Source organism: Camponotus floridanus, unplaced genomic scaffold (genome assembly GCF_003227725.1).
Source record: "Camponotus floridanus strain SB8 unplaced genomic scaffold, Cflo_v7.5 scaffold117, whole genome shotgun sequence".
NCBI classification, from domain to species: domain Eukaryota; kingdom Metazoa; phylum Arthropoda; class Insecta; order Hymenoptera; family Formicidae; genus Camponotus; species Camponotus floridanus.
The window spans coordinates 192,769-264,857 of record NW_020229234.1 but is presented as its reverse complement, the minus strand read 5'-3'; the positions used below and the strand labels follow the sequence as shown (position 1 = coordinate 264,857).

The window sequence follows — 72,089 nt, the reverse complement described above, 5'->3', positions numbered from 1 at the left end:
TGGATTTCGAGTCATGAGACATCCTATACAGGGTCTACCAAAAGTGTGGAAACCCCTAAATATCTCGGAAAATATACGTTTTACAGAAAAGTGTTTCCAACAAAAGTTGTAGGGTTTAAGAAGATCTATATACTGATTCTATCAGTTTGACCTTGGATGGCGTCGTCAAGGTCAGGTCAAGGTCACATTGACTTTTTTAAATGACACCCCCTACATTTGATTGCATATTCTTATAGCTTAATTCAAGAGCTTTCCAAAACACTATAATAATGTTCATTTTTATTAAGTACTTTGCGAGTTATGAGGGTTGAATGATAGAGTAGCGCCGGTATTAACATTATCCAAGGTGTACTACATGGAGGTTACTCGCTCGGATTTGCATCTGTTGTGTGTGTGATCCAGCTAACTAAGGCAAGATCGATTCCTCAACATATCCTCATATTTCGCTGAAGTCAAATTGCCAAAAAATTGCTCCATAAAACGTGTATGAAACGTCTCGTTAGTTCCTTCATTTACCGCTATGTGACGCACTACATGCAGTCTAACTCGCATTTAAAATTCAACTAAGAATGTATAAAGCTATCAAAGAACGAGCACCTTCTGACTTCAGCTTTGAGCAAGCAGAAATTAATTGTTATCGTCCAAATACAACGTACGATTAATTAAAATTAAACGTTTTAAAAATGGCTGGCGACTTGTCGGAACGTGAAAGAATCACTATCCTCATGATGCGTGGATGGGGTGATAACGAAAGATCGTTCTCTGATGTCGTTCGATTATTTAATGACACGTATCCGAACCGTCGAATTAATAAGTCCACTGTGTTAAAAACAATAGAACGTTTTAGACAAACTGGTAGCGTAAGAAATCGCTCTAAGTCAGGAAGACCATTGTCTGCAACCAACGAAGAAAAACAACTTGATGTTCTGCAGACATTTATTGAAGATCCCAATTCTAGTGTTCAGAGAGTCGCTCAAACTCACGATATTGCTCCCATGTCGGTTTGGAGAATTTTAAAGAAGAACAAGTTCCATCCATATAAATTGCAATACGTTCAAGAATTGCAAAACGGAGATGAGGAGCGTCGTATACATTTCTGTGAAAGAATGATGGCACTAATAGATGTCCGGCCCATCTTCCCTTATCAAATTGTTTTCACAGACGAGGCAACTTTTACCTTAACGGGAGAAGTTAATAATCAAAATTTTCGTTTCTGGTCAGATGAGAATCCGAATTGGGTGCGGGAAACTCACACACAACATCCACAAAAAATAAATGTATGGTGCGGAATAATAGATGGCTATTTAATAGGGCCGTTTTTTTTTGAAGAATATTTGAACGCTCAAAGGTATGAGAGATTACTTGTTGATCAAATAATTCCAGCCATACAGAATACTTTTCCAAATAATTTCCAAGAAATATGGTTTCAGCATGATGGAGCTCCTGCTCATTTTGGTGCAGGACCACGTCGTATTTTAAATGAGACTTTTCCGCTACGGTGGATAGGAAGAAGGAACGGAAATGAGGGAGGAGAGGATTGGCCACCTCGGTCACCAGATCTAACTCCTCTTGATTATTATCTATGGGGATATCTGAAGAGTAAGGTTTACAGAACAAAACCTAAAACCATTCACGAATTGATACAGCGAATAAGGGATGAAATGGCTTTGATACCTTTTGAAACGAATCGTAAAGTCATTTCTACATTCTACCAAAGATTAGCATATTGTCAGGAAGTAAATGGCAGCCACTTTCAGCATTTACTTTAACACATTGAAACACATTTGCAATCGTTTGGTGCAACCTAACCTGATCTCTGTATACACGCACCGCACGCACGCACACGCACACATTTCGAACAATTATTATGATAAATGAGCATCCACAAATTTATTTACTGTTTACTATGTCGATTGCTTTCCAGGTCTTTAAATGCTCGATTGTAATTTGGTTGGGTCTTTGCTTTTGCTGACTGGATCCACGACCGATCTTGCCTTAGTTAGCTGGATCACACACACAACAGATGCAAATCCGAGCGAGTAACCTCCATGTAGTACACCTTGGATAATGTTAATACCGGCGCTACTCTATCATTCAACCCTCATAACTCGCAAAGTACTTAATAAAAATGAACATTATTATAGTGTTTTGGAAAGCTCTTGAATTAAGCTATAAGAATATGCAATCAAATGTAGGGGGTGTCATTTAAAAAAGTCAATGTGACCTTGACCTGACCTTGACGACGCCATCCAAGGTCAAACTGATAGAATCAGTATATAGATCTTCTTAAACCCTACAACTTTTGTTGGAAACACTTTTCTGTAAAACGTATATTTTCCGAGATATTTAGGGGTTTCCACACTTTTGGTAGACCCTGTATATATTAGGATAGGACAGAATATACAAATTAAAGTAGATTAAAATTTCTGTCCTGTATTTTGTTATCGCATGATAAATTTTGTAAAATGGGCTTTAAAAATTATCGGTGCACATTATCCCCTTGATACATCCTTTGATACACATTATCACTATTATAAACAATATGGTGTTCGCTACACCTAGCTTTTGTGTTTCGGCAAAGTCATAACCGCCAATTCTACTCTCATTCCTTTATTTACCTCTCTGGTTTTTTCCTATCATATCTGGTAAGTTGTATGCCACGAAATCGGAACATGCGAATATTAATGTACCAGTATCGTTCGAAACTTCGATTAATCGATTCTTTAAATATTTTCTATGAAAGAAACGCAGTTTTAATAAATATAAAATAAATAAATTATCTTAATTTTGCAGAGTACAAGCAAAATTTTATCTATAATATTGTGATAAAATATGTAAATTTTTTTACATCAATATATTTCAAAAGAGGTATGTTGATATTAGCAAGTATTATTGGTTCTTTTCTAATTCCATTTATTTTATGTAATACTAACATATAGCGCATGCTTTGTAATATTCTGATATTTTAAAGTTGCATTTTCTCTTTTTCCAATATTTATAAATGAAAAAAGTTTCAAAAAATGAAGATTCATACAGTGATGCCTTTGGGTAGCATGCGGTAGCATGGAGGGGATAATAGAAGGAGATAAAACATGATTCTGTCTCGCAGAGAAAAGTGAGAGAAACATGTTTTGTCTCCTTCTATTATCCCCTCCATGATACCGCATGCTACTGAAAGGCCGGAATCTAGCATCACTGCAATCATTTCATACACAAAGTAGAAGATAAATGCTCTTCAATGTTAATTGTAATTAATTTAAATTGTAATTATAAATATTAATTTTATCACCTTGATGAGAAAAATTTTATAATTTTTTAGAAAATTTTAGAGATTTTTTATTTAAATTTAGAAATTTTTTATTTAAATTTTTGAAGAATTCTAAACAAATATATCAGATTTATTCAAATTTTTTAAAAATATTATATTATTTTATAAAATTATAGAATAAAATATAGAATAAAAAAAATCTCAAAATGTTTAACATTTATATACATAAGAAATTATAATAAAATTTATTTATAGCAAAAATATGAAATATCTTCATTCTTGTTCTAAAAATTTTTGAAAAGTGTGTCAATTCGTAGAAGAAAAATTTTAAAATTTTTTAAAGAAAGTTTTAAAATTTTTTTTACAATTTTTATAAAAAATTTTTATGAAAAATTCTAAATAATAATTTAAATAATTTTCATCAGTACAATGTAAGAAAAAATTCTGAATTAAGATAATTTCTTAATTAAGATATTTGATAAAAATCGATTAAAATAAATATTAAGACATGTTGGATCGTTAGATTGAAAATAAGTTAGCGTTAGAAATTCATATTTTTTAATAAACAATAGTTTAAACGAATGCTTCTGAATTATTCCGTCAGAATCAACATTTGCTCCTTTTTTTAAATTTTTATTTAATTTTTTAAATACTCTTTTAATATTTACAAAAAAACAAAATTTATCATTTTCACTAAAAAACATATTTCTAATAGCTTTCGGCAATTATATCGAATATAAAACAATTGTTCCTTATTGCTCATTATTATCATTACCTTGATGATTATTGCATTTTTTGCTCTTCGCTTTCTTTACCAGAATATTCAATCCCTTGATTTGCGTTATCTTTTAATAGATTTTTAATTTAGTTAAGATTTGACACTTCTTTCTTCACATGGGCGGCTTTAAAGCAGAAATAAATTCTAGCCTTATCGGAACCTTAGCAAAATTTGAACCTGTGACTTTTCGCATAGCAAGCAAGAGCCTTGCTGCTTCAGTCATATATCGATCCGTATTATACTTGTGATTCTCTATTCTAACAATGAGAATGAAGAGTGAAGTTAAGAGAGTAATAAAATATATTTTTCTTATATTGAGAAAAGAAGATATATCTTTTGTCTTATACGAATGTCTTTATAAGCAATAATACTTCTTATATTTATTCACGAATAAATAAAATACAATATTCAACATAAGATCTTTTTTCGAATACAAATATTGTCAGAAATTAGATTTGTCGAACTTGCACGATCTCAAAATCTTTATCTTTTATACTTGTATAAGAGTAATAGTGTAAAAGATAAAGATTAGAGTAATATACTTAACACATTTAGATTACATTTTATTACACATTGCATAAAGTTTCGATAATTTACTATCTTACTTTATCTCAATTTAGAGAAGCACATACGTTTCTTCCGATAAATGTTAACAAAAAATATATCCCACTTCAAATAAGTAAAAGTCACTTGACACTACACCATTTTAATTTTACGATCGTATGTTCCGATAAAAAATGATAAAAAAAATTGTCGAATATATTCACAAATTGCCAACACAGTTGCAAGATAACATAAATATTTTAGAAAAATTTTAAATCAAAATTTTACAATTACATATTTTTAAAACATATAGTAAATATGCAAATTATAGATAATAAACTAAACTATTCAATTTTTACTTATTTTATCCTTATAATTGTTTAAATATTACAAAATCAATTTATATAAAAAAGTAAGATCCACTTTAAGAGCTTTATTTAAAAAAAAAATGAAATTTTTAATCTTCAAATCTCTAAAGTATAAAACTTTTACTTATAAAAGTTATAAATTTTCACACATAGTTTCACACAAAGTTATAAATTTTCATACAACGTAATCAATATTTTTGTTGCATCATACCAAATGTAAAAATATTATAATACTTTTCTTACAATTTAATTTATTAAGAAGAAATAGATCGAAATGTCTAGATTTCCATTTTTATTTATTGTAATGTACTATATAGCATGAGGTATCTATTAATTTATATACTTGAGTTATTAATTTGTAAAAAATTATATGTTATATAAAAGTTATTACATATAAAGAAATTGAATGATTTTGAGCAGATGCTGATTATGTATTATATTTATTTCTTATAAGCAGAAATTTATAAGTTTTAAATAAAATGTAAAATTTTCCAATATTAAAATTTATATTTATCAAAAATTTTTATATATGCGCTGAACAAATTATTATTATTATTATTGTTACTTTAACAAAATTGTTTTTTTCACATTTAAAAAACAAAAAATTAAATATAAATTTCTTTATATACATAATTTTTAATAAATTTGTTATTTCGTTGATTACCAAGATAAACTTTTAATGCTTGCCAAGAACGAACTCGCGAAAAAGCAACATAAAGTTGTCCATGATTAGAAACATCTTTGCGAAGATCTAATCCAATTCTATCAAACGTCTGTCCTTGTGATTTATTAATCGTCATGGCAAAAGCTAATTTTATTGGAAATTGTCTTCTGGAAAAAGTAAAAGGAAATACATTTTCGCAATATAACGTTATACGATTCAAAAAAACAATGTCTCCTGTTTTGTCACCTGTTAAAATCTTACATTTTAATAAATGATCTGTAAGTTCTATAATCATTAATTTAGTGCCATTATAAAGACCTTCATTGATACTTAAATTTCTAATTAACATAATAATACTATTTGGTCTTAAACGTAATTCATGAGGAGGAAGAGACGATGGAGATAAACTATTTAAATATTCTGGTAACAATGTTTCACTCATGTCACCATTGTCATTATTTACAACAGTGTCTACACTTGTATAAATTCGTTCATCATTTATATCTAATAATTCCACAACTTTCTTATTAATTTCATCTACATCAACATTTCTTGCAGAAAGTATGGCACATTTAGACATTTTAACAAACTCTTTTTTTCTTATTAAATCACCATATATATCTTCCACAATATCAGCATTAATAGACGATATAACATTCAGGAATTTGTATATTATCATTAAAATCATTTAATGTACCATCTCCAACATTCAATAAAACCTTTACAAATTCAATTTCTTCTGGAAGAACTCGCATATTTTGTATTAAAGAGAATTTTACGAAATGCTTCCAAAGAGAACTAAACTTAATAGAAAGATTTACAATTTCACTTCGAGTAGCATGTACTTTAATTGGCAAAAGTTGTCTAAAATCACCACCTAATAAAACAATTTTTCCACCGAAAGGAATATCATTATTCATAATATCACGTAATGTTCGATCCATTATTTCTAAAGCATATCAAGGTGCCATTGGTGCTTCATCCCAAATAAAAATATCAATTTCTTTTAAATATTGTGCTTCTTTTGATTGGATTTTAATAGTTGATGATCAGCATATAATGGAACTGGTAATCCAAATATCTTATGAACTGTTTTTTCAAAAGGTAATAATGTAGCTGCAATACCCGTAAATGCCATTGTACATACACTTTTATTTCTAATTCTAGCTAAATAATAGATAGTTGTGTATATATATGTTTTATCTCTCTGATCCACCTGGACCATCAATATAAAAACAATTATTTGAGATAATATTATTGTTTAATTCATTTAATATAAGATCGACGATCTCTTTCTGCTTATTATTTAATTGTTTATATTGTTTGGTGCCTATTTCCATAGCTTCTTCAAATATCATGCAATTCTCTTCTTCGTTATTTTCTGTTAATTGTTTCATTTGTGGAAAATCTACAAAACTTTTACCTTCAGCACGAAGCATATTATTAATTTGTTCATATGCTTTATTTTGTCCTTGTAATATACCAAAATGTTAAATATAATCCTCAAACATTGCTACTTTAAAGTTTTCCCACAATTCTTCAAGATGTAATGGTTGACAATGTAATAATATACGTATAAATAATCTACGAAGTTGTCGTGGCATCATCTATCCAACAGCTTCATTTATAGCTTTTTTCCATTCATCATTATCTTCGATCAAACCTAAAGCTAAACATGCGGCTGAAAATGATTGACAAAATTCTCCATTTACAGTTCTTAAATCGTTAAAACTTGTGGCCCCTTTTACTGTGAGTAACAATAATCGTAAATGAAATAATTCTATTTGTGTTGGACTAACGGAATACATTCCTCCTATACAATTATACAATTCTACAGTCCTATACAATTATAATGATTTGCGTTTGATCCAACGTGATACATTTTTACCGTTAACTTTCTCTTTTTTAAATGTATAATAACTTGGAATTTTTATATACAAATACTGTTTTGCTTCTTCATCGCGTAAGTTTAATGAAAAATAATCTATTAACATAGTAACTTGATCTAAAGCAGAAGTCATTGCATCGTCAATGTTTTCATTTTCAATTATAATATTTTGCTCATTAGGAAGATGGACTGGTAAACGTGTTATAGCGTGACTTTTATCTTGTAGTTTTTTAGTAAGAATACGCTAGCTAGCTTCAACATAACGAGCTTCGATGTAATTATGTATCTCATCATGATCAATAACAACACTTTTTGTTATTGGTTCAATAGTTATAGCAGCAACATCATGTCCTTTATAAATATATTTATATAGACATTTAACTGATTTAATACTTGAAGCTACTTCAACATTTATATGACTATTAAATATAATTGATAAAGTAGGACAATATGGAACAACATAACGATTATCAACTACATATCCACCAGGACGTTCAAAATTTGTTCCATTATTTTGTCGGCAATAATAAGGATAAGCATCTTCATCCATTTTAGTTTCTACGAGAAAAGGTTTCGGATAATGTTTTGAACAACGTCCATCTACCAAACACCAATCACTACAAGGTCCATGAATCATATGTTTCATAACTACATCATGTAGAATACGACTCTCACATGGATCAGGAATTTCAGCAGAAATATATTTATCAACAATTTGCGGAATTGTGATTTTATAATTGTATTTTAAAGTAATTAACATATGAACATGTGGCAAACCGCGTTTTTGAAATTCAATAACGTATACAAATGCTGCTACTTCACCAAAAAATTTTTGTTTAACGATTAAATCAATTAAATAATCTTTTTTTATATTAAAAACACGAGCACAAATATTAGGTCTATCCGAAGCTTGTTGACCAGGTAAAAGATTTTCTTCAATTTCACGCCATTTTGGATTACAAGTCATAGTAATGAAAAGATCTGGTTTACTAACTATTGCCATTGCATCTTGATAATTTTGTAACATATTGCGTGGCGATCCAGTAAATGTGGAAGGAAGTACAACCATTTTCCCAATACGTCCATTTAAATTATTAGCCGTAGTTTGTAAATAATCTCTTAAACCTTGATATGTTTCACTACGTAATTCTTTTTGATGATTTTTACAATAATCAATTCTATCTTTTTCCATTTTTACATAGCTGTCTACAAGCCACTGTTGAAATAAGCGACGTCCTAATAAAAAAACATTAAATTTATCACGAATAACTATACGATATTTAATATATTGTCCTCTAGTTATTCCTCTATCACTATTTAATTTTTTTAAATCACAATGCCATCCTTGAGTACCATATGGATAAAATAATGGATATATCCATGGTTCTACATTTGGATCCATATTACTAACTTTTGTAAAGTTTTAGTATTTTTATTACGTATTGTAACATATGATTCTGGAATTTCTCCATCAGCTGTTGTAGAGAATACAGCAGCAACTGCATTGGTTTCTTTGAATATTATATCGACGTCGATCCATACCTGATCTTGAAGTAAATACTAATTGTAACTCCGGTAATAATTCACCAGATTCCATTTCTAAATGTCGTTGATTTTCTAATTCTTCACCCATCATTTGATAAGAATGAGCAAATACATTTGATTCTCGCATTATATGGTCAAGATTTCGTACAATTTCAAAATCTAAATATGAATTTCGATTAAGACAATAATGAATCGCTTCATTCGAATCAATAATAAAAAGTTGGCCATATGTAGGACTTTCGTTTTGTGCAGCATATAATGCTGTATTAATTTGATAATAAATTTGCCCTTGTATTTTAAAACAATATGGACCAGGTCGTCTATCTTGAAAATTAATTAAATTAGCATTAAACGATGCAAATGAAAATGAACTATTATAACTACGAATATGTTGAAAAAAATCATTAGATTTTACATGATTACTATTAAATAAACTACGAATGAATTCAGGAAGTTCAGGTAATGACTGTAAATATACTGCACCATGATTACAACAATTATGAAATGAATGTCCTTTATTAGAAATTTTTTCAGCTGTAAAATGTTTAGCGTTACAATGAATACAATACACATCCGTAGGACCAATATAATATTCAGTTACATCATTCAATAATATTGTATTAATATTATTTGAACGAGGTTGTTTTTTTTGTCGTGATCAATAACGAATTTGATATTCTGCAGATGGTTGTAATGTTGACAATTAACAATTGAAGAATTTTCATCAGTTTTCGAATTCAATTCTATTACCATGCGATTATTATTTGATGTTCCAGTAATACAAATAATTTGTTGATTTGATATTATATTTGAAGAATTTTCAACTAATTTATTATTTTTACGACGGCGCTGTTGATTTTCCCTTCTTTTTTCTCGACGTCGTTGTAGAAATTCTTCTTCTTCTTCTAAAATAAGCACAATTTTACGTCTACCCATTTTATAAAAATATATTAATATATTAATATACTAATATGTACATATGCTGTGTTATATATATATATATATATATATACGTAAAATGTTATTACTAGACATTAATAAAAAAAAAACAATTAATATAATCATCATTTTGTTATTATTATTATTGTCATTCTCATTCTCATTGTCATCATTTTCATTGTCATTAATATCATTATCATCAATATCAAGATCTTCATTTATATATCATTTATATCATTAATACCATTATTGTTCTTATTATCATTATTATTTATTATTAATAACTATACATGAAAAGATATGAAAACAAATTACAACACAATAAGTAATTAATACAAATATAATAAAATTATATAATTAAATATTATAATATAATAATTATAATTACTTTAAATTAATTTACTATAAATTACTTAAACTTAATTATTTATTTAATTAATTAAATGAAGAGATATGAAAACAACACAATAATTAATTAATACAAATATAATAAAAATATATAATTAAATATAATATAATAATTATAATTATTTTAACTTAATTTACTATAAATTATTTAAACTTAATAACTTTTAACTACTTAAGCGGCGTCTACAATGATATTTTAAGAAGACTTAAGGCGTAAGACTCAAGATATTCACCAATCACAGTCAAATATTAAAAGAATACTCAACTGTGATTAGCCAATTTCTTAAAATCTCACTGTAGAATGGCCCTTACGTACTTAATACTTAACTACTTAATACTTAATTATTTAATTATTTACTACGTAATTACTTAATTAATTAATACTTAATTACTTAATACTATTCTTGATTAATTTTTTTTCACTTCTTCCTTTTTTTCTTTTTTTATTTGACTGAAATTCCTGAAACAAAAACAATAATAAATATTAATATATTTACATTTATTTTTTTAAATGTAATAATATGTATAATAATAAATTATTATATAAATATATATATTATATATATATATATACATATATATATATTTGTCAAATATATATATATTTATATAAATAATATAAATATATATATATATATAATATGAATATATATATATATACATATATATATATATATATACATATATATATATATATACAATATATATATATGTGTGTATATATATATATGTGTGTGTGTGTGTATATATATATATATATATATATATATATATATATATATTGTTTTATTTTAATTGCCCTAAACAAATATCTCGAACAATATGGAAAATATGAAAAAATATTTCAAGACAAAAGTTGTATGGTTTCAAAGAGGACATGGTATCATTGGTTTACCTTTGGATAGTTGTTTGAAAGTATTAAAATTACTTTTAATTTCTTAAATAGAACCCACTATTTTCAATACATAGGATTCTATTAAATGAATTAAAGGTAACCTTAATATAACTTTCAGACAATTATTTAAGGTCAAATCAGTGGCACCATCATATGTCCACCTCGAAACCATGCAACTTTTGTCTAAAGCATTTTTTTATATTTTTCCATATTTTTCGGGATATTTGCCTGAAGAAATTAAAATAAAACACCCTATCTATATATACACGGTAAGTCATTTTAATAACTCATCGTGTATATATAGATCCCACCCTAAATATTTCTATTCCTATGCATTTTACAAAAAAAGTTTCAGATAAAAGTTGTTTAGTTTCGAGGGGGCCATAAGATAATACCATTGGTTTGACCTTGAAGCATCAGTTGAAGGTCACGTGAAAGTCATCTCATTTTTTTAAATGGCATTTCTTATTTTTTATTACGTATATTCTTGTAACTTATCTCGAAAGCTTTTCAGAACGCTATATTTGAACCTTTTTTAACGTAGAATTTCCTAAGATATTTTAAATTTCATTACAATATTTATGACTCTTGTCAGTCGAATATCTCGAAAACCGAGCCTGGCAGCGAAAAATGTTTTAGACAAAAGTTGTCTAGTTTTAAGAAGGCTATAAGATGATACCATTCAAGAGCTAAAAATAAGTGCCATTAAAAAATTTATTTTAATTCAAAAATTTAAATTTTTAAATGACACTTCTTATTTTTAGCTCTTGAAAGTCAAACCAATGGTACCATCTAATGCGTCGTCTACAAGGACTTTAAGACTTAAGATTTCAGAAATTGACCAATTACAATTGAATTTAAAGAAGAATAATAAATATGATTGGTCAATTTCTTAAATTTTAAGTTTTAAAATCTCATTATAGACGCCGCTTTATAGCCTTCTTAAAACCAAACAATATCATCATAATATATAAAATTTAAAATATCTCAGGAAGTCCTACATTAAAAGGCTTCAAATATAGAGTTATGGAAAGCTCTCGAGGTCAGCTACAAGAATATGTAATAAAAAATAGAGGGTGCCATTTAAAAAAATTGAAGTGACCTTCACGTGACCTTCAAATGACTATCCAAGGTCGAACCAATGATACCATCTTATGGCCCCCTCGAAATCATAAAACTTTCGTCTGAAACATTTTTCTTTAAAATGCTTTGTTTCCAAAATAATTACGTACGTTGATTAAAATGACTCACCCTGTATATGTATATATATATGTATATGTATATATATATATATATATATATATATATATATATGTAAAGTATCTTTTATTTTGCTGACTTCGAATTTATTTCATTATTTTAGTCATATATTAATAAATAAATGTAACAACAATTTAATTAATTACAAAGGACTCATTTGTTGATGAATTTTATAAGTTAATATACTTAACATTGCTGTAAAAACATACATTAATCTGTCGATGTATCTAATAAAAAATATAAGTGTTAAAAATAACAATTTGTAATGAATTTTTAAATTTTATTTATAATAAATTTTTTTAATTTTATAGAATATTTTTCCATTATGAATAATTATAAAAAAATATTGAAATCATGAGAATTTTCGTGAATCAATATATTTAAAACTGCTGTACATTAATCTATCGAAATACCAGATAAAAAAATTATAAGTTTTACAGTCCATAATTAATTTTTAAAACAAAAGAATAAAAAATTCTGAAGTCGATAAAATAAAAGCCACTCTAATATAAGTTTCATATATATATATATATATATAACTCTTCACATATATATTGTATATAATTTTTTTAACTTTTGAAATTGTTGATAAATTTAATTATTATAATAGTCATCTTTGTATAAAATATAAATATGGCACAAATGTCTAAAATAGTATAATATTCTTTGACTCTTCAACTTTGACTTTTACATTCAATAAATACTATTTTTAGAATATTCTTATCGTAAAATATTAGAATCGTAAAATATTGTTAAAAAAATTCTTTTTTATTAATTTACAATTAATTGTTTATATTATAGTATTATGTACTAGAGTTATGAACTGTAGCTTAAAACTCACACGCCAAAGAAAATATGTTCTTATTTTTATTACGTACATATTGATTCTACGCCTTCTTGAAGAATAATGCCACTCTAGTGCCCGAAAAAACAGCCTAATTTTGACAATTTTTTATGGGAATATAGTGAATGGAATATAAAATCTGTTTAAAGGTTCTTATTGTACATACTTTGAAGTGTATTCACAAATTTTTGTTCAATTTTTTTTTACAAAATGACGGTGCCAGTATTCAGCAAAGGAAACCTCTTCTCACGAATAGTCCGCGGCCGGAAAGCTTTCTCTTGCAATTTTTGACTTAGAATAAAAGACCAAAAATTTTTAAATTTTATATAAAATTAACTCAGGAAATACGTACGCTAATTAAAAAATACCGTTTTTGTAAAAATAATGCACGTTTGAACAAAAAGTTTCATTTTTAGGTAAAAAATTACATGAAAAATTGTTTATAACAAAAAAAGTTTACAATGAAATTTAAAATCTGTATGTACTTCTCTAGATAATGTAATTTTGAAGCTACAGTTAAAATTTCAAGTAAATTAATGAAGATCTGATAAAGTTATGTTTTTGGCCGCGGAACACTATTCGTGAGAAGAGGCTTCCTTTGCTGAATTCTGGCACCGCCATTTTGTAAAAAAAAATTGAAAAAAAAATTTGTGAATACATTTCAAAGTATGTACAATAAAAACCTTTAAACAGATTTTGTATTCCATTCACTATATTCTCATAAAAAATTGTCAAAATTAGGCTGTTTTTTCGAGCGCTAGAGTGGCATTACCTCTCAAATACATTGCAGCAAAATAGTTCTATAGTAACTATCTATAGTAACAGCAATGATAATACACACTGAAAATTAATAAAAAAAATCTATCAATAATTTGTTACAAAAAACTAAAATAAATTGTACACAAGATACATACTTTATACAATTAATTTATTCAAAATATTTAGAATGATCTCATTTTGACATTCTATGTAGATTAATAAAATACTTTTTTTTTTACTCTTTATTATACTTTTTTTTTTACATTAATAGAATATTCACTAAAGAGTATCACAGACAATACAAATCTATTCTATAAATATCCTTTAGAGAATATTTTAATGAAATGAAAAAAAGTAGTTTATAAATCTGTATAGAATATCAAAAATGAAACTATGTTCAAAATATTCTGAATAACTTTAGAGAATATTCTGAATAAGATTTCTAGATTAGATTAACAAAAAGAAATATTTTTTTACATGTATGTTCTAAATTGTACTGTAACATCCCAGTCACACTAATATAAATAATTAACTTTAAAATAATTTTTTACAAGAAATAAAAATAAATTGTACAAAGTACATTTCTTGTATACAATTCAATTTTGATTTCTTCTATGAAATTATTGATAAATTTTTAATTTCCAATATACATTGTTATAACTATAACATAAAAACTGTTATCTTTTGACATAATTTATATTCAAACAAAAAATGCACGCAATCAACTTAGCCTTAGAATATGTGTTCTTACGTCAACTATATATGAAGCTAAGTTGGTTGCGTGCACTTTTTGTTTGAATATGAATTGTATCAGAAGATAACAGTTTCTATGTTATAGTTATGACAATGCATATTGGAAATTAAAAGTTTATCAATAATTTCCTAGAAGAAATTATAATTGAATTGTATACAAGAAATATACTGTGTACAATTTATTTTCATTTCTTGTAAAAAATTATTTTAAAGTTAATTATTTATATTAGTGTGACTGAGATATTATTAGTATAATTTAGAACATAGTATGTCAGTATAATTTAGAACATACATGTATAAGAACATTTCGTTTTGTTTATCTAATCTAGAAATCTTATTCAGAATATTCTCTAAATTTATTCAGAATATTTAGAACATAGTTTCATTTTTTATATTCTATGTAGATTTATATTTTAAATTATATTTATAATATAAATATAATATATTTATATTATATTTATATAATATATATTATAAATAAATTATATTTATAATATAAATATTATAAATTATATTTATAATATAAATCTGCATAGAATATCAAAAATGAAACTGTGTTCAAAATATTCTGAATAAATTTAGAGAATATTCTGAATAAGATTTCTAGATTAGATTAACAAAAAGAAATGTTCTTTTACATGTATGTTTTACATTGTACTGTAACATCCCAGTCACAATTAACTTTAAAATAATGTTTTACAAGAAATAAAAATATGTGTATATATATATATATATATATATATATATATATGTATTTCTTAAATGGAACACTATATTGTTTGTTTGATATATATATATATATATATATATATATATATATTTATATTTATATATAATTATTATTTCTAAAAATAACAATTTTTAAAATTAATGAAGTTTTCTGTACTACTCTGCTACATTAATATATACATACGATGACACTTGAACAGATTTTTATGTTATTTTTCTTCAATTTCTAAAATTTCTTTATTTTTCTAGATATTTATAATAATATTTATGGATATATAGTGTAAGGTTTATACTAATGCAGATTTTATTTTATAAAATTAATTTAGAAGGTTAGCATCATTTCTTTGTGTTAAGGATAATTATATAATATGGCACAGAGCTACTAAGTATCTTGATGGAAAGTCAAATATCTGTCTAATAAAACTTCAAATTGTTAAATCTATTAACTCTAACGTTAATATTTCGATCGATAATGTATGCAATAACAATCAGTACAAAATTTAAATCAATAAATTTATATCAATAAAATTGTTATCGCTAAAATTTATATCAATTTTCATTGTACAGGGTGTTTCGTCAACATGCAGCTCAATATGACGGATTGCCTGCTCATAGGAGCTCAAGACCGGTAATGCAGGAATAAGTAATGCAGATCACTCGCGTATTTTCGACGAAGTATACCAGCTGTCACGCTATCAACGCGTAATAAGCTGTTAGAAGAAAAAATTAAATTGCACAGAATAATGAACTTGTGACATAAATATTTGAAAGTATATATCTAAAAGAATGTTATAATATTATAATATTAATATTATTATAATATAACTTTTAACATTATATATCAATAATCCTCATCTATGATATGATTGCAATAATATTATAATATTATAATATTATTATTATAATATTATTACAATCATATATATATATATATATATATATATATATATATATATATATATATATATATACGGTTTTCTTCTAATAACGCGATTTTTTATTATTGTGAAACGTATCTGCCACATAAAAAGAGATATCTTTTGCATTCGTGTATTTTTTAATACGATTTTTTTTTTAAATAATGGTTTTTTAATACATAGAATTTGACGGCGATTTTTTTCATTCTTACACAAATCATTTTAACGCGTAAAAAGAGTTGGATTGGTAAAGATACAAAAGTATTCTTTTTTTATTAAAAAAATGCGTAATTCTGCTTTCTACAAGAATTATTCTGCTTATTATTAATTTTCTTATTAAGTTATTAACTTTTACATTCTTAATATCTACAGCAGAAAAAAACCGTGTAGAAAAAAAAATATGTACATAAAAGAGTTAAATATATTAGAAAAGTATGCATATAATATGTATATTATTTGATTCACAGTATTTAACTCGCTTGTACGTTATTGCAGACACGGTTCAAGCAGCTGTCATCTATGAATCATTCAATTGATTACAGTTGCAGTCGGTAATTGATCTCTAATGGTAAAAGGTTGTTACAACCATTATGATTCACCCTGTATATGATTTATTTAAAAGCACCAGAAACAACAGCTTCAACGATATTCATTTAATTCTTTCCATGTTACACTTTATGAAGAATATTTATGAAGGATTATGAAGGATTTCAATGTGAAAAGTGATCATCATATACTAAATTTCATGAAGGATTTCAATGTCCGAGAAAAGTGATCATCATATACTAAATTTCAAATCTGACCAAAGTCATTTTAATAGTACTGTGAGAAATAAGCGAGAAATCGATGAAGTTACACTTGCAAATATTTCTATCATCCCAGAATCTATCATAAGTTACAAAAAATGCAGAAAATTAATAACAAAATCTATGACGAAAAAGTTTAAATATAATTTAAATTCAAGAGAGAGTGGAAATTAAATCTAAAAATATCTTCCAGTAGTGAGAAGAATATAAATTTTATTCCATCCAAAAAAGAAATAGAAAATCATAATATAAACATAACATTGTACACAAAAATTGTCATGATTTAAGATAATAAAGTCAATTTTATTAATTTGCTACTTTGTTCTCAAACAGTCACAAATATTATACTTCTGATTTCTTAAGCTATAGGAAAAATACTTGTCATATTATCGAAAAATACTTGTCATCTTATTTAAAGTTATTTATTCGTTTTCGCCATGGATTAACGATTACTTTTCTAAATCTTAAATGACGCAAAAAATTCTTATATTATTTATTTAAAGGTCAATATTGTGCTAATGCATATATTTTGTAGTTTACATTTATTTTTTCTTTCCTTTATTTTCACATTAAATTGTTCTTTCTGATTTACAGAGATAATCCACTTAATCATATATATACATAATTATGTTAATATGTACGATCTTAAAATCTCTAGAAAGCAATTCGAGCAAACCAACATCTTTCAGAGCATTTGTACAATTCAAGAATCAATTCAAAAAAAAAGTAAACGACGTTTTTGTGACATTGAAGTAAAGAATTCTTAGTTCGTATTCTTTCATTTTTCTCTTTTTTTTTAAATTCAACGACATAAAAACGTTAATTCTGTTAAAATTTTACTAAATATAAAAAGACTGAAATATTATTCTTTTACAGATGGAATCAACATAACTTTATCGATGAAATAATACAAGGGTACACAGTGCAGTTCCTTCATCGAGGATTTAAAAAAGATTCAAATCTGCGACGATAAAAATATCACAACTACAATATTGGAACATACGGTGTACAATCTAATATCTAACACGACATATTATTTTCGAGTACGTGCGCATACTAAAATTGTTGTCGGTCCTTACACGGATTTAATCAATGTGTCGACTACACATGAAAATCCAATACCTAAATTATTACTCACAACGAGTCACGATATCCAAATATAGGACGTGAATTCAAACATTACTAATTTCGTAATGTTAAAGTACGTATACTGATGAAGGAAATAGTTATAATTATCATAAATTATTTTTAACACTAACTATAAAGTTAAAGTTATTATTATTATGCACAAGTTTATTATTATTAACATTATAGTAGTAATAAAACTATAAAATTAGAAATCTCAACTATAATTTTTTTATTATACAATTATAGTTGGTTCTTTTTTCAGATCAGTAATAAATGTTGCTTATTCGATACAAGAGCATAGAATTTATTGGAATGCCGGAAAAGATCTAATGACATTGAAGATTAATGAAAATAATATCACAAAGATGACTAGCTTTGATAATTATCTATATAATCTCTGCATTGACTGGGTAGCAAGAATTCTATACTTGACCTATCGAGAGTCAGACTACTCTTATATTGTAAAGTTTGACTTAATAATGTGGGAAAATTAAATTTGATAAGATTTTAAAAGTAAAAATTGCTAATAACTATTTAAATATATAACCGTTTATGGGATACGTTCACCTGAAATAATGATTTTCCATGAAGATAATTTTCCATAAAGATTTATACAAATTTGTAATTTTTATATAATTTTACGTGGTTTTATAATTAAGATCATAAGTAAAAAAAATAATAGGTTATTATATAATTATAAGAATTTCGAATTTTTACTACATATAAGTTTCTGTTTTTGTTAAAATAATGTTTTATAATGAGTAGAATAATTATATATTTTTTAGAATTTTATATCGCATATCATACAATTGAACGAATGGAGAATATGATATGATGAAATTCCATCTCGATGGAAAAACGAGCAAATTGTTCAGATAAATGCATCCTTTTGCCTATTTCATTATATACATTCTTTTAGTAATATGATAATTGATAACATGAATAATGAGGAGGTTACTCTGGTTAATTTACTGGTTAAGTTGGAATTACACAATTGTAACAGACATTAACATATCTATGTGCAATATGATTTTACACGAGAAAAACATAAGTGATAATATCCATTTCCAATCTATGACGATTGACAAAACATTTATATTTTAGCAACTGATTATTTGTTTCAATATATTCTCTACGTTTTGAAAAGGAAATATGGAAGTCTCAAGAGCGTAAATGCAGTCGAATATGTTGAAAAGATAATAATAAGCTCAGTTGAATATCATCTTTTTTTTAGAACTTACGCTTTTGATAAATCTTTACAACCATATCCTCCAATGAGATATCTAACACCTGACGAAAAAATTTATAATTTTGAGAATGTGACTGCAACGACAAACAGCATCATTGTAAATCTTCCAGAGCCGATTGTAAAGAGTGGATGTAAAAAATATAATTTACCAACTACTATATATATCTCCGTAAGCTGTTTGAACAACAATCTCAATAAGTATGAGAAATTCAATGTACTGACGTGCGAGCGATATTTCGAGATTTCAGAATTGAATACTTTTTACAGAGTACAAGTTGAAGTTTACTTTAAGCAATTTTTACTTTGATCAATTATCAATAAATTTATTCGATTCGAATGTGATATCAATAAAAACTCAGGCAAGCTTAATGCACCAGAAAACATAAATGTTCTGGCTTTGACGCTTACTATAGCAGTAGGTCATTGGATGCCACTCAAGAAAGTGAACTGCGTGGCCGTGACCTACGAAGTGCATTGAAAGTCAGTTACATTAGTGAACGGCATGCAACGAAAGAGCAAACAATATATCAATATACCGAAACGTATGGCAGATGGCAGATTTTTCACAAAGATTAACTTGTCGCTACCAATACAAGATTATTAGATATACGTGCGTGTGTATTTAATTAATTTCAGCGATTTCTGCAACGAGAGTTTAAGCAAGATCGTTCACATATTCAGAACCAAACAATATTACTTTGAGCGAGGTCAACATAAATAGTATGGACATTTCATGGATTTCAAATATTAATCTGATGGTTTTTTCTACACTAAAGTACAAAGACATTGCAATAGCAAAGTAGAAAACAACGAATTATATCAAAATGAATTATAACAAAGAAGTAATATACCATGTCAAAAATTTACAATCTTTATACAAGTTTCGCTTGATATTGAGATATCTCGAAGACAAGGAACATTTTTTATATGGTCGGCTGATGAAAAATTTATTTTTCCAACACTTGGTAAGCAAATGAAGATATCTATACAGCATAAAAGGTTGCAGACATATTGAAAAATAATTTCATTCAAACATCGCAATATTGCTAATCGATTGCAAAACTCTGCTGAGTCATTGTTATAAGATTGTGATGAAGTTAAGATGTTCGTTTTTTGCAATAAAATATTATAGCAACATTGTAGTGTAATATATTTGAAAGAATGTAATGTTGTAATTATTGTAACTATTTACTAATATTACGTTTAAAATAATGGTAAATGTTTACTTTACGTCACACACACACACACACAGCTCGAAAAATTTTTATTTTCACATATGTTGTAAAGAATACATTTCTAAGTAATACACTGTTTGAATTTTGTAGCGTTCTCTCTTCGTTCCTGAGATATGCAATTTTGAAGTTTCATACTTTCATATCATTTTTTTGTTATATCCTATTTATGTGTTCACATTTTTTGTTTACATTTGCTAAACACGGTTTGATATTATATTTTCGTTGTGTGTTTATATTTTTTTGTTTACGTTTGCTCGTTGTGACTTCCATGCATTGACGTATAGACTGGACTGCGCATCGCGATAGACAGGCGAGCGCCCGCTGTAGAGAGAGAGGTGCTATATGGGAGGTCTATGTCTGTCTCTTTTACTAGTATCTCATTGGTAATTTTGGTTCCCATCAGTTTTAATGGCAATACGAGTCAAGTGTCTTATAAGTTATTTATTATACACAGTTATTTATTATACAAACAAATAAGTATGGAACAAATTACAATGAAAAGATTGCGAACGTTTCGACTCTATTTTTGAGAGTCGTTTAAGATTTCCCTCTTCAGCGCAAATGTGATGATAACAAAGATTTTATCGGAGTCAATTATAAAATGTGCCATATAAAGTAAAGATAAATGTTTCGGTATCTCATTATTTTGATAATGCTTCCAGGCATCGAAAACAATGAACCGTTGGAGACGAATGGAACAACTCAACATCTCCGAAAACAAAGTCAATTTTTTCTATACTTATTTGTTTGTATAATAAATAACTATGTTATAAGATCAACACTTGACTCGTATTGCCATTAAAACTGATTTGTTTAATTTCTAATAAAATTATAAGTAAAAATAAATTTTTAAAAACACACACAAAGTTATTGAAATTATATTTTTGCATAATATAGATGATATTTCGAACATTCCTGGAATAACAGAGACAAAATATTATCTATCATTGAAGTTTTATCGTTATAGTTACTATAATCTGTACTTTTATTGTTGTAAGTATATTTGATATAAGTATCAACTTGAATTGTAGATTATACATATATATCTGATATATATCTGATATTTAAAGATTTACTGAAACTATTAATTTACTAGTGATTTACTTATATAAAATTAAACTAAGAAATTTAAAGAAACGATAAATTTTATAATACATATTATTACATAATTAAATCGAAATTTTATAACAGTATATCATCAACGCAGAGATAATAATGCGCAATTTTTACCTACAACAATGACCGACATGGAGTTAGCGATTCTACATAAAGTACCTTGCCAAAACACTCAATTTTCACACACACAATATGCTTTACTATCCTATGTTATGTATCCATAATTATCTTATGTTACATTATAACCCGAAAGAATATGCGATAACTAAAATTGAACGTAATCAAATCACATTAACAAAACTTCTTGGCGGCGCATTTGAAATAGTAAAAATTAATTTCTTCAAGCAATGTTTCAAATTAATTTCTAGATCAACAAAAACAGATGCGTTTCTTAATAAAGACATAAATTATATGAATTTTATATTAAATTATATGTAATATAAAATTTAGATGAGATAACATGCATGTACTTTATTATACAGGGTGTCCCAGATCACCCGTACATATTTTTTAAAATGAAAATAAATGGCTTTTATCAAAAATCGCGAACGGGTGGTCTGTGATATCCCGTATTTTTCGTTGAATTATTTAATATAAAATAAAATATAATGATACTTAACATTAATTTATACATTTTTAAATAAAGTACATATTTAAATTTGTATCAAATATTTCGCAGGTATTTCAAGAAAATGTGAAGAATTTAGAAAGATCGGGCATAGAGATATGCGTTGCAATAAAAATGCTTCGAAAAGATGCTTCTTCCAATGAAAAAAAGAAATTTTTAAAAAACGCCAGGCTTATGAATCACTTTCGACATAAACATATAAGATTGTTGGCCATTTGTTTAGATGGGGAATCTCCATTACTAATGTTAGAATTGATGGAAATTGGTGATCTGTTAAAATATTTGAGAGATTGTCGAAATTTGCAAGCGTCAGATTCGTCTGCTCTGCGTTTGTAGGATTTGCTCGCCATGTGCGAAGATGTTGCGCGAGGTTGTTGTTACTTGAAAGAGTTGCGTTTCGTACATAGAGATCTAGCGTGTCGCAATTGTTTAGTATCTTCAAGAAATCGCGAGAATCGTGTCATCAAAATTGGAGATTTTGGACTAGCTAGAAATATCTACAAGGATAATTATTATCGCGTGGTAAATACAATTATTTAAAAAAATTAATTATTAAAAAATGAATTTTTTGAAAATATTTTTCATTTTATCATAATAGGATCGTGCATTGTTTCTTGAAGTAATATAAAATATAAATAGTTTTTATTTGTATAAAGCAAGAGATAAATGAACATTTTCTATTTTACACATATTCTAAAAATAAACAACTTGAATCAGAAAATTAAATTTTTGTTAAAATCGTGTTTTAGAAAGGAGAAGGTTTGTTTCCTATTCGCTGGATGACACCACAATTTTTGATGATTGGAATATTTACTTCTCAAAACGATGTTTGGACATTTGGGATATTAATGTAGGAAATTACATCATTGGATGAGCAACCTTATACTGTCAAGACTATTGAATTAATGAAGAAGTGATAAATTATGTACGTGCTGGAGGCAGGTTTCCGATGACTCTTAAACTGCCCGTTAACTCAACGTTATCAGTTGATGCTACGTTGCTAGAGTATAGCGGATACTAGATCAAATTTCAAACTTTGTCTGAAAAATATTATAACATTAAGAAAGAACATAGAAGATGCCTAATGGAATCCAGTTAATATTAATTAACCGATATAATTAAATTAATGTCTATCTTATTTTCCAAACGGTTCAATAAATTTTAATGTAGGAAACATGTTTCTAGAAGATTTCTAAATTGATTCTGTTATTTTCAGGTTTAATCTTAATATTAGATTTATCAATGAAGATAAAAGAAATTTTTTAACCTTACCTTCTATAAAATTTTGATTATTAAAAAATATCACAACAGCAAAATCTAATGATTGCAATTATATATATTGCAATTAACAATTACATTTTTTTCGAAACAATTATGTGTTTTCTTTACACCAATTGATTCCTCTCATTATTTTGTACATAAAAGTATTAAGGTAAGATAATCAAAAAATGAATATTTCACAAGATATTTTAAGGTTTATGTAAAGTTAAGAAATGATTTCGAGCCTTATAACTCGAAAAATACTTAATGAAAACTAACTTAATTATATGTAGTTTTTTGAAAAGCTCTCGAGGTGAGCTATAAGAAAATGCAAAAGCATATAGGGTGTCCCGTTTAAAAAATTGGAGGTGACCTTCACGTGACCTTCAGGTGACTCTTCAAACTAATGACATCATCTTATGTCTCCCTCCAAACCATACAACTTTTGTCTGAAACATTTTTTCGTATTTTTTAGACTTTACGAGATATTTTCATGGCAAAGTTCAAATGGAACACTCTGTGTATATATATATATATATATATATATATATATATATATATATATATATATACACCGTGGCCCATTTTAATCGACGCACCTGAATATCTCATAAAGTTCAAAAGATACGAAAAAATGTTTCAGACAAAAGTTATATGGTTTCAAGGGGGACATAAGATGGTGTCATTAGTTTGATCTTGAAGAGCCACCTGAAGGTCACGCAAAGGTCAGCTCCAACTTTTTAAATGGGACACCCTATATGCTTTTACATATTCTTGTAGCTCATCTCAAGAGCTTTCCAAAACACTATAATTAAGTTAGTTTTTATTAAGTACTTTCCAAGTTATGAGGCTTGAAATCATTTTTTAATTTTACATAAACCGTAAAATATCTTGTAAAATATTTTTCGATTATTTTACCTTAATATTTTTATGTACAAAATAATGAGAGGAATCAATTGGTGTAAAGAAAAGACATAGTTATTTTTAAGAAAAAATATGTAATTGTTAATTGCAAATTACATATTTTTTTTCAACTATGAGTTTTCTTTACACCAATTGATTCTTCTCATTATTTTGTACATAAAAGTATTAAGGTAAAATAATCAAAAAATGAATATTTTACAAGATATTTTACGGTTTATGTAAAATTAAAAAATGATTTCAAGCCTCATAACTTGGAAAGTACTTAATGAAAACTAACTTAATTATAGTGTTTTGGAAAGCTCTTGAGATGAGCTACAAGAATATGTAAAAGCATATAGGGTGTCCCATTTAAAAAGTTGGAGCTGACTTTCGCGTGACCTTCAGGTGGCTCTTCAAGATCAAACTAATGACATCATCTTATGTCCCCTTTGAAACCATATAACTTTTGTCTGAAACATTTTTTCGTATCTTTTGAACTTTATGAGATATTCAGGTGCGTCGATTAAAATGGGCCACGGTGTATATATATATATATATATATATATATATATATATTTATATAATATACTATTATATATATATATATATATATATATAAAATAGTATATTATATACAATGATGTTATATACACTACCTTTATTTAATTTGTAATATTTTTTATTCAATATCTATATCTTTAATATTACTTCTTAAAACATCGTGATAAGAAATTCATTACGTTATTGACTTTCCAATTGTGAAGTATATCATAATGATTTATCAATTCACAGAAATTACGCGGAAGATTAAACTAAAAAAAGCCTTATAAAGGTAAAAAAGTACGCCAAGTACATAAAAAAAACAAAAAACTCTAAAAGAGTGATGAAATAAAATATTAAAAAATCGATATGAGATTAATACTATGAGCCACAATAAATTATGTGATATTAATTCGTAATTGATACTAAATGAGTTACAATTACTATAATTTCTAAAGCATTTTTTTATATGATGTATATAATTTAAAAAAGCTTTCCACAAATTCTAATTCTCGCATAAATGACCTTCAGGTCGAAGTATGATATGAAAACTTGGCCCCGTATTTAAATCATATAGTTTAAAATAGGAAAAAGCTAGATTTTTAATGGATCCAATGTAAAATTTAAAATTACACTACGGACGCGCACGCGCGTAGCTAAATTTTGAACTTATATATATTGTTTATATATATAATTTATAACTTATATATCTTGTCTCTTTTGTATTATCTGGAAATCTTACCACATAGAGATTAGGCAAAGTGGAATATCTTTTTTTATAAGTTTTTTTATTTTCTTTGCAAGTAAAGTTTGATTGTTTTAAGCCGGATTAAAAAGCTTCACAGGTTGTTTCTGGCCCATAGGTTGCCTGTTCCATATTCGTAATCTAAAGCTTATTTTATAAAAATGTAAATTGTACTTACTAAATGAAAGGATTAACAAATATATATTGTATATATGTATATTGTATAATCAATTTTTTATTTTATTTAAGATATATAAACGATAGGGCTGGGGAGTGGCACACCAAGTTTTCATATCTTACTTCGACCTGAAGGTCATTTATGCGATTTAGAATTTGTGTAAAGCATTTTTAAATTATATACATCATAAAAAAAATGCTTTAGGAATTAAATTTGATTTTAACTTATTTAGTATCGATTACGAATTAATATCACATAATTTATTGTGGCTCATAGTATTGATCTCATATCGGTTTTTAATTATTTTATTTTTATCACTCTTTTAGATTTTTTGATTTGTTTATGTATTTGGCGTATTTTTTTACTTTTATAAGGTTTTTTTAGGGCATCTCACACATATACACATATTACACGTATGCACACACATGTACATAAATGGTTTTGTTTCTTAAAGCATTTTTGCACACTAAACCGAATAATCATATATGCGCGGTATGAGCACAGCTTGAGGAATAAAATCGCTTTGAATGTGCGAAAATACATTCATGAGTCTGAATCTTATGATGAAGGAAAACGAAAAATGTCACATTTCTGGCATGCGATTATCATTTCTCGAGATTGACTGCACCGATTTTATTCAAACTGGTCGTAATCGAAAGCTTGTATTCACATTATATTAGAAAAATGCAGTTAGATTTTTATTACGGCTTTCGTTTCTGAAATATTTTAATCGAAAGTTTATTTGACATAAAATTCCGGATAAGCTACTTGGTAGCGCGGCGTCGAGGATAGTGACTCTCAATGCTCGGATCCAGTTCTTCTTTAGTTTTTTTATGTACTTGGCGTCGCGACACTACCGCGTCGCTTGATATCATCTTTTGTTTTCGCTGAAAAACGATATACAATTAACAATATTTCAATTATAGAAAAGAAAGTAAAAGGAACTTTATTTTTTGCTTATAAAATATTGATTCATTGACTAATGTATTATTTACAACAGTTATAATTGATCGTTATCTTCATCAATTATCTCCAATTAAAATTAATAGAAAAACTATATATAAAAATTTGGTTACCGATGTATCATATAATGGATCCATGAGTAATGCAACATTTCCTTCTCCCTATATTCAACGGACAGTAAAGATTTCTTTATCATATAAAAATATTCTACCGATTGATAATCTTCTGTAACTAGAAATAATTAAAAAATGATTATATATACATATATATTTATCTCAGATAGATTGAAAAGCTCTCAAGCTAAAATTATATAATGCTAACTATTTTGTATATTAACTATTTTGATTTCCATATGATTGCCGTTACAAAACCGTCACCATCATATCTACAGTTCAGAAAACAGCGTAAACTATACCTAGTCTCCTAGCTATGCTATGATTTACAATAGACAGGAAACATTTTTGATAATATTCTAGAATCTGTATCATTAAATTATATTAGAAAAATTATCTTGTATATTTATAAGATATAAAATAGTAATGTTTGGGCAGTTTTCATAACAAAATATGGATATTCTTTCGAATGCGACCCATCGATTTGAACATCGTCCTTGTAGAAACTTAAAAAGTGATCAAAAACAAACAGAAAAAAAAATAATTTTAGCTACGGCAGGAGTCATGTTAATTTTTTTGATATGTATTAAAATTTTACAAATTAACCTTCTGAAAGTGGAGCTCCTCGCAGGAGAGCGGAACACACTGTCCACGCATGTACTTTCGTAGATGAAGTAAAGTTTATTTAATTTTGACCTCCATTAAGAGTAAATTGTGCTTTATCTTAGGAAGTACATGCGTAGGTACAGTATGTTCCGTCCCTCTGCGGGGGGTTCCACTTTCAGAAGATTTAACCTAACGCAACCCGTGTTTGTGATGCGGGATATACTTTACTTTGCATAAAAAGTTACAAATCTATGTGAAATTATGTAACAATTGACTTTTCGGTAAATGTATATAAAAGATCAGATCTCGCCTAAATACATTTAATACAATTTAAAATTATATAGAATTTAATACAATTAAAAAATATCACAAATGTATATGTACACACACACACATATACATACACACATACACATATGCACGGCGGGTGCAAGGGGGGGGCCTTCGACAATCACCCCGCCAGTAGGCAAGGTGGACCCGCTATATAACTTGCAGCATATATCCATTGTGATTGAACCCTTCGCAATGCGTCTTCTACTGCTGGGAAAGATGTGAGAAAAGAACCGAAAGCCCCCTTGCACCCTCCCGTGTGTGTGTGTGTGTGTGTGTGTGTGTGTGTGTGTGTGTGTGTGTGTGTGTGTGTGTATGTGTGCATACACAAACATTTCTGACATTTATATAAGTATCTTTTGCAAAATATATAAAAACTTCAATTTGTTGTATCATCTAAACCAATACCATCTCCCACTTATTTCTTGCATAGAATTACTCAGAAAACTCTCTTCTAGAACATATTTAAGTTATTTAAGCAATAAAATCGATGAAGTCTGACCTTTTATACATATTGAAATTTTAATACATATAAAAAAAATTAACACTTGCCAAAATTATTTTTTTTCTGTTTGTTCTTAACTTCATTTTTTAAATTCCTACAAGGACGATGATAAAAATCGATGGGTTCACAAGTTTGGAAGAACAGCCCAAAATATTATAAAAAATATAATATTGTAATTAATTATAAAGTAACTTACATAATTTATACATTTAGTTTTTGATATCTAATGTTACTAATAAGTGATGTAATTGATGAACGCCTAATTCGAAAAACATAATTTTTTCAAGAATATACATAATTTGTTTCGATTCTGTTGCGTTTCAAGAAATTATCATTGATGTTGTGTTCTTTCCAAAAAGTAAATTATTCGGAAGATATTGAGAATGCAGATTGCTTAAGATATTTAGCTCTTAGACGGGATAGTACTTCTTGCACAATATTATTTAGTCATGTATCAATGATTGAGTAAGTTACATAAGATTGAAAATATTGTGCAATGATAGTAACTTGCCCTTCTAACTTTTTCTAATAAAATATATATATTTCGGAAAATAAAATACTAAAATACTAACATATATATATATATATATATATATATATATATATATGTTAAAAAGTATATTGTTTATAATTTATTGCTGATATTTGTTGTTTAATATATTTCTGGAAAATTTCTTTTTTAATTTTAGATTTTATTTTCCGAAAGGAAGGCATAACAAAGAGAGATTGAAGGAAATTTGTAATTATTTATGGAAGAAAGTGTCAAATGTATGGAAAAATTGCGGCATTACGTATTATTAATGTCTTACAATAACTTATGAGGTACCAAAGAAATGGAATTGAATAGTATTCTACGTTCCATAGCTGGAGATTTAATAATTGTAAATAACATATTATATATATATATATTTATTTAACATATATATATATAAATTTAACATATATATAACATACATATATATATATATTACATATATATATATAACATACATATATTTTAATATATATATTTTTAAAATATATATATATTATATATATATATATATATGTATATATATATATATATGTATATATATATATATATATATATTTAATTACACGCATACACACATATATTTAAAAGAAATTATAAATAATAGTATAGATTTTTCTATTTAAAATAAAGAAATATATGTAAAAGAAATATATATGAAGAAAGAAAGTCATTTATATATAACGTATTTTTTTGGTTCCCACAGGATTTTCAAAAAACAATTTTTCTTTGTATTTCATCATCATAAAGAGTGTTAAAAATAACCATTAGAAAACCATTATAAATAATCATGAGAAAAAAATTCGATCCATACAATCAAAATTAATTATTAATTTAGATATAACTATCTAACAATAAGGCCTTTTATAATTATCCTTATCCAAGTCCTTTCCATGATTAATAAGTGACTAATAAAATATCGCTTATTAAATGCTTATTATATGCTACATGACTAATAAATTATCGCTTATTATATGCTACATGACTAATAAATTATCGCTTATTATATGCTCTGCCACCATATTAATATAATTTTAGATTATAACATGTATTATCTTTAAATAGATGACTATATATGTAAAATACTATTAATTGTTTCCAGATTTAAGCTCCTATACCGTGTCAAAATTGTAAAAGTTTTACTCTAGATTAGAGCTGTCCACGTTTTACACATTTCGGTCGATTTCCGTGAGTTAACGCCTATCGCCTCCTACTTACGCCTTGAGATCTTAACAACGAGCCAGCTAACAACCGTAGACGTGCGACACTTTACTCCAAGTACGGCTCATCTATGACGCGATGTTGTTCCCTACGTCTCGTCTATCAAATGTTAATACTTTAAAAAAATATGCGAGTTCTTTAAAATCTTTTTAGATAATTAATTCAAAATGTATAACAAAGTTTCAATTCCCGATTATTAATTACATTAATAATAAAATATTGACATTCGGCAGCTCTTCTTCAGATACAATTATAATGTTCACTATACAATATCAGGAGACCAGTGATGGTAGGCCGCGTGACTTTTTCGCGCATGCGCCGCGAACGCGCCACCCTAACGAAGTATCTAGTAGAAGCAAAAGGTATGTCACTGGTCGTCCTTAAATAAATTTCTGAAAGAAAATTTTTAGAAAATTTTTACGAGCGACCAACAGCACACTTTCATTTCACTAATCACTTTTCTCGCTATACTTTAAAACACTATAACTAGTTCATTCGGGACTCAGGACTTCTTTCTGGCATCACCGACCTCAGCTTGCCCGCCAAAACTTTGGCTCCCATAATCCACTATCTGATATACCGTTGCTTTCCTGTGATTACTACTGCGCATGTGCGAAAAAGTCACCCGGCCTACCTTCACTGCAGGAGACTTCTATACGTTATCAAGATCACCATTTTCGGACACCATATACAATAACAGACCTCTATATATTATCAAGATCATCAGTCAAGGAACATGTCATCAACATGTAAGTATATTTGTATCCCATTAACAATAATATGTTGAATGTATTCCATTAACAATAATAATGTTGAATAAATACATATTTATCAATAATATATGTTCATTAGCAAGTATATACATTGATTACAATAAAAATGTATAATAACTTAGCTGTTATATAAAAAAATAATTATTTTAAATACATTTAATACAATTAAAAAATATTACAAATGTATGTGTACACACACACACACACACACACACACACACACACACACACACACACACACGGGGGGGGGGGGATGCAAGACCATCGGTCTCCTCTTTCGCAATCACCCCGCCGGTAGGAGACATTGCAAAGAGTACAATCACAATGAATATATGCTGTAAGTTATAAAGCGAAGTCCGTCTTGCCTACCAGCGAGGTGATTGATGGAGGGAGGGACATCCCCGTGCATCTGCCGCGCGCGCGCGCGCGTGTGTGTGTACTCATACATTTGTGATATTTCTTAATTGTACTAAATTCTATATAAATTTAAATTGTTTACTTTTTTCTTATTTACCTTTAATTTACCTTTTTGCGTTTTTTATTCATGTTTATAACTTTCAACGCGACAAAAGATCTGTTATCGTATATGGGGTCCGGAAATTACATGAAGTTCTTAAAATTTCTTCTGTTTATAACTTTTTAATAAACAACAAGCGATGGCTAAAATCTTTTGCATGTTACTCAGGATTGTGACCTTGATAACATATGTCATGATGAAGGAGAATCTCATCGGAGGTGAGTCTCCTAATATCAACTATTACCATTTAAAATAAAATATAATATAAAATATTCTAGTTTATTACTAAATATTAAAAATTATAAATATTAATTAAACATATTAATAGTTATGTACATGTTTTGTAAACTTTTGGCGGAAACTGTAACCGCTAGAGAGCGCGTTCCCGGATGGCAGATTGGGGAATGCTCGACATATCTAACTATTGTAGGGTAGAAAAAAAATAAAATACTTCCCGCGGACCAACAGTTTAAAGGAGCAATGGAAAAAACGTACGGAATGAATGCTCCAGATGGCAAACAGAGCAAGAACTCGGAAAATTCATCCTCTTCGGAGGCAGGCCCCATGTATTATGGGGAGGAGGGCCCATTGTTGCTTAAACACATATCCGAACGTGACGGATATGCGTTGGGAGAAGATCAGTTAGTTACTAAAAACAAGCACATTCTGTATAAGATGCTAATGTTAGAGAGAGCGGAGAGAAGGAGTCTAATATGAAAAATAGCACTGATGAAGGACCGTATCAAAGAATTGGAGCGAAGAGAAGATGGCTCAAAAATGAGAGCAGGAAAGGAGGAAAATGAAAAAAAGATCAAATATATAACAGATGAAGAGGAATTACAAAAGAGACAAACTAAATCGATAAAAAAAACATCAGAAAGAGAAAAATGTATAAATCACCGGATGTCTTCCCGGAACAGGTGCAGCGGATGCAAACAAGTCAAATGAAAAAAAAGACAAGGAAAAACTAGTCAGCCGAAGACAAAAAAAAGATCCACGAAATTAACGAAATCTTGAGGATAAAAGTTAAAATAAAAGCACTAAGAAAGTTAAAATAGTTACGCAATGCAAAATCTGCCAGGAATATGGCCACACACAAAATTACTGCAAACAAGAGTCTAGGTGTGTAAAATGTACAGGAATGCATCATACTAAGGAATGCAGGAAAAGCAATGAAAAGCACTTAAATGTATGAATTGTGGAGACCCGCATCCTGCGAATTACAGGTTGTACGGTCGTAAAAGAACTCCAAAAAATTCGTAATAATGTTCACAAAAAAAAAGAAGATAAACAAATCGATAAGAGCACAAAACGAGGAAAATAAAACAGAGTCTTATGATATGAAGAAGGAGGATAGATGCTCCAAGTCACCAAAAACGAAAAGGAACAAAATTACAATACTTAATTAATCAAATGATCAAATGATATTAACATGATTTAACATTTATGTCTAAAATAGAAGATCAAAACAAAAAAATATGAAAGCCTCAAAAATATATAATTCTTAAGAGGCTTTCTAAACTAGAAGACAGCAACAAGCCAATTAAGGCCAGGAAGAAATAATTTTACTAAAGATATTCAATAGGCAGTTTGGAATAATACACCGGAGATTAAGAGGAATTCCACTGATAACATTTATTCAAAGGAAATTAGGGAACTTGTTGCTGAAAAAAGAAAAGCCAGGAAAAAATGGCAGTATTCTAACGGCCGTGAGGATAAAAATAGGTATAACTATCTAGCGTAGCAATTAAAGAGGAAATTGCAAAAAATCAAGAATGAAATCATTAATTTTTATCTTAAAGCTGTGACTGCTGATCAATATATCGATTACAAATTATGGAAAAGCATTAAACGATTAAAAAGACCAATAAATGAAATATCACCAGTATAGACAGAAGATGGTGAATGGGCGAAAAATAATAAGGAAAAAGCAAAAGTATTTGCAGAATATTTGAAAGGTATCTTTAGTCCAAATGATACCGAGGGACAATTGGATGATGAGAGAGGTGGAGAGAAGAGGGAGTCTCAGCGATTCGAGGGGACTAAAGAAATAAGACTAGTCACTCCCAGAGAAATTAAAATAAATATTAAACCCAAAAAGGTGTGAACCTGATCTCTTTGACCTTATCACAGGAGAAGTACTCAACCAACTTCTTCGAAAAAATATAAAAATGACACAACTTATTAATGCCTCGTTTAAATTAAGATATGTCCCCAAATTGTGGCAAATTGCAAAAGTAATTATGATTCTCAAACTGGGTAAACCGTCAAACGAAATTAAGACATACAGACCCATATCGTTATTGCCAATAGTGTTAAAAGTATTTCAAAAATTAATACTCAAACGAATAAAACCACTAATTGTTGACGAAGAAATTATTCCAGTGCATTCATTTGATTTTCGTCATGGATATTTAACAATTGACCAAGTGCATAGAATAACTCACATTATTGAAAAGCTTTCGAAGAAAGAAAATCTGTTCAGCGATTTTCTTAGATGTAGTCCAAGCATTTGATAAAGTTTGGCACGAAGGACTTTTAAACTTGCAAATTTAAGGAAATCTTACCAACGCAGTATTAGCAACTGTTAAAACCTTATATTAAACCTTATATTAAAGGAAGACACTTTAGAATTAAGCAAGACGAAATTTATTCAGAATGAAAGAGATTAAAGTTGGAGTGTCACAGAGAATTGTATTAGGCCCAGTTCTGTGCCTTCATTTTACGAGGAATGTGCTCAAAGCAAGAAACACAGTTATTGCTACGTTTGCGGACGATACGGCTATTTTGTCTGTTCGTAACAACATAGGTGAAGCTACAAATAGACTACAAATAGCTGTAAATAAGATTAGTAACTGTGCAAAGCGATGGCGAATCAAATTAAACGAAATTAAATCTGTTCAGGTTAATTATATCAACAGAAAAATAAAATACCTACAAATCAAATTAAATAAAGCTAAAATCCCTCACGCCAATATGGCAAAATATTTAGGAATAAATCTTGATGCCAAATTGCGATCAAAAAGAAAGTAGAAGAACTTAGATTTAAATACAGAAAAATGTATTGTTTAGAAACTCGCAACTGTCAGTACATAATAAACTTTATGCTATATAAGCAGATACTGAAACCAATATGGACATACGGTATTCAATTGTGGAGTTGCACTAAACTGAGTAATCTAAAAAGAATTCAAACATTTCAAAACAAAGTTCTTAGGAACATCGTTAATGTCCTCCGTTATATTCGTAATAACGACCTTTATAGGGATTCTAGAAGAAACAGTCTCTGGAAAGATTAAGAGATTTGCACGAAAATATAAGGACTGCAGGATCATCTTAATAAGGAAGCTCTATGGCTTCTGGATAAAAAAAGAATAACTAGAAGACTCAAAAGGACAAAAGCTTTCGAACTGGCTCAACTTCAAGAGAAATGAACATTTATTACACTATAAGATATTCTCAATGAAGAAATCTTAAATTATGAATACATAACAATTTAGGTTAAAAATGTAATGTTATTAGTCTTGTAGAATAGGTACATTTTTTAATGTTGTAGCAGTGAATTATAGTAAAAAAATGTTTTGTAAAATTTAATTATAAAAAAATTTTTAATATATTCCAAAAGAGTAAACGAAAAACCTTTATCAATGTAACAAAATGAAGTTAATTATAAACAAATAAATACAGAGTGTTTGAAAACTTTTCGCGGTTCCGAAGCGTAAAGATAGATTAGCTCAAAATAAGAAAGAAGATTCGCTACTGTTTGGCGATATTTGCAATAATTAACGAAAAATTAATTAAAGAAGATCGGGCAATGCGCGCCTACACACTCATCGTTTCTCCCCTCCCCAATTATCGCTCCACCGCGCGCCGCCATTATGTTACAGTGAGACCGCCTTCGGCGCCGCGCGCTTCTAGCCATTCGTATTGCCCGATCTTCTTTAATTAATTTTTCGTTAATTATTGCAAATATCGCCAATCAGTAGAGAATCTTCTTTCTTAATTTGAGCCAATCTATCTTTACATTTCGGGACCGCGAAATGTTTTCAAACACTCTGTATATATTTGTTTATATTTAACTTTATTTTGTTACACTGATAAAGGTTTTTCGTTTACTCTTTTGGAATATATTAAAGATATTTTTATAATTAAATTTTACAAAACATTTTTTTTATTATAATTCAATGCTACGGCATTTAAAAATGTACCTATTCTACAAGACTAATAACATTACATTTTTAACCTAAATTGTTATGTATTCATAATTTAAGATTTCTTCATTGAGAATATCTTATAGTGTAATAAATGTTCATTTCTCTTGAAGTTGAACCAGTTTGAGAGCTTTTGTCCTTTTGAGTCTTCTAGTTCCCGATTCTTTTTTTATCTAGAAGCTGTAGAGCTTCCTTAAGATGATCCTGCAGTTTTTCCTTATGTTTTCGTGCAAATCTCTTAATCTCTGCAGCGACTGTTTCTCCTAGAATCCCTATAAAGATCGTCATTACGAATATACCGGGGACATTAACGATGTTTCTGAGAACTTTGTTTTGAAATGTTTGAATTCTTTTTAGATTTCTTTTTAGATTACTCGGTTTAGTGCAACTCCACAATTGAATACCGTATGTCCATATTGGTTTCAGTATCTGCTTATATAGCATAAAGTTTATTATGTACTGACAGTTGCGAGTTTCTAACCAATACATTTTCCTGTATTTAAATCTAAGTTCTTCTACTTTCTTTTCGATATGTTCCTTCCATTGCAATTTCGCGTCAAGATTCATTCCTAAATATTTTGCCATATTGGCATGAGGGATTTTAGCTTTATTTAATTTGATTTGTAGATATTTTATTTTTCTGTTGATATAATTAACTTGAACAGATTTACTTTCGTTTAATTTGATTCGCCATCGCTTTGCACAGTCACTAATCTTATTTACAGCTATTCGTAGTCTACTTGTAGCTTCACCTATGTTGTTACCAACAGACAAAATAGTCATATCGTCTGCAAACGTAGCAATAACCGTGTTTCTTGTTTTGAGCACATTCCTCGTAAAATGCAGGCACAGAACTGGGTCTAATACACTTCCCTGTGACACTCCAACTTTAATCTCTTTCAATTCTGAATAAATTTCGTCTTGCTTAATTCTAAAGTGTCTTCCTTTAATATAAGGTTTAATACAATATAAGGTTTAACAGTTGCTAATACTGCGTTGGTAAGATTTCCTTAAGTTTGCAAGTTTAAAAGTCCTTCGTGCCAAACTTTATCAAATGCTTGGACTATATCTAAGAAAACTGCTAAACAGATTTTTCTTCGAAAGCTTTTTAATAATGTCAGTTATTCCATGCACTTGGTCAATTGTTGAATGTTCATCACGAAAACCAAATGGACGCACTGGAATAATTTCTTCGTCAACAATTAGTGATTTTATTCGTTTGAATATTAACTTTTCAAATACTTTTGACACTATTGGCAATAATGATATAGGTCTGTATGACTTAATTTCGTTTGATGGCTTGCCCGGTTAAAGAATCATAATTACCTTTGCAATTTGCCACAATTTGGGAACATATCTTAACCTAAACGAGGCATTAATAAATTTTGTCATTTTTACTATATCTTTTCGAGGGAGTTGGTTGAGTACTTTTCCTGTGATAAGGTCAAAGAAGTCACACCTGGTTCACACCTTCTTGGATTTAATATTTATTTTAATTTCTTTAGCCATTTCTATGAAAGTGACCAGTCTTATTTCTTTAGTCTTCTCGAATCCCTGAGACTCCCTCCTCTCCATCTCTTCTCCTTTCTTATCATCCAATTGTTCCTCCGTATTATTTGGGTTAAAGATACCTTCCAAATATTCTGCAAATACTTTTGCTTTTTCTTCATTATTTTTCGCCCATTCACCATTTTCTGTCTGTATTGGTGATATTTCATTTATTGGTCTTTTTAATCGTTTAATGCTTTTCCATAATTTGTAATCGATATATTGATCAGCAGTCACAGCTTTAAGATAAGAGTTGATGATTTCATTCTTGATTTTTTGCAATTTCCTCTTTAATTGCTACGCTAGATAGTTATACCTATTTTTATCCTCACGGCCGCTAGAATACTGCCATTTTTTCCTGGCTTTTCTTTTTTCAGCAACATGTTCCCTAATTTCCTTTGAATAAATGTTATCAGTGGATTTCCTCTTAATCTCCGGTGTATTATTCCAAACTGCCTATTGAATATCTTTAGTAAAATTATTTCTTCCTGGCCTTAATTGGCTTGTTGCTGTCTTCTAGTTTAGAAAGCCTCTTAAGAATTATATATTTTTGAGGCTTTCATATTTTTTTGTTTTGATCTTCTATTTTAGACATAAATGTTAAATCATGTTAATATCATTTGATTAATTAAGTATTGTAATTTTGTTCCCTTTCATTTTTGATGACTTGAGCATCTATCCTCCCTCATTATATCATAAGACTCTGTTTTATTTTCCTCGTTTTGTGCTCTTATCGATTTGTTTACCTTCTTTTTTTTTTGTGAACATTATTACTAATTTTTTGGAGTTCTTTTGCGACCGTACAACATCTGTAATTCGCAGGGTGCGGGTCTCCACAATTCATACATTTAAGTGCTTTTCATTGCTTTTCCTGCATTCCTTAGTATGATGCATTCCTGCACATTTTACACACCTAGACTCTTTTTTGCAGTAATTTTGTGTGTGGCCATATTCCTGGCAGATTTTGCATTGCGGAACAAGTTTTAATTTTCTTAGTGCTTTTAGTTTAACTTTTATCCTCAAGATTTCGTTAATTTCGTAGATCTTTTTTTGTCTTCGGCTGACTAGTTTTTCCTTGTTTTTCTTTCATTTGACTTGTTTGCATCTGCTGCACCGGGGAGACATCCGGTGATTTATACATTTTTCTCTTTCTGATGTTTTTTTTTTAATGGTCTAGTTTGTCCCTTTTCTAATTCTTCTTCATCTGTTACATATTTGATCCTTATTTCATTTTCCTCTTTTCCTGCTGTCATTTTTGAGCCATCTTCTCTTCGCTCCAATTCTTTGATACGCTCTTCCATCAGTGCTATTTTTCATATTAGACTCCTTATCTCTGTTCTCTTTAACATTAGCATCTTATACAGGATGTGCTCGTTTTTAGTAACTAACTGATCTTCTTCCAACGCATATCCGTCTTGTTCAGATATGTTTTAATGATTCGCCTTTCTCCCCAGAATCCATGGGGCTTGCCTCCGAGGAGGATGAATTTTCTGAGCTCTTGCTCAATTTGCTATCTGGGGCACTCATTCTGTACGTTTCTTCCATTGCTCCTTTAAATTGTTGGTCCACGGGAAGTATTTTATTTTCTTTCTACCCTACAATACTTAGATACTATCGAGCATTCCCCAATCTGACATCCGGCAACACGCTTTCTAGCGGTTACAGTTTCCGCCGAGAGTTATGAAACATGTAACTATTAATATATATAATGTTTAATATTTAGTAACAAACTAGAATATTTTATATTATATTTTATTTTCTATAATGGATTGTGATAAAACCATGATGTGATTGTGACGGTGGGGATTAATTTGACAAACTTATGTAAAAATATTTGTCATTATATTGCAATAAGTAACGACAGCAATGGGGAGGTGACAGCGGTGAACGATCAGTGATTAAAATGTAATAATATTGGAAAGATAATAATAGAGAGAGGAAGAGAGAGAGAGAGAGAGAAGAAATAAAATAAAATAAAATTTATTTATATTATAAATTTGTCTATATACATAAGCGGATGGTCTAAAAAATGGTTCATCATCAATGTGGCTTTAATATTGTTAATGCAGAATATAAAAATTGGCGTATTGTCGCGAGTCCTTTTATATTTATATTTGTTTTTCGACCGCTTGAGTTATTGCCGCACAGACGTCGAGCAATACATTCGCCTCGAAATTAATGACGATTGTAACAGTGATAACGTTTCCGATCATTTTCTTTTGATGTACCTTTTCATAATTTTAATTAATAAACGGCAGTATCATTTACCCAAGTGTTCTCCGTCACTGAATCCTATAATTTTATTTAAAATATATTACAACATCCTACATATTTTCTAGGGGCTCAGCTGGGATCCGACGGAATCATTCGAGTAGTGAGTGGACACAATAAAAAATACGACATTTTGAAGTGAAACGGTCAAGTGACGAATAAAATAAATTGATTAAGACAGGCATAGAGAGCTGAAGATCATTATTAGTCGCGAATTATACAAATTAAATATCATTCATCGTTAAAGAAATTAATAGTAAACATTAATAGGTTGAAACTTCAAATTTAATAATACATAAATGTTTAGACAATTTAAGAGCGGACGTTTCGACTTATATTTAAGTCATCTTCAGCGCATGTTAATTCTCGGAAAGTAAGCAGATGCTGTACGCAGTAAACATACATATATAATGAATGTCAAATCGCAGTAAAACAGTAGGGATATCATCTTACGGTTATATACAAGGATGAAACGGACCTTACAAGTTTAGGTTAATAGGCCTAAATTTTGTGTGGTTCTAATGGACGTTTGTCAAACCGCAGATCAATAGCCGGACTATAAAAATAAGTAATGTAATTGTCAACCATAGATTCGAAATAATTACATTTGAAAAGAAACATTAAATAATGAACAGAATAGAAATTATTAAAATTAAAAATAATTAAAATCAAAAATAAGAAGTTATTACACTCATTAGTAATTTACATCAAATGAACATTAAAACATTTTTTAAAATAAATAAGTCCAGTGAGATAAGAGTAACTTTCAATATCATGATGAATCCGATTAATTTATATGTCATTTATATGTGTTTTGAAAACTTTATAAAACTGTATATGATTAACAATTTAATAATCTATTAAAAAGCTATATGTTACTTCCTTCTCCGAAGGTACGAATATAAATGACAGAATAACGTTCATTATACTAGTATAAATTTTTCTATGTATGACCTTAAGCATCAGGAAGTTTATTTATTAAATTATTGTATATGTCAGGAAAGCATTCTGTGTCTGTTTGTGAATTTAAGCCGTTACGTTGTCGTTTAATGTAAATCATTTCAGAAATTAGTATTTTGTAATAAAAGGTTTCTCTGTCTAAAATCTTCACGTCATCCCATTTAAAATCGTGATTAAAATTCAATCCATGTTCTGTGATGACAAACCTATTCGTTATATTTTTATTAATATTCTTCTTGTGTTCATTTATCCTAGTACTTAATTTTCTGCCTGTTTGTCCAACATATGTTGCGTCACACTTCTCGCATTCAATCTTATAAACGACATTAGTGTGAGAGCCTTTTGGAATAACGTCTTTATGGACCTTAATGATAGTACTAAGTTTGTTCAGGCTAAAGTATGACAAGACGGTATCCGTGTCTTTAATAAAGTTTTTCATATTGTTAGTCAAGGATGGAATGAAAGGAACTGTAAAATATGAAACATTTTCCTTTTCAATTTCAGGTTTATTAGCGGTATCATTATGTAACAGATGACGAAGTCTCTGATTAATGTTATCAAATATAAATTTTAAAGGATAACCATTATTAAGTAAAATCTCGATAATATCTATTATGTTATTACGATGAATCTTAGGACCCGACAATCTGTAGGCTCTGTCAACCAAACTGAAAATTGTGCTTCTTTTTTGGCACTCAGGGTGTTGTGAGTGAAAATTCAGATATCTACTGGAATACGTTGGTTTATGGTACCAATTAAAATATAATCTATTATTTTCGGATATATTAGTAATTTCCAAATAACTCAGAGTCTTATTATTTTCAACTTCAATAGTGAACTGTAGTCTAGGGTTAAATGAATTAAATATGGTTAGTACGTGGTCGACAAGATTGAACGGACAAGCGGTGATAATATCGTCAACATATCTGAAGTAGAATGGTGGTGTAAATTTAATTGTATTCAAGGCTCTACTTTCTAAATTTTGCATCACTATGTTAGCTATAATTGGAGACAGAGGAGAACCCATCGGAGTGCCAAATAATTGACGATAATATGTGCTATTAAATGTAAAGTAGGTGGAATTTAGTACAAATCTCACCCTCAGTAAAACTCTGGTTTGGGAAGGTCCGTGTATTCTTTAATATAGTCCCATCTATTTGAAGCACTTTCCATGGCAAAATCTAAAGGAATGTTAGTGAATAATGATACAACGTCAAGAGAAATGAGTTTGTAATTTTCTTCTAGATGCACGTTCCTTAGTCTGTTAATTAATTCAAAACTGTTTTCAATATAGCTGTTAGCCGTAGGAAAGCCGTTGATCATAATTTTGTGTAAAAACACTACTAACTGGTAAAGGGGAGTATTAACGCATAATACGATCAGTCTGAACGGGCAACCCGATTTGTTCACTTTCGATAAACTATAAGCGCGCGAGTGGCACCCGTTTGGCCACGTTAATATTGACCACCGTCCCGATTGACCACCGTCCCGATTGACCACGGTCTCGATTGACCACCGTCCCGATTGACCACGTTCCGATTGACCACTGTCCCGATTGACCACGGTCCCGATTGACCACGGTCCCGATTGACCACGGTCCCGATTGAACACCGTCCCGATTGACCACGGTCCCGATTGACCACGGCCCCGATTGACCACGGTCCCGATTGACCACGGTCCCGATTGACCACCGTCCCGATTGACCACCGTCCCGATTGACCACCGTCCCGATTAACCACGGTCCCGATTGACCACGGTCCCGATTGACCACAAAAAAAATTAAATAATTAAATTAATATAACTAGTTATAAATATAATAATAAAAAAATAATTAAAAAAATAATTTAAATATTCACATAAGATATGATTGAGTTGCTCACAGTTTTATAAACCTATGTGAAGTCCCAGTTTGCATTGCAAGTACACGCACAGCTGCACACACACCCCCACCCCCCATCCCCCGCCCCCACCCCCATCCCGTTGCAAACCCATGTGAAATTCGGGACGGTGGTCAATCGGGACCGTGGTCAATCGGAACGGTGGTCAATCGGGACGGTGGTCAACCGGGACTGTGGTCAATCAGAACGGTGGTCAATCGGGACGGTGGTCAATCGGGACGGTGGTCAATCGGAACGGTGATCAATCGGGACCGTGGTCAATCGGAACGGTGGTCAATCGGGACGGTGGTCAAGCGGGGCGTGGTCAATAGCAACGTGGTCAATCGGGACGGTGGTCAATATTAACGTGGCCAAACGGGACGCTCCCAAACGCGCGAGAGAGTACCTTCACTAAATGACAAAGAGAGGTACGATGTAATATACTCATTATTTTTCCATCTACTTAGTAATTCTCGTAAATTAGATATTAATTTATTGATAGGATTTTTATTTACAACAGCATAAGTCTCCTTATCTTTGAGTAACTCTTCTGTTTTCCGAATATATTCATCTTTATCAAGAGCAACCGTGATGTTGCCTTTATCAGTTTGTGTGATAATTAGATTATGGTTTTCATTGAGAAAATCTTTTGTGATAACGTTAAGTTGTAGCAAACAATTAGTGACAACAAGTGACGAATGTTTAAAAAAAAACGACGATTTTGTATGACGGGAGTTTGCGAATTTTAAGTTTGAACGACATGTAAGAAGACGACGATTTTGCCGAACGACGATTTTAACGAAGCCGAACATTCGAGAACTCCCAGAAACGAATAAACAAGTTTATGTATATAAGTTAAAGGTCGAAAAATAGAGTGATATCGCGGAAAAGACGTGACACGTGGGGAAGTAAGTCGGTACGTTGAATTTGAATCTTTCGATTACGAGATATATAGTGCGGACGCGTGAACGACGTTAAGAGACGTGTGGACAGTTTTGTAAAATAAAGAAGAGGACGATGTCCAATCCGATGGTAAGGGATCCGAATTCCTTTACGGTGGCCAGACTTAAGGAGATTCTGAGGCAAAAGGAACTTAGTACTGCGGGATATAAACACGAATTGATCAGTAGACTTTTCAGTATTGATCCGAGCGGTGCGTGGTTTGTCGGAATGGCTGACGATGATGAAAATGCAGCGGGATCGACATCTCGGTTATTTGAGTGCGCTAACGGGGAACGGAATGATGGCAGAGAAGAAGACCGTGCGGCGCTTGATGGTGACGGCAGCGAAGGTGATTCGATTCGTCTAAACACGAGTAACGGGATCCTCAAGGTGATGAGAGGCGAGAGACAATGCAGCGAGAGATCGAGATGGTCGTCGAGGCGTTGGCTGAGAGAGAGCTCGCGTTGGCAAAACGCAAAATCGAGTTATTGCGGCAAATGCAGAACAATCGCCCATTAATCGAACAACAAGCAATGCTACTTGGAGCAGCGAATCATGGCCAAATGAACGTGGCGGCAACGCCTGCTTCTGTGCTGTCGAAAGTTAATCTAACCGCTGTGGCCGAGTCATTTTAATGGTGATTCGGAAACTTTCGAAACATGGGAGAAGCAAATAAAATTTCTAAGAGCCGCGTACAAGCTTGACGACGATTTGACGAAGATTCTAATAGGCACGAGGCTTAAGGGGCTAGCGCTGGAGTGGTTCCATTCTAAGCCAGAATACATCGGCATGAGATCGGACGACCTTCTTGACGAGTTGAGGGGTATGTTTTATCACCGGCCCGATAAAATCGCATTAAGGCATCGATTTGAAGAACGAGTGTGGAAAAAGAGCGAAACATTCCACGATTATGTACACGAGAAGACAATTATGGCAAATCGCATTGCTATAGGAAACGACGAGATCCTAGGATTTATTATCGACGGAATTCCAGATCCAAATCTTCGCGACTTAGCTCGCGTACGAGAATTTATGACGAAGGATGAGATGCTGCAAGCGTTTAGTGAAATCACGCTGCGTAACAGAAACCATACTACTGTGACTGATAGTTCGAGATTAGAAGAGAAAAAGAGCGGTGTGAGACTCAAGAACGATAAATACGCTTAGGACAATGCAAGTGCAAAGGTTGAAGAGAGGAATGCGAGCGGAAAAGGAGAACGTAACATTGTAAAACGTTGCTTTAATTGCGGCATATAAGTCAGAAGGACCATATAAGTCAGGTATGTCCGACGAAGGCTCAGGGTCAGAAGTGTTTCGAGTGCAATAAGCACGGTCACATCGCACGAAATTGCCCGATAAAGACGAACGCGACGATGATGAATAGTTGCGCGATAGTTCGATCGGAGCGTAAGCAAACGAAAGACGTGTTGATTAATAATATTATGGTTCATGCGACTATTGACACGGGAAGCGATATTACGGTTATGCAAGCGGATGAATATACAGCGTGTGTCAAAAGTTCCGGGACGGCTGGATAATTTGAAAAATACGCATCACAGAGGAAAATGACCTAGACAAAAGTTGTAGGATTTTTCCCGGGCAATCCGACGGTGACCTTAGATTTGACCTTGGATAGTCATTTGAAGGTCACATAAAGATTACCTTCAATTTCTTAAATGGAACCCCCTATTTTTCATTGCATATTCTTGTAGCTTATCTCGAGAGCTTTCCAAAACACTATAATTAAGTATCTTTTTATTAAGTACTTTTTGAGTTATAAGGCTTGAAATAATTTCTTAATTTTACATAAACCATAAAATATCTAGTAAACCATTCATTTTTCGATTATTTTACCTTCATACTTTTATGTACAAAATAATGAGAGGAATCAATTGGTGTAAAGAAAACATACAGTTGTTTTTAAGAAAAAATATGGAATTGTTAATTGCAAATTACATATTTTTTCTTAGAAACAGCTATGTGTTTTCTTTACACCAATTGATTCCTCTCATTATTTTGTACATAAAAAGTAAGAAGGTAAGATAATCGAAAAATGAATGGTTTACTAGATATTTTATGGTTTATATAAAATTAAGAAATTATTTCAAGCCTTATAACTCAAAAAGTACTTAATAAAAAGGTACTTAATTATAGTGTTTTGGAAAGCTCTCGAGATAAGCTACAAGAATATGCAATGAAAAATAGGGGATTCCATTTAAGAAATTGAAGGTAATCTTTATGTGACCTTCAAATGACTATCCAAGGTCAAATCTAAGGTCACCGTCGGATTGCCCGGGAAAAATCCTACAACTTTTGTCTAAGTCATTTTCCTCTGTGATGCGTATTTTTCAAATTATCCAGCCGTCCCGGAACTTTTGACACACGCTGTATAAGAATTGGTGCGCCGCGGCTTGAAAATATTGTAATGCCATTTCGTGGTGTCGGTACTGAGGAAAACGTGACGCTGGGACGTTTCTGGGCGAAACTTACAGTCGATGGGAATTCATTTAGAGTTTCGATTAACGTTGTTTCAAATGATCTCCTGAGAAGCAAATTATTGATTGGTCGAGATTTTCTCGATACCATTGAGTTAAATATGAAGCTTGGAAAAGCTACTGTTAAGCCATTGACTGACGATGGCGCTTTCGCGGAGATCTATCAGATTAAAGTAGATTTTGATCGCGAGGTTGACGTGGATTTGTCTCATGTGCATGACGATGTCCTTAAACGAACGATGCAGCGTCTCGTAGATCAATATAAACTTGAACTCAAAAGGTTAGTGTAAAAATGAATCTTATTTTAAAAGACGACGAACCGATCTATCAAAAAGCGAGAAGACTGTCGGCGACTGAAAGAAACGAAGTTAATGCACAGATAGATGAGTGATTGAGAGACGAAATTGTGCAATCTTCCGTTTCCGAATATGCAAGTCCAGTTGTTTTGGTTAAAAAAAGAGACGGAACAGGTCGACTTTGCGTCGATTCCGTTGCTTAATAAAAAGGTTGTCAAAGATATCCTCTTCCGCTCATAGAAGACCATTTAGACGCGTTGCAGAGTGCGAAAGTATTTAGTACTTTAGATCTCAGAAATGGATTTTTTCATGTGTCGATGGACGAATCGAGTAGGAAATATACCGCTTTCATAGTTCCCGATGGGTATTACGAATTTCTCAGGGTACCATTCGGTCTCTGTAATTCACCTGCAATTTTTCAAAAGTTCATTAACGTTGTATTTAAAGACTTCATTCGTGAAGGAGTAGTTCTAGCATATATGGATGATTTAATAGTGCCCTCGATTGACTGTGAGATCGGTCTAAGAAATCTTGAATGTGTATTAAGCGTCGCCAGTCGGAACGGTCTGGCTATTAATTGGAAAAAATGCAATTTATTACGAACAAGAATCGAATATTTAGGTCACGTGATCGAGAATGGATGTATCAAACCCTCAGAACGTAAGACGAGTGCTGTAAAAGATTTTCCTATGCCTACTACCGTTCGACAAGTCCAATTGTTTTTGGGACTGACGGGATATTTTCGGAAATTCATTGCGGGATATTCATTGATTGCAAGACCGTTAACGAATTTATTAAAAACCGAAGCAAAATTTAAATTCGATGCATGTGAAAGGGATTCCTTCGAACGATTGAAACTTATGTTAATCAATAAACCGGTGTTAAATCTGTATAGAGTCGGCGCAGAGACTGAGCTGCATACCAATGCATCGAGACATGGTTATAGCGCGATATTGCTACAGCGTAGCAGTGATGACGGTGCAATGCACCCAGTATACTATGCGAGCGGAAAAACGACTCCTGCCGAGAAAAAATACACGAGCTACGAGCTAGAAGTTTTGGCCATTGTGAAATCGCTAAAAAAATTTAGAGTGTACCTGCTAAGCATAGCGTTCAAAATCGTTACCGATTGTCGTGCGTTCACTTTGACTATGTCAAAGAAAGATTTATGCGTTCACGTAGCGAGATGGGCACTTTTGCTGGAGGAATTTAATTACGAAATTGAGCACCGTCCGAGAAGAAATATGACTCACGTCGACACGTTGAGTAGAAACCCACTGCCAGTATGTCTATTAATTAGTAAGAGCGATGACGAGATAACTATCCGACTTAGAAAAGCTCAGGATGACGAAGAAATCAGAAAAATTATTCAACGAATTGAAAACCAGAAGGATCCCAGTTACGTCATTCAAGGTGGACTACTGTTCAAGGAGGGCGACAATGATTATTGTCTAGTCCCGAAGTCGATGCATTCGCAAATCATAAGACGAGCACATGAGAAAGGACATTTTTCGATAGCTAAAACAGAAGCGATCGTGAAGCGAGATTATTATATCCGGAACTTGCGTCAGAAAGTCAAGAGGATCGTTCAAAATTACATTGACTGCATTTTGGCCGAAAAGAAGCAGGGCAAACAAGAAGATTTTCTGTCGATCATCAGTAAGGGTGAAGTACCGCTCGACACATTCCATGTTGATCATTTGGACCCACTAGCGTCAACGAAGAAGAATTATAAACATATATTCATAACAATAGATAGTTTTAGTAAATTTACGTGGCTGTACGCGACTAAATCTACAGGCACGGCCGAGGTTGTTGATCGTCTCCGAAAACAAGCGAATATATTTGACAATCTACGTAGAATTATTTCTGATCGGGGCACTGCGTTTACATCGAACGAATTTTCAAGAATATTGTAAAAGTGAAGGTATTCAGCATATATTGACGACGACGGGAATTCCCAGAGCAAATGGACAGGTGGAGCGAGTGAATAGAACGCTCATACCGCTTTTGACCAAGATGACAGCTTCAAAGCCTGGAGAATGGCACAAATATTTGAATACTGTTCAGTTATATTTAAATACGACAATGCACCGGAGTATTGCAACTACACCATTTCGTTTAATGTTTGGAACTCATGCATGCTTACGTGACAATGATAACATCCGCCAGTTGCTTGAGAACGAATGGGTGACTTCCTTCCAGGAAGATCGGGACGATATGAGAGTCCGCGCAAAAGAAAGTATCGAGATACAGGAAGAAAATCGTTGTGTATTTAATAAAAAACGTAAAAAAGCGCGATTATATCGTTAAGATGACTTGGTCGCTATCAAGCGGACACAGCAGGCTTCTGGATTAAAATTGGCATTTAAATATCTCGGACCCTACAAAATCGCGAAAGTCCTACGTAATAATCGTTATTTAGTAGACAAAGTCGGAATGCACGAAGGATCACAGCAAACGTCGACGACAGCCGATTTTATGAAGTTGTGGCTTAACGAGGATAGTGAGATCGAGTTCGTCGATGGTGAAGACGACGAGGAGGAGAAAGGAAAGAATTAATTGTCGGAACAAATCACGAGAACACGAAAAAAAACATATACGAGGCCGTATGTGGGTGCAGGACGGCTGAATGTAGGATGTAAAAATTGGCGTATTGTCGCGAGTTGTTTTATATTTATATTTATGTTTTTCGATCGCTTGAGTCAGTTGCTGCACAGACGTCGAGCAATACACTCGCCTCGAAATTAACGATGATTGTAACGGTGATAACGTGTCCCAACATTTTCTTTTGATGTATCTTTTCATAATTTTAACTAATAAACGGTAGTGTTATTTACCCGAGTGTTCTCCGTCACTGAATCCTATAATTTTATTTAAAATATATTACAACATCCTACATTAATAAAGAATATCGAACAATAATATATCATTTCGCAAAGGCACAAAATCAAGCAGAAAGACTACAATGACTACAATAATCTGGGGCACATTGCCCCGAAAAGTTCTATTCATTATCCATAACGTGTTTTAACACGATATGTCCCGTTATATCCATTATTTTCGCGGGATCAAAGATAGAAATGCCATATATGTACAGAATATTTTAAAACTACCATACTTTCTTTTAATAACAGATTCTTTAGAACATTTCATGACGAAAATCCAATACTAAAATGTCGAAGCTATAAATGTCGAAGCTATAAATATTTTTGTGTACAAAACAGTTTTAAAAGAAACTGATTTTGGAAAAGTGAATTTTTGTAAATTTTTTTTGTTTCTGTCTTATAAAACAATTTTAATATATAGTTAGTTGTATATACAGAATTTTCTCGAGTTATTTATTTTTTTAATAATGATAATGAAGTTAACTCAAAGCTTGGAAATTACATTTGCAAATACATTTGAAATTACATGTAAATGCGAATTTATATAAAAAATGATGAAAATATTCTAAATAAATGTGAGTTAATTAACATATATGTTCACACATACAAAATTATTTTTGAATTATAATTATGAAATATTCAGAAATAAATGCTTTTTGAAACGTTTTACCCATTCTGTATGTATTTTTTAATGTTTTCTTTTGCTTCTTTAACAATTTTTTAACTTAAAATTTTATAAATTTTTCATATATTCTTATTTTTATAAAATTTTTAATATAAAGTCCTTAGATGTCTCCAGTGTCAAAGATGACCTCGTTTCGGACATTCTCTAGCCAAGTGTTCCGTCGATCCGCACATATAACATGTTTTCTTCATCGGTACCCGCTTGCATTGCGGCGCGATGTGTCCTATCTTCAAACATTTGTAACATTTGGTCGGCTTTCCCTTGATCAACGGCATCTTCGTCTTTCCGCTTATCGTTCTCGTCCCATTTTTCTTCATTCTAGCGTCATTCGATCTCTTATAGTCAGGTTGGACCTTCTCAAATACTTTTAAAGTTCTGCTCCTGTTTGATAATTCATCATGCGAGCCTGCAATTGCTGATCATGCCCTCGATAATATAATCTAGGATCTCGTCCTCTGCAATCAGTATCAAATTGGCAAGAATCATCTTGTCGTAGTAGTAGTTGCAAAATGGCTTTCCTCTTCTCCCACGCTTTCGGATTATTCTCACTTAATCGTTTAATTAATTCGCTTTTTGTTCTAGTCCCCGCTCGCGAAGAGTCTCCTTCAACTTAACCATGATAAATTCGCCTCCAAATTCCACACCCGGTCCGTTATTCAGTGTCTCTTGTAAAAAGTTAAATAGTATACTGTCACACAACTCCGCGTTCACGCGACGACCGCATAAGAGAAGTACATAAGAGTTTATCACACCAGAAACAATTCTATGTCCACACCCGCGCGCTTGCAACTCAAATTCGCACCGTAACAATTAAAAGGGGCTTATCTTTTTTAAGGTAATTTGTAAAGATGCTCGAATCCCATCTGATAAACTGTAATCGGCGAAATGTGAATCCGTTAGATTGATCTTATTGTTAGTCACAAGCTATTATCGCGCGGAATAAATGTTCGTTACTTGTCTAGAAGCGAAATGCGAATGCCACGTCTTCTGTTCGATCTAGTGGACTGCCCCTGTCTCAAGACGAAACAAAGTATCTTCGAAACAAACGGTATAATACAGCGATATTATATTTCAACTCTTGTTAACTCTCTCGCATTTCCATTATCGCTTACAATATATTCTATTATATGTTTTACTATTTTTATGTTTATCTTACAATAATATCAATTATTTTATATTATTTAAAAGCCCTATAAATAAATAAATATATATATATATATATATATATATATATATATATTTCTTGAATGGCATACATATCACACCTCGTATATCACACGATATTTATTTACACGCGTTATCATGTGATTGTCTTTCTTCTCCTTTGTAAGAGAGACATGACAAGACATTTTGAGAGCAGTCTCAGTTGCTTGTGATTATTGTACACAAATCGTTGTACAGCCTCTTTGAAATAGATTCGTGTAAATCTTCAAATGAAATAAAGTTGCAATCAAGATTAGTGTGAATATTAGCAAATTGAGAAAATGAAGAGCTGGGCATGGCAGTATTGTTTGAAAGCTACTGACCAGTCAGTAACTTGTGAAATATGTGATATCGTTCGTATGTGATATGAATTGCGATTAGAGAAATGATCGAATTAGAAGTAAAATCTTTTACTTCAGTAGACTCAGAATTAAGTTCATAAATGTCAATTGTCAAATAGTGCATTAGACTTTCTTTTTAAAAAGTCTGTATAAATACATATTTAACATCCGCAACTCAGCAGATTTAATTATATTTTTGTGAATCACAAATTGATATTAATATAGACCCTTTTCAATGATAGAAATCACATGAAAAAAAATTTCCATACTTAACTCGGTTGGCGAAAAAATATTTATGTTTTCTCGCGACATCCGTTGCATCGGAGAGAATTTTTTCAGCTGCAGGCAATATTGTTTCGTCACAGCGAGGTTGTCTTGCCTCTGAAAATGTTTCAACGAATGTTTTTGTATTTTAAAATAAATTCTTATTAAAATAAGTAATTATGTATTTTTATTTTTAAGAATAAAATAAAATATATAATTTTGTAATTTTTTCAAAAAATTAATTGTAGGTTATATTATATATATATATATATATATATATATATATATATATTATATATATATATATATATAAGAAGAGTATATAATATAATTAGATTTAAGAAAATATAATATTTGGAGAGAAATATGGAACAAATAATTACTATATATGTCTACAAATAATTCAATAATTTATATGCGTCACTTTCTACGCAACAGTAATGATAAAATAAATATTTCCAAAAAGAGATAAAAAAATTTACGTGGTTATTAGCTTAGATGCGTGTGTTTTATTCGTTCGACAATTACACACTAACTCCAAAATTCTTATTTTGCAATTTATATTTCCTAAAAATTCGGAATCATGAGTTCCGAAAAGCAACATAACATCACATGACCTACAAATATTTGCTTTTCACAATTTTATTATGAATACTTATCGAGAAAAAAAGAATATATATTTCTAGAATTCTAAACATAAAAAATTATAAATTAAAAATAACTTTGAGCATTTATTTTTGACTTGCTATTTCTCATTTCTAAAACTTTTATTTTGTAATTCTGAATGTATAACTTTGGAAGGTTATTATTTAGAAAATTATTATTAACTGAAACTAAATCACAACAACGCGGTACATAAATATTAAAAAACAAATATGAAGTCAACACAATTAGCCAAGTACAATAAATTATGCTATTTATTTATAATCTACATTAAATTAGAATTAGGATTCCTTTAATTCCTAAAGCGCATTTTTTTATAATTGATATTATTGTAAAATAAAAATAAAAATAGTAAAACATATAATAGAATATATTTTATTCAGATTTTGTCATTGTTGCGACTGCCATCTATTGTCAAGAGAATAGAATGAATTAGCGAAGCGAGTATCGAGAAGATTCAAGATAGCAGAATAGAAGATCGAAGTGCATAGAAAAAGGAGGCGTGTGGCGAAAGAATAAAGCTGTGAAAAGAGTTACAGCCAGTTTATTTAGCAATCCTCAACAGTTATATAATTTTATAAATGTATCGCGGTATTATAACTATTATTATTTCGAACCTTCGAAACTCCGAACGAAATTTCGATCTTCGAAGATTTTAATATCGAAGCTTCGAATTTTCGAAGCTTCAAAGTTCGAATGTCGAAGCCTTCAAAGTACATCACTAGCCCTACTATGAACACTGAAGAAGTTTTATTATTTTTTTAATTTTATTAATTTTTTTATTTTGTTTTTCAAATTTTTTATTTTAAATTTTTTGGACATATTAATTACTACGTTATCTTTTAAGCTTTTTCTATTAATAATTGCACACAATTCGATTCGTTCTTTTTCCTCTGTCTAACACGATTAATCATGGGTAACATTTATACGATTTTTGAAACCTCGTGATGTTGTATAATGAACATTATTATATAATAGTATCTTGTATAATTGTATCTTTGTATAATTGTAAATATTATGTGTATCTAGAGTAAAGCTATTACAACTTCGATGCGATATAGGAGCTTAAATCTGAAAACAATTAATAGTATTTTATATACAGGGTCAGCCATTTTAATTTATCCACCCCAATAACTTTTTTATATTTGAATGTACAACAAAATGTTTCAAATAAAAGTTGCTTGACTTCGAGGGGGACAGAAGATGGGTGGCAAAAATTTGATCTTGGATAGTCATTTGAAGGTCACATAAAGGTTACCTTCAATTTCTTAAATGGAAACCCTCTATTTTTCATTGCATATTCTTGTAGCTTATCTCGAGAGCTTTCCAAAACACTATAATTAAGTACCTTTTCATTAAGTACTTTTTGAGTTATAAGGCTTGAAATAATTTCTTAATTTTACATAAACCATAAAATATCTAGTAAACCATTCATTTTTCGATTATCTTACCTTCATACTTTTATATACAAAATAATGAGAGGAATCAATTGGTGTAAAGAAAACATACAGTTGTTTTTAAGAAAAAATATGGAATTATTAATTGCAAATTACATATTTTTTCTTAGAAACAACTATGTGTTTTCTTTACACCAATTGATTCCTCTCATTATTTTGTACATAAAAGTATATAGGTAAGATAATCGAAAAATGATTGGTTTACTAGATATTTTATGGTTTATGTAAAATTAAGAAATTATTTCAATTTTTCCTTATAACTCGAAAAGTACTTAATGAAAAGGTATTTAATTGTAGTGTTTTGGAAAGCTCTCGAGATAAGCTACAAGAATATGCAATGAAAAATAGGGAGTTTCATTTAAGAAATTGAAGGTTACCTTTATGTGACCTTTAAATGACTATCCAAGGTCAAATTTTTGCCACCCATCTTCTGTCACCCTCGAAGTCAAGCAACTTTTATTTGAAACATTTTATTGTACATTCAAATATAAACAAGTTATTGGGGTGGATAAATTAAAATGGCTCACCCTGTATATATATTCACCTATTTAAAGATAATACATGCTATAATTTAAAATTATATTAATATGATGGCAAAGCATATAATAAGCGATATTATTTTATTAGTCTTACTTATTAATTATGAGAAGAACTTAGATAAGGATAATTATAAAATGACTTATTGTTAGATAATTACATCTAAATTAATAATTAATTTTGATTTTATGGATCGAATTTTTTTCTCATGGTTATTTATAATGATTTTTATAGTTTTCTAATGGTTATTTTTAACATCTCTATGATCATAAAATACAAAAAAAATAGTTTTTTGAAAATCCTGTGGGAACCAAAAAAATACGTTATATAATATATAAATGACTTTCCTCCTTTATATATATTTCTTTCACATATATTTCTTTATTAAATAGAAAAATCTATACTATTATTTATAATTTCTTTTGAATATGTGTATGTGTGTATGCGTGTAATTAAATATATATATATATATATATATATATATATATCTTTTTGACAATATACTTTTTAACATACATATACATATATATATATATATATATATATATTATATATAATATATATGTTAAATAATTTAATTTTTAATTAAAAAAGTCTTTAATTTTGAATTAAAAAGGAATTCTTCAGAAATATGTTAAACAACAAATATCAGCAATAGCCGTTTTCTCTTGGATGATATAAACAGAATTATTTCAACACAATTACTATTACGGTAAAATTTAATAAACAAAATTGCCATTAACGTTATAAAATAAAATAAGTAAATATTGCACAATTAAAAAATATGTAAATTTTTTCAGGCACAATTCCAATTTGACAGTTATGTATAATTTTGGCCTAATTTATCATTGGAAAAAACAGTATCGATTAATATACAAACAAAACATATTTATATACATGTCAAAGAAAAAGTTAGAAAGGCAAGTTACTATCATCGCACAATATCTTCAATCTTATGTAACTTACTCAATCATTGATACATGTCTAAATAATATTGTGCAAGAAGTACTATCCCATCTAAAAGCTAAATATCCTAAGCATTCTGCATTCTCGATATCTTCTGAGCAATTTACTTTTTAGAGAGAACACAACATCAATGATAATTTCTAGAAACCAACAGAATCGAAACAAATTATGTATATTCTTGAAAAAATTATGTTTTCCGAATTAGGCGTTTATCAATTACATCACTTATTGATAATATTAAATATCAAAACTAAATATATAAATTATGTAAGTTTCCACACAACACCAAGTCGTCTAAAAGTACTACTAAAACTGGACATTTTTTTGTCACAGACATCTTTACTGACATCGTTAAGTCGACAGAAAGATGGCTAAAAGTCGTCTCATGACTCGAATTCAGTGATTTTTTAGTCTTGTCCATATGATGACTAAAAGATAACTTGATTTATTCTATATAGATTATCAACATTCGGTAATAGGAATACTTTAATATACGCAATAAATGGGCTATTTCTCTCATTTATCCGCTTAATTTCTAATAATCTGTTCAATATTCTGAATCTCAACAAGAAAGATTATTAAATAAATTATTTTAAATTCAATTTGTCTGAAAAGAAATTAAACTGATAAATAGGAATGTCAAGAAAAGGATGCGGTTCATACGCATACAATCATTCTGCGTAGCACATATATGTGACTCTCTCTGATTGATGCGTGCGAGCAGTATCCTCTTTCTGGCATTACTGCTCATAAAAGGCAAAAGTATGCTTCAAAAGTATGCTTCCCTCAATTTTTTAAATGGAACTGCCTACGTTTTATTATATATTCTTGTAGCTTATCTCGAGAGCTTTCCAAAACACTATAATGAATTATTTTTCCATGAAGTACTTTTCGAGTTATGAGGTTTGAAATCATTTCTTAATTTTACATAAACTATAAAATATCTTGTAAAATATTCATTTTTCGATTATCTTACCTTAATACTTTTATGTACAAAATAATGAGAGGAATCAATTGGTGTAAAGAAAACATACTATTGTTTTTAAAAAAAAATATGGAATTGTTAATTGCAAATTACATATTTTTTCTTAAAAACAACTATGTGTTATCTTTACACCAATTGATTCTTCTCATTGTTTTGTACATAATAGTATTAAGGTAAGATAATCGAAAAATGAATATTTTACAAGATATTTTACGATTTATGTAAAATTAAGAAACGATTTCAAGCCTCATAACTCGAAAAGTATTCAATAAAGAAATATTTTATTTAGTGTTTTGGAAAGCTCTCGAGATAAGCTGTAAGAATATGCAATAAAAAGTTAGTTTTAGTAAAAAAGGCAGTTCCATTTAAAAAATTGAGGGTGACCTTCACGTGACCTTTAAGTAACTATTTAAGGTCAAATTAATAACATCACCTTATGTCTCCTTTAAATCCATATAACTTTTGTCTGAAACATTTTTTTGTATCTCGTATATTTTTCAAAATATTTGCCTGTTAAGATTAAAATGAATCACCCTGTATATTTTCTAAACCCTCTTTGCTACTATCACTAGACTGACATAGACAGTATTGCTTTTCGCAGCGCTTGACCGCTAATAGAATGCACTTGTAGTGGAGAAAACGGCACCGAGATCTAAGCTCTGCTTATAAATTATGTATATATTTTATATGATTTTTCATCTTTTTATACATGCGCATAAATATATATAATATATAATTTTTTAATTTTAGATACTGTATCAAGTTGTCCAAAATAGATCAATAATATACAGATAAGATATTTTTCTCATTTCGAAGGTACTTATTACGTATTAACTGAAAGCTTGGCAAAAAATTATCCTACTGATATCGCTGTTATGCGAAGTATTTTCTAGTCGGTAGTATGTATAATAAAATTTATGATTTATAATATACGTATTTTAAAATCATACATAAATAATTTCTTAACTTTTTTCTATGATGATATGACATAATTGTGATATTATAAGATTAAAAGAAGTGAAATGTTAATATCGTATTATGAAAAAGAAATATATTAAGAATATATGTAGAATTCTTTTTTTATATTTTATTTTTTATATTCTTTTTTATATTTTTTTATAATTCTTTTTTTATTATGTAAGAATAAATTTTTGTGAATCCAGCTTAACCAGTCAAACTTTTTTATTGATGAACTAACTTGAATTTCCACAATAGTGCTCACAACATTTCTAATTTCGATTCGATGATTTAGCTCTCGTCATATGCAATGTGTTACACAATCCTATAATTAAAGTTTAATTGACAAATTGACAAATAACAGTCAATAAGACGCGAAATCTGGTCTATGCAGTTCTCCTTTTGTTTAATATATAATATTATTTAAAATATTAAAATATTGTGATTTGCGCGCAATAATTCTTTGCATTTTTATACTTGTATTTTTACTTAAAATTCATAACTTGTGGATATATCATTATTAGTATACTATAATATGAAGATTAGAATTATTCGGGCAAATGTGCTCAGATTACTGCGAGATACTGCATTGTTGTGTGGGTGTGTGTATATATATATATATGTATATATATATATATATATATATATATATATATATATATATTACTATATATACCTACTATATACCATATATATATATATATATATATATATATATATATATATTACTACATATACCTACTCTATATATATATATATATATATATATATATATATATATATATTACAGTAATAACAGTAATATATATGTATAAATAATATTTTTTCAATTTAGAAATATAATTAATTTTCGACATTATATATGACCGATAATTACAAACTGATTGTAAAAGTTATGAGTAAAAAAGTAAACACGAATAGTATTCTTTATAACTATAGTTATGAATATATAATTATAATAATTAGTTTTGAATTTATAACACTTATCACGTATAAATTTTTTACATCAATCTTAAAAGTCAAGAGTCTCGAAAGTTCGACTCCCCCTCCTCCGACTCCTGAATCCTGGGAACTGGCAAGCCAGAATATGTTAAAGCTTTAACAAAGATAATTAATACAATAGACTCGCATGTTGAACGCAGAAATATATTGATAGCTTAGCCTAATCAATCGGAGTTATCGATTGTGGACGCAGGTATTCTGCGAGTCGGATTTCTTTCGCTACGCGCGGTCTTACAGGGGCTCTTGCCGAGAGCGACGCGGCGCGAATTGACCGCGTGTCTAGGATTGCGGCACGAGCGTGAGTTATAAACAGAGTCGATCGGACGCGAGTATTCCGCGAAGAGCTAGATTCAGATATGGTCAGGATCGTCGAATGCCAGGGGCATCCTGATTTCGGAGAGATTGCACCAGTCTCCATCGACAGGAACGGTCAGAATCAGTGGCTGAGAAATCATAAGAATCGTAGAATTCCTCGATTGCTCCCTGAGGCTGTGAGCTGGTCGGATGAGAATAAGTATCGGAGCCTCGCTCGAGCCCGCTTATATTATATGTCTGACGCGACCGCTGAGCTTCCCCACTTTCGCGTCACGGTCGGGTCGCGTCGTACGAATCATCGAGGGGAGTAGCCCATCGGTGAAAATGCTTGGGGACGCCCAGAGGCGCCGAGTTTATTTAGACTGCTGGTCAGCCTGGCGGATGCGTTAGTGTAACACTAGGGTGTCATCATACCACTCTCCTTTTCAGGACGATTGTGTTAGATGGCGGATTGATCGGCCGTGGATGTTGAAGTGGATGATCCAAATTCTGGCCTGTCGCGGATCCTGTATTTGCAACCAATTACTGCATTCGCGAATGGGATCTCCGTCTTTTAACCGGACCGGCACCGGGGATGCGTCAACGAGAATCAATTGGATCGAAGTCGATGACCTCGTTGTTGGCGGCCCGGTCGTTGGCCTGATAACTGGCGATCCGGTCATCGGCCGCCTGTTATCAGGTCTGGTTGTTAGCGGACCGATTGTGATCGATGGTCCAATCGTTGTCAGCGGCCTGGTCGTCATTGATGGTGTCTTGGTGGCCAGAGGTGACCCGACGTCTCGTTGTTGGCTGCTTGGTGATTGATGATGAGTTTTAGTATAGGAAGTGTTGCTCGCCACCGTCATTGTTCGTCCTCAGCATTAGGGTGTGAGTCCAGGCAGGGTGGAGAGGAAAATCGTCTTCTGACGATTTGTCGCATCGGATCGTTGTATTCAGGTGTGGTGGTTATTTACTTCGTCGCCGGAAGGCGTCGGGATCCGGTGCTGCGGGCGTCACTGCCAGAGTTGATTGCCTGGTGATCGGCGATCGGCTGCTCGGTGGTCGCCTGTCCTAATGTCGCTTGTTCAGCGGCCGGCGGTCCAATTGTCAGCGGCTAGTTGTCGGTCGTTCGATGGTCGATAACCTGGTAGTTAACTGAGGTGTTAGCGGCGGCGCGCTCTTCTCCTCGTTAGAGCTTATCTCTCCGAATAATTTTAACATTAACTGCCAACTCATGCTGGCAAATGTCTGGTGACTGCAGTGGCGCTCATGCCTTATATATCCGGGAGCGTCGGTAGTGGGGAGGACAGAGTTGTTTGGCAAAGTCCTGGTAGGAGACTCACGCTAGGGCCCAGACTCGTCATGCCGGGAGGAGATGGCGCTGTCTCCACTTGTTTGCGAGTCGTATAGAGTGTGGCTAGGTAGCGCCTCCGTTGGATTCTCCGTTGCTGTCGGAGTCCTCCGGTACATACTGATTTTAAATCTTGTACGTGAATATGCCGGTACCATTTTTCTTGCTCGTCTTGTAAATCCACAATTACTGGAGAAATTACGATGGAGAAATTACGGTGGATTTCTATCGCACTCGCGAATCGTGGAGCGAGTTTGACATTAAATGCCTCGTCGCAATTTAACAGGGGCCGTTCTTGCTTCCACACCTTATCCTCCAGACGTAGGCACCAATCGCATCGTCAGAAATTGTAGTGGCGTTCTTGTCTTTGAAACACCCGCGTCAAGGGAATCCTGATAATTTCATAGGCTTCTTCTAGACGCTGTCAGTATGTCTCTGGAGTAATCAGATTCTGAGCAGGGCATCGGTCGACGAGATGCGATGATGCTAGTTCACGCCTATGTACAAGGAATGCCGGACTATCCCGTCGCCTCATGGCGCTGTGATGGCAAACTGCAACGCATCGATACGTTGGTCCCAATCTCGGTATTGGTCTTCGACGTACTAAGCGATCGTTTTAATGGTGAGTGGCGATCGGTTCGCTCTCTCCACGGGATTGCAATGCGGAGCGTAAACGGACGAGATCCGGTGTTTGATACCGAACGAGGACAGTAGAATTGGTGTGAGGTAAACTGGGTACTGTTGTCCGGGATGAACTGGTTAGATTCAGACATCCGTGTCAATAAATAATGCGGCGTGTTACCTCCGTTGCCAAGTTCGTGACAGTATCCCGCCGTAGAAGCACCATTTCTATCCACTTAGTGAAGCATTCGTGTGCGGTCAGGACCCAGATATAGTGTATAGTCGCAAGCGGATCGCGACAAAAGTCCAATCAAATCCATGGTCACTTGTTGCCAGGAACGGCGACTGGTGCAGCGTGTAGGTTCCCTGCGGGCCTTTGTTGGGACATTTTGTGAGCCAAGCAATTCAAGCAGCTTCGCACGTACTGGGCAATTTCTCGGTACATTCCTAGCCAATAGTAAAGCCGGGCTATGCGTGCGGTAATTTTTGCCACGCCCAAGTGATGGACGGTCGGATCGTCGTGCAACCTTTGCAGTACGTCTGGTCGCTGATCCCGGGGAACATATTGTTTCCATTGTTCGATGGTCGGTGTCTCTCGGAAGTCCAGATCGTGGAGGATGTGCTGAAAGAGCTAGCCATCCCATATTTCAAAGTCCGGATGATCGGTTGGTCGGCACCTCGTTAAGAAGGTGGCGAGTATTAAGGAAATGTCACGCCGCGTTTGATTGCGTTGAGTTGCGATTCCCGAGAAAGTACACCTGCTATTTGATTCTGACCCCTCTTCTTCGCACCGGATATCAAAATGGAATTGCTGCAGCTCGGTCACAATGGTGAATCGGTATCCCTTCAAATAATCCCGCATCCGACAAATGCCCCAGACTATGGCGAGACACTTTAACTCCGTGGCGCTATAATTTCATTCTGCAGCGTTGAGAGTTCGACTGACATATGCGATAATACGCTCCCCTTCAGCTTGGTGTTGTGTTAATACGGCCTCTAGGCTGTGAGAGCTGGCGTCGGTCTGTAGTTGAAACGGCACAGCGAAATCCGGGCATGCCGATGTTATAGTCAGAGCCTCCTTTAGGCGACGGAAGACATAGTCCTCAGGGTCTCCTCATGACCATCGGGCATTCTTCTTTGTGAGCGCGGTGAATGGTGCAGCCACAGCAGAGAAATTTGAAATGAACCTTTGGTACTAGGAAGCCATACCCAGAAATTGCTTGAAATTTTGCGCACAATAATAGATGCCGGCCATCCCGTTATGGTATTTACTTTTTCCGGATCGATGTGTATGCCTTGTCGATTCACGACACGGCCTAGGTAGCGAAGGCTATCGCGGCAGAAATGACACTTCTCCGGGTTCAAGCGTAGTTTCGCCTTTCGTAATAATTGGAAGACTTTTCCGAGGTGCCGAAGGTGTTCGTCCAAATTCGATTGGCGATGACAATGTTGTCTAGGTATACGAGAACATTAGATTCTAACTCAGGCCTATCACCGAATCCAGCAGTCTCTGGAAGATACAGTTGGGGCTGAGTGTAGGCCAAAGGGCATCGGTCAACTGGAAGAGGCCCTTCCCCTCGGTACAGTGAAGGCAGGTTGCTGGTCGGCTCTCGATTGTCAGCGGTACTTGCCACTAGCCACTCTGCAAATCTAATATTGTCAAGTACCGAGCTTGTAAGTTGTTCAAAGTGATCGTGATGTTCGGCAGAGTATAAGTATCCTTTTCAGAAGCGATATTGAGTTTGCGGAAGTCGATACAAAACCGGTGCTTCCCATCCTTCTTCCGCACGATTGCGAACTCCACTTTGACTTTTAAGAAAAGCAGAATATATTTAAGCTTTAACAAAGATGATTACAATACAATAGACTTGTGTCGCACGTTGATCGCAGAAATATACTGATAGCTTAGCCTAATCGGTCGGAGTTATCGATCATGGACGCCGGTATTCTGCAAGTCGGATTTCTTTCGCTACGCGCGGTCTTACAGGGGCTCTTGCCGAGAGCGATGCGGCGCGAATTGACCGCGTGTCTAGGATTGCGGCACGAGCGTGAGTTATAAACAGAGTCGATCGGACGCGAGTATTCCACGAAGAACTGGATTCACGTATAGTCAGGATTGTCGAATGCCGGGGGCACCCTGGCTGCGGAGAGGTTGTACCCGTCTCCGTTGACAAGAACGGTTAGGATCGATTGCTAGGAAGTCGTAAGGATTCCTCGATTGCTCTCTGAAGCTGCGAGCTGATCGGATGTCGGATGAGAATAGGAATCGAAGCCTCGCTCGGGCTCGCTTATATATCTGGCGCGGCCGCTGGGCCTCCCAACTTTCGCGCCACGACCGCGCCGCATGGGGCGAATCACGAGTGGGAGAGCCCATCGGTGGAAACGCTTGGGGGCGTCCATAGGCGTCGAGTTTGTTTGGGTAGCCGGTCGGTGCGGCGAATGCGTTAGTGTAACACTACACACAGGGTGTCGTCACACACACACACACACACACACACACACATATATACAAGGTATCCCATTTTAAAAAACGCATCTCGATAATTTTTTAACGAAGCATTTTTAATAAAAATGTTTCAGATAAAAGTTGGTTTCAAGGAGAACGTAATATAGTGTCATTAATTTGGCCTTGACTTGTTATTGAAGGTCACGTGAAGGTTAACTTCAATTTTTTTAATGGAACTATCTACTTTTTATTACATATTGTTGCAGCTCATCTCGAGAGCTTTCCAAAACATTACAATTAAGTTAGTTTTCATTAAGTATTTTCCGAGTTATGAGGCTTGTGAAACTATCTCTTAATTTTACATAAGCCGTAAAATATCTTGTAAAATATTCATTTTTCAATTATCTTACCTTAATACTTTTATATACAAAATAATGAGAGGAATCAATTGGTAAAGAAAAATACATAGTTATTTTTAAGAAAAAAATATATAATTGTTAATTGCAAATATTTCTTCTTCGAGAGACAACTATATGTTTTCCTTACACCAATTGATATCCAACATTAATACCCGGAATGACTAAACATCACTTTGAGAAGTAAATATTCCGAGCATCAATGATTCTGGTGCCATCCAGCGAACAGGAAACAAACCTTCTCCTTTCTAAAACAAGATTTTAACAAAAATTTAATTTTTTGGTACAAGCTGTTCATTTTTAGAATACGTGCAAAGTAAGAAATGTTTATTTATCTCTTGCTTTATATAAATAAAAACTATTTATATTCAATATCACTCAAAGAAACAATGCATAATACTATTATAATGAAAAATATTTCCAAAAGAATTAATTTTTTTAATAATTAATTTTTTTAAATAATTGTATTTACCACGCGATAATAATCAGCCTTGTAGATATTTCTAGCTAGTCCAAAATCTCCAATTTTAATGACACGATTCTCGCGATTTCTCGAAGATACTAAATAATTGCGACACGCTAAATCTCTATGTACGAAACGCAACTCTCCCAAGGAGCAACAACCTCACGCAACATTTTCGCACATGATGAGCAAATCTTGCAAATACAGAGTATATGAATCTGACGCTTGCAAATTTCGACAATCTCTCAAATATTTTAACAGATCACCAGTTTCCATCAAATCCAATATTAATAACGGAGATTCCCCATTTAAACAAATAGCCAACAATCTTATATAATTATGTAGAAAGTGATTCATAAGCCTGGTTTCTTTTAAAAATTTCTTTTTTTCATTGAAAGAAGCATCTTTTCGAAGTATTTTTATTGCAGCGGATATCTATGTGCCCGATCTTTCTAAATTCTTCACATTTCCTTGAAATATCTGTGAAATATTTCGTAAAAAGTGTCATGCGCACTTCTTTAGAAAATGTATAGTTTAATGTCAGGTAATATTATATTTTATATTAAATAATTCAACGAAAAATATATAATAAAGTGCATGTTTGTTGTATCATTTAAAGTTTATATTACTTATAATCTATTATAAAAATGTAATTTATATCTTTATTAGGAAACACCTATCTGTTTCGTTGATCTAGAAATCATTTTGAAACATTAGCTGAAAAATTAATGTTTACCATTCCGAATGCGCCGCTACTAAGAAGTTTTGTAAATGTGATTTGTTTACGTTCGATTTTAGTTATCGCATATTTATCCGAGTTATAATGTAACATACGGACTGTAAATCATATTGAATTGAATGTTTCGGCAAGGTACTTCATGTAGAATTGTCAATTCTATGTCGGTCATTGTTGAAGACAAATTGTTCATTATTACCTCTGTATTAACGATATACTGTTATAAAATTTCAACTTAATTATGTAATAATATGCATTATAAAATTTATTGTTCTTTAGTAAATTTATTCATTTAATTTCATATAAATAAATTACTATTTTCAGTAAATTTTTAGGTTAGTTATATCATACATAGGGTGCTCCATTTTAACTTTCCCATTGAAATTTCTCGTAAAGATACGAAAAAATGTTTCAGACAAAAGTAATATGATTTCGAAGGGGATATAAGATGGTGCTATTAGTTTGACCTTGGAGAGAAAATGTAATTTGCAATTAACAATTACATTTTTTTTTCGAAACAATGTGTTTTTACCAATGGATTCCTCTCATTATTTTGTAAATTAAAGTATGAAGATAAGATAATCGAAAAATGAATATTTTACAAGATATTTTACGGTTTATGTAAAATTAAGAAAGATTTCAAGCCTCATAACTCGAAAAGTACTTAATGAAAATTAACTTAAGTATAGTATTTTAGAAAGTTCTCGAGATGATCTATAAGAATATGAAAAAGCATATAGGGTATCCTGTTTGAAAAGTTCGAGGTGACTTTCATGTGACCTTCAGGTGACTCTTCAAGGTCAAACTAATGGCACCATCTTATATCCCCCTTGAAACCATACGACTTTTGTCTGAAACATTTTTTCGTATCTTTTAGAGTTTACGAGATATTTCGATAACAAAGTTAAAATGGAACATCTTGTATACAGGGTATTTCAGACCACACGTATCACCCATTTAAAAACTAGAAGTGGTTATTTCAAAAAAGTAAAAAATTTTCTTTATAAATCAGGTGCACTTTAGCGAATGGTGATATTTTCAACTTTTGGTTCCGTTATATATATATATATATATATATATATATATATATATATATACATATATATATATACATATATATATATATAAAGTATATATATATAAAGTATATATACAGGGTGGCTCATTTTAAACAATACAGTCAATTTTCTCGTAAACTAAGCGAAATATCGGAAAATAGTTCAGACATGTTGCATGGTTTCGAAGAGGTAATAAGATAAGGTGCCATTGATTTAACCTTGGATAATCATTTGAAGGTCATGTAAAGGTCACCTCAATTTTTTTAAATAGCACCTCCTATTTTTTATTACATATTCTTGTAGCTGACCTCGAGAGCTTTTCGAAACACTATAATAAAGTATTTCTTCATTGAGTACTTTTCGAGTTATGAGGCTTAAAATCATTTCTTAATTTTACATAAACCATAAAATATCTAGTAAAATATTCATTTTTCGATTATCCTACCTTAATACTTTTATGTACAAAATAATGAGAGAAATCAATTGGTATAAAAAAAACACATAGTTGTTTCAAAGAAAAAATATGTAATTGTTAATTAAAAATTACATATTTTTTTCTTAAAAATAACTATGTGTTTTCTTTACACCAATCAATTTCTCACATTATTTTGTGCATAAAAGTGTTAAGATAAAATAATCGAAAAATGAATATTTTATTAGATATTTTATGATTTATGTAGAATTAAGAAATAATTTCAATCCTCATAACTCGGAAAGTATTTAATGAAAACTAATTTAATTATAGTGTTTTAGAAAGCCGTTGAAGTCAGCTACAAGAATATGTAATAAAAAATAGGGGGTGCCATTTAAAAAAATTGAGGTGACCTTCACGTGATCTTCAAATGATTATCCAAGGTCAAACCAATGGTACCATCTTATAGCTTCTTCGAAACCATGCAACACACGTCTGAACCATTTTTCGATATTTCGCTTAATTTACGAGAAAATTGACCGAATTGTTTAAAATGGGCCACCCTGTATATAAGGGTGTTCCAAAAGTCCCGGACCGGTCAAATATTTCATAAACTATGCACTTTAGAAAGAAATATTTCAGACAAAAGTTGTATGGCTTGAAGGGGGCCATCAAATAGTGGCAATGATTTGACATGGGAGAGTCATTTGAAAGTCACGTGAAGATCACCGTCAATTTCTTAAATGGAACTTCCTACTTTTTATTAAATATTCTGGTAACTAACGTCGAGAGCTTTTCAAAACACTGTAATTAAGTTAGTTTCCATTAAGTACTTTCCGAATTATGAGGCTTGAAATAATTTCTTAATTTTACATAAACCGTAAAATATCTTATAAAATATTCATTTTTCGATTATCTTACCTTAATACTTTTATGTACAAAATAATGAGAGGAATCAATTGGTGTAAAGAAAAAACCTAGTTGTTTTTAAGAAAAAAATATGTAATTTACAATTAACAATTACATATTTTTTTTTTAAAACAACTATGTGTTTTCTTTACACCAATTGATTCCTCTCATTATTTTGTACATAAAAGTATTAAGGTAAGATAATCGAAAAATGAATATTTTACTAGATATTTTATGGTTTATGCAAAATTAAGAAATGATTTCAAGCCTCATAACTCGAAAAGTACTCAATGAAGAAATACTTTATTATAGTGTTTTGGAAAGCTCTTGACGTTAGCTACCAGAATATTTAATAAAAAATAGGAAGTTCCATTTAAGAAATTGACAGTGATCTTCACATGAATTTCAAATGACTCTCCCATGTCAAGTCATTGCTACTATCTGATGGCCGCTTTCAAGCCATTTAACTTTTGTCTGAAACATTTCTTTCTAAAGTGCATAGTTTATGAAATATTCAACCGGTCCGCGACTTTTGGGACATCCTGTATATATAGGGTGTCGCAGACTACCTGTATCAGCCAAATATCTCAAAAACTGAGTGCGGCAGACAAAAATATTTCTGACAAAATTTATAAGGTTTAATGTTACGCATTATATGGCGATATCAGTATGACCTTGGAGAATCATTTAAAGGTCACGTGAAGATCATCTTCAATTTCTTAAACGGAACTTCCTATTTTTTATTGCATATTCTTGTAGCTTATTTCGACGGCTTTCCAAAACACTATAATAAAATATTTTTCCTTTAAGTACTTTTTGAGTTATAAGGCTAGAAATCATTTCTTAATTTTACATAAAATATCTTATAAAATATTCATTTTTCGATTATCTTACCTTAATACTTTTATATACAAAATAATGAGAGAAATGAATTAGTGTAAAGAAAACACATAGTTGTTTCGAAAAAAAAAATGTAATTTGTAATTAACAATTACATATTTTTTCTTAAATTATTTTTTCTTTTCCCTCGAGATAAGCTACAAGAATATGTAATAAAAAGTAGGGAGTTCCAGTTTAAGAATTTGACGGTGACCTTCACGTGACCTTGACAATACTTTTCAAGGTCATATTGATATCGCCATGTAATGCGTTACTTAAAACCTTATAACTTTTGTCTGGAATATTTTTGTCTGCCGCGCTCAGTTTTTGAGATATTCGGTTAATACTGGTGGTCTGCGACACCCCATATACAGGGTGTCCCATTTAATTTGACACATTGAAATATCTCGTAAAGTTTAAAAGATACGAAAAAATGTTTCAGACAAAAGTTGTATGGTTTCAAGGGGGACATAAGATGGTGTCATTAGTTTGATCTTGAAGAGCCACCTGAAGGTCACGTGAAGGTCAGCTCCAACTTTTTAAATGGTACACCCTACATGCTTTTGCATATTCTTGTAGCTCATCTCAAGAGCTTTCCAAAACACTATAATTAAGTTAGTTTTCATTAAATACTTTCCAAGTTATGAGGCTTGAAATCATTTTAATTTTACATAAACCGTAAAATATCATGTAAAATATTCATTTTTCGATTATTTTACCTTAATACTTTTATGTACAAAATAATGAGAAGAATCAATTGGTATAAAGAAAACACATAATTGTTTCGAAAAAAATGTAATTGTTAATTGCAAATTACATTTTTTTCGAAACAATTATGTGTTTTCTTTACACCAATTGATTCTTCTCATTATTTTGTACATAAAAGTATTAAGGTAAAATAATCGAAAAATGAATATTTTACAAGATATTTTACGGTTTATGTAAAATTGAGAAATGATTTCAAGCCTCATAACTCGAAAAATATTTAATGAAAACTAACTTAATATAAATATAAATAAACTAACTTAATTATAGTGTTTTAGAAAGCTCTCGAGATGAGCTATAAGAATATGCAAAAGCATATAGGGTCTCCCATTTAAAAAGTTGGAGGTAATCTTCACGTGACCTTCAGGAGGCTCTTCAAGGTCAAACTAATAACACCACCTTATGTCCCCTTTGAAACTATATAATTTTTGTCTGAAACATTTTTTCGTATCTTTTAGACTTTACGAGATATTTCGATGTGTCAAGTTAAATGGGACACCCTGTATACAGGGTGTTTTAAAAAGTATATCAAAAATTTAAGGAGATGTTCCTCACACCTCAAGGATGAAAAAATGTTATATGGACATAGGCGTGGAAATGCTTATTTCAGGAGTTATGTTGAAAATACTATTAGCTGTATTACTTATACAAGGAAAAATTTAGGATTAATTATGGTAGATGACAATCGTTTAATTAGGCTTAGTTACATTTGGTTTTAATGTGACCTTGAATATGTTACAATAAATGTTGAAAATGAATTAATGATTAGATAAAACATGTGCTTTATGCATGATGGAGCTTCTCCTCATATCAGCCGTATTAGTCATAATTTTCTGAATCAAACTTACAATGATCGATGGATAGAAAGAGGACCTACTTTGTGGCCTTCACGTTCTCCGGATCTTAATCCGATAGACTTTTATTTGTGGGGTCATTTAAAGACAATCGTACATGCTACACCAGTGCGTGATATTCAAGATCTTCGTGACCTTATCACTATAGGTTGTGAAACAATCCGCTGTACGCCAGGCATTTTTTAACGTGTCCGTAAATCGATGCGTCGATGTATTCACTGCTTGTATTCAGGAAAATGGTGAACGTTTTCAACATTTATTGTAAATAAGCCTAATTAAACGATTGTCGTCTGCAATAATTAATCCTAAATTTTTCCTGTAAGTAATACAGCTAATAGTATTTTCAACATAACTCCTGAAATAAGCATTTCCGCACTTATGTCTATCTTTTCGTCCTTCAGGTGTGAGGAATATCTACTTAAATTTTTGACATACCTTTTTAAAACACCCTGTATTTGTATGTACACACTGTTCCACAAGAGTGTGTCGATTGTATCTTCTGAAAAAAAAAAATTATTCAAAATTAAACTTATGACTTTGAAATATAATCATTGCACTACAATGCATTTACTTAGTATGTTGTCCAGTCGTCATCATTGTCGATTATAGCCTAGCATTGTTTGGACATACTTTCGACGAGATTTTCCGCCATTGTTTCGAGTAGAAACCTCCATATTTGTCGGATGTGACGTGACAACTATTTCAGATTGAAGACTCGCTTTTCCCTGAGCTTGATCTTCATGGCTCCCCACACGTTTTCGATGGAATTAGCGTCAGGCGACTGAGAAGACCAATCCAGTGTCGTAATGTTTATTTTTTGTGCATTAAGGTTATCCGTAAACAGGTACAAAACTCCAAATCCTTGCTTAGTAGAAGCAACCCCAGACATGCACTTTTACCCGGGTGCTTCAATATGAACTGAATAACGGGAACTGCACGAGTTGACCACACATGCCTTCTTGTACCCCAGGCCCAAAAAGAAGTGAAGATGACGTTGGAGAAATCACGGTCGATATTAGTCCTCGCCTACAACAGACGTTTTTCGACATGTTGTCGCTCAAAAAAAAGTTTTAACTTTGCACCGCCACCCATAATTGGCATCGCGTAATCGACGTCGAATAGTGTTCAGGCTTACTTCTACACCCTTTTTCGATAAAAGTAACTTGGCTTTTCGTAGAGAACACTTGGGATTCTTCGCAAAGATCTTTAAAATCGCTTTGTCGTTCTTTTCTGTTGAGCGATGTTGAGCGACGCGTGCCACGTTCCGGCAGGTTGTTAACATTTTTCACGTCGTTATATCTTTTCACCCACTTCTTAACGAATGATACTGGCTTGCCCGAGCATGTAGCGACTGGTGACTGCAAACGACATTTTGGATGGCTACAGAGGAACACTGCTTCGAAGCGGCTAGCGTACGCTGCACTCATTGCCATTAATGTCACTTTGCACACAAACAACAAACCACACTACTGTTTTAACCTCAAAGCATTGAAGCCAAGTGTTCAGAGAATAAGAGAAGCCGGACGTAAGATAGATGCACCATCTAGTGACGAAATTAGGAAGAACACGTTCTTGTGGAACAGAGTGTATGTATGTATGTATGTATATATAATCTACAATTCAAGTTGATATCTATATCAAATACACTTACAACAATAAAAATAGTAAACGCAGATTATAGTAATTATAACGATAAAACTTAACATCAATGATAAGTATTATAATATATTTTTGCTATTATTTCTGGAGTGTTCAAAATGTCTATATTAAATAAAAATATTAATTTAATATCTTCGTGTGTATGTGTTTTTACAAATTTATTTTTACTTAACTTTATTACAAAAATTTAATTTTTTTTTAAATTTTAATTCAATCTAAGAAAATCTATTTATATCTAAAAAATCAGCATAATATTATAATATTTATTGCAACTACTTTGCAAGAATGTTACAATATTGCAAATTGCAATGCAACATTACAGAAACATTGTAGAAATATAAATTAACAAAATATCAGTTAGTTATTAGCAATATTTATATTTTGGAAACATTATAATACTATAACACTGTTTAATTTATAATATCTATAAAAGTAATGTAATAATATATTTTTTATATTTGTATATATGTGATGAATTTTACTTTTTGCAGAAGTCAAATGAATTAATAACACAGAAATAATATGAATCGATTAATATAATTCTAAGCTAAAGATTGCTACTTTTTCTATTAAAGGATATATGTAGATAATATATTATATCATCGTATAATATATTTTATGATATATTAATATCCAGCTAGCAAGATGTCTAAAGATGTCTTAATAACGTACTATAATGTCATTAAAGCGTTATTAAGATATAATTCTGCTACCTGGGATATACACAAATATGATATTAATCTTAATATATGATGAATCTTAATATATTTTT

At 31.1% G+C, this 72,089-nt stretch overlaps 3 protein-coding genes across 3 annotated transcripts; all 3 read right to left on the bottom strand.

The window, feature by feature from the left end:
• Positions 1 to 7,753: 7,753 nt before the first annotated feature.
• Positions 7,754 to 9,142, bottom strand: LOC112639908. The gene is made up of 4 exons (XM_025415237.1): positions 9,052 to 9,142; positions 8,398 to 8,658; positions 7,975 to 8,157; positions 7,754 to 7,860 (listed from the first exon to the last, which is right to left on the bottom strand). The coding sequence occupies exons 1-4, from the start codon at positions 9,140 to 9,142 to the stop codon at positions 7,754 to 7,756; spliced, it is 642 nt and encodes a 213-aa protein (XP_025271022.1).
• Positions 9,143 to 40,891: 31,749 nt separating this feature from the next.
• On the bottom strand, positions 40,892 to 41,923 carry LOC112639907. The gene has a single exon (XM_025415236.1). The coding sequence runs from the start codon at positions 41,921 to 41,923 to the stop codon at positions 40,892 to 40,894; it is 1,032 nt and encodes a 343-aa protein (XP_025271021.1).
• An 8,272-nt stretch (positions 41,924 to 50,195) lies between these two features.
• LOC105247889 lies at positions 50,196 to 59,614 on the bottom strand. The gene is made up of 2 exons (XM_011252348.2): positions 59,296 to 59,614; positions 50,196 to 50,485 (listed from the first exon to the last, which is right to left on the bottom strand). Exons 1-2 carry the CDS (start codon positions 59,612 to 59,614, stop codon positions 50,196 to 50,198), a joined length of 609 nt encoding a protein of 202 aa, XP_011250650.2.
• Between the last annotated feature and the right edge of the window lie 12,475 nt (positions 59,615 to 72,089).

Bases quoted from the DNA above. Each gene is read 5' to 3' on its own strand.
- LOC112639908 (XM_025415237.1), bottom strand. From the start codon at position 9,142: ATGGGTGAAGAATTAGAAAATCAACGACATTTAGAAATGGAATCTGGT. The intron at 8,659-9,051 runs GTATGGATCGAC...ATCATCAAAAAG, and splicing joins AGTATTTACTTCAAGATCAG to AATTACGTAGTGAAACATAT. The intron at 8,158-8,397 runs GTGCTCGTGTTT...TACATGATGTAG, and splicing joins TTCGGATAGACCTAATATTT to TTATGAAACATATGATTCAT.
- LOC112639907 (XM_025415236.1), bottom strand. From the start codon at position 41,923: ATGGGTTCTCCTCTGTCTCCAATTATAGCTAACATAGTGATGCAAAAT.
- LOC105247889 (XM_011252348.2), bottom strand. From the start codon at position 59,614: ATGACGGTGGCGAGCAACACTTCCTATACTAAAACTCATCATCAATCA. The intron at 50,486-59,295 runs GTAATTGGTTGC...CAGCAATTGCAG, and splicing joins AGATCCCATTCGCGAATGCA to GCTCGCATGATGAATTATCA.